Here is a 63,047-nt window from a genome sequence, read left to right on the forward strand (position 1 = left end):
TCACTCCCCCGACCCCCTCCGCGTTATGTGACAAAACCTCTCCGAACGGGGTGCGCGGCGGTGACACACGGCACGACCCTGTCAGCGGCGCGGCTCCGCCGCCGCCGCCCGCCCCGCCCCGCCCCGCCCCGCTCCGCTCCCCTCCCCTCCCCTCCCCTCCCCTCCCCTCAGCCGCCACAGCGCGGGAAGGGCGCGAGCGCCCGCCCCGCCCCGCCCCGCCCGCAGCGCACGTGGCACCCGCGCCTGGGCTGATCACGTGACGCGGGCTTCCCCCCTCCTCTTCACCCCCCCCTTCCCTCCGCGTCTGACCCCGTCTCCCGTCTGGTCAATAGCGGGCGGCGGCGGCGCATGCGCGGCTGGGTCGCAGCACGCCCCCGCCCTGCCCCCCCCCAGCCCGTCTCCCTCCGCCCTATATAAGGCGGGCGCGGCGGGGCTCCCGGCTCCGCAGTGTGCGTGGGCGGGCGCGCGGTTCCGCGCGGCGGTGCGGCCACCCGCGCGGCCTCCTCGTCCCTCCGCCCCTCAGCCCGGCCCAGCGCCGCAGCCATGAGTTCGGGGACCCCCTACATCGGCAGCAAGATCAGCCTGATCTCTAAGGCGCAGATCCGCTATGAGGGCATCCTCTACACCATCGACACCGAGAACTCCACCGTGGCGCTGGCCAAGGGTGAGGCAGCGCGGCGGCGGGGGGGGGGTGTCGGGCCTAGGCTGGTTCTGGCGCCGCGGGCCGCCGCTCGCTGAGGGGACGCGGGGGGGCCGCCCCGCCGCCTCCCTTCCCTGAACAATGAGCCCGGCCTGTGCAAGCTGCGGCCGGAGCCCGCCCGCCCTGACGGGCCGCGGCGGGGGCCCCGCGGTGCAGCGAGCCGGGTGGCGGCGGGGCCGGAGCCCCTGTGCCTCCGGCGCTGCTGGCTTTCCGTGAGTCAGCACTCGAGAGGCCGCTCCGTGAGGCGGGGACGAGCAGGGGCCGTGGCCGGGACTCGCTGGGCCTCCCCGGCGGGGCGGACAGGGCCTGGGATGCTGAGGAGCCCTTGGCTTTGACGGGACGTTAAGCAGCGCCCTGGAGAGGAATGCTGGCTCCTCTTGCTGTTGTTAGAGCCAGGAAGGTGATGGTCTGCATCCCGGTTCGTGGTTTGGTTCCCTGCTCCGGTCCATCCATGGATGCATGGTGGTATCTTGGTGCTTGGCTTGAGCGGGGCCGCAGGCCAGCGCTGGGGAAAGCAGAGTTGCTGTTGATGTGTCTTTGTTCTTTTCGTGGTCGATAACTGGACCCTGCGCAGGTAAGGAGGGCGAGGGCTGGTGCAGAGCTGGGGGGTACCTGCACGTGGGGCTGGCGCTCCCCACCTTGCAGGCTGCTCGTCGACGATTTGCATCTTGTTTCCCCGTAGAAATAGTGATCTTTATCTTCTACTTAAATGGTGTCATTTGGATTCAGTTGTCAGCTGTACTGGGAACTCCTGTATTTACTCTCAGAAAAACTTGTCCTGTCTTGTTTAGACTCTCAAATAGGATCTTATTTCTGTACTGCCTTGAATGTCCAGCTTGGCTCCTCCAGCTAATGTGCATCAGCCTTTTCTTTCCCTGCGTTTTGTCCTTCCCTGTTCTGGGAAGTTCACACCTTCTTCATTGCCTTCAGCAACCCATCAGGATTGTCCACAAAACAAACATCTTTTGTTTTGAAAGACTGTCTGCTGGCACGAGACATTGACTTGCCCGATGCTCAATCATCCTCAAGGTATCCTGTGCCACAGTATTTATTCAGTATGATGTTTATGTGATGCTGGACATGAGTATTTGACACCTATTAGTGTGTACTCTGAAATTAAAAATGTGAGTTTCCACAAATTCACTTTTTTCTAGGGGATGTAGTTGTTTATTTAAGTGTACAAATGGAGCTATTTATGTTGGTCTTTCACTCAAAGTAGTTGAGAGGTTGCAGGATAGATGCAACTTCTTTACTGTATGTGCAGGAAGGTCTTTACCCAGCAGCAAGTAGAAATGGTTTTTGACATAATTCTGGCTCCCACATAGCACTTGCTACTTCAGAGCTCGAGTGGTGCGTTTCAGAGGCAGATGTGATTAAAGTGCTTTATGATGTGAGAAAGTACATGTTCCGTATAAGATTTCTGGTTGTTCTTGTATTTATTGGTCTCTTAGTGTTCAGTCTTGATGAACTGGAATGCTTAAGAAGTAGTTGTTACAATAGACAATGTATTTTTCCCTGCTTAAAGTGCTGCTCTATAAACTTTATAGTACAAACCCTGCTTTTCATTTTAGTTCAGAGGATTTTTTAAAATTAGAGACCGTATATCAAAATTAATGTCAGAATTATGAACATAGCAACAATGTTGAAGTTGGTGACAGCAATATCAACCCTGTGCTTAGCGGGCACGGTGGTTTAAAACACTTGATCGCTGAAGGGTTAGAAGAACCATGAATTACTGACATGTAGTTGAAGCTGTCCAGATAGCTAGTAAATTATTATTAAGCCCTAGATGCCACGGTTTAAGGCTCATACAACTTCAGTATGTAATTTAAGTGCTATTCACTTTAGTTTTTGTCATCCAAGTGATATAAAGAAAAATTTAGGTTGAAAGAGACCTCAGGAAGGAATTTGATTCAGGGTCTTACTTGAAGCAGGGCTAACTTCAATTGATTTGTGTTTGGTTGCTGTTAAATCTCAACACATGCACAATACCTTAAATGCTGGATAAGGAGATTCCACGTGCTTAATTAAGCACTGCAAGAAAGTTGTCTGTCTTGTTAGATGCTAAAATTAAATTGCAAACAAAATAATTTTAAACCCATTAATGTCCTGTTGGCAGTGAACACCAGTAACTTACTCACCCTTCAGTAGCAGTCTGAAGAAACTGGAGTTTTTGAGCAAGGAATATCCACATAAGCTCTGCTTTCCAGACATCCAGGCACTCTTGTTAGGCTTCCTGACCCTTCAGAGGTCGAGCTCAACTGAGCCCCACACATGAGTACAAACTGTATTGGAAAGCACCAGCTGCAGTGCCATGTGGGATTGATTTCCTTGTCATCTGTAAACAATAGTCACTGTAACTCTTCATGGGAGACAGTCCTTCGGACCTCCACAGAAACTTAAAGCTGTACTTTGAGATGTGCCAGAAACCATTAAACACTTCAAATGCAGGGGCAGGCATGGTCATCTCGTAGAGCCCTTCCAAATGCCTCGCTGATGTTTTGTGTACAACAAGGACATAGTTTTCCAGCTTTTCAGTTAGAAAATTTGGGACCAGCCAACTGAGAGGCTGCCTGGGCAGCTTTGGGTTTTGCAGGTCATGCATTTCTCCATGTGGAAGCTGCCAGGCTGATGCCGGTGCTCAGAGAGGATGTGGTGCCTTCCAAGCCGTGGGATTCTGCAGTAGTCCCTGCATAACTAGTATGTCTTGCCGTGAGCTGTGTGCTGTAATAATCTAATCTTGAGCAGGGATATCAGCAGTATGGTTCATGTCTAAAAGGCCACGAGCATTGCCTTCAATTTATAATGTGTTTCTAGTTGACTAGGTTACAGCTGTAATATGATCAAACAGCAGCTGGAGTTCTAAAATAACTTGGAGGGGTTGTATACCCTAGGAACTAATGGAAGACAGTCGTTCAAAGGAAGCGACTGGCAGCTTGTCCTTGCACCAGTTAAGATTCCCTTCCAGTCAGGTGTAAGCTGAGGCGCTAAACAGCATCAGCGTGATGGGGACAAAGTTTGGCACTGACCTGCTGTACCCAGAGCTTACTGCTCCTCTCAGCTGACAGGCACATTGAGCAGAGGTGAGGACTGCTTGCAGGGCTAACTGCTGCTTGGTGGGAGGAAGCACCTGGACACAGCTTTTCATCTCTAAGATCAGGACTCTTGATGAGTAGCTCATCAATGCTCCTAATAAGTTAGTAGAACTACTAATTATAGTATAGTATACCAGGGATGGTCAGCACTGGGGTTGAGTGGATCCCCTTTTTGCTGCCCTTTTTCTGGAGAAGCTGTGGTGCCCCCTGTCCCCTATCATCCATGTGACAGGGTTGGCTGTGCTCATATCTTTCCAGCTGTGCCGTGGAAGTGGCAGCTGGCTGGCACATCACCACAGACTGTGACATGGCAGGTGCTTGTGAAAGGCCTGTTAAGGATGTAATTTGTAAAGGTACTGCAGGAATCGTGGTGTGTCCTGGCAGAGAGACTGAGTACTTCTGTGGTAACCTGTTAGAAATTGATGCAACTATAATACAGAATTCTTCTGTGGCCTGAAAGCATTCATCAAACCAGTATGTGCTGGTGCTTATCTGAACTGGCAAAGATCCACAAAGACAGAAGACAACTAGGCTTGTAAACTTGATGAACTTCTGTAACTTGTGGCTGAAAAAAATCTCTGTGTGTAAACCATGCCCATTCTCTAGCCCATTTCAAGCTTTCACATGTCAGCATCTGATGTAACTGCTACCTGTTTTCCTGCACTAGCAACCCAGTAGGTCTGAGTCTGACCTTTTCCTGTTTAATGGCTCAAATTAATTTATGCTTTTACCTAATAGCTGCCACGCAGTGAATTGCAGCTTTTTTCCCACTCTAAGGTGGAACATCACCGGTTAGTACCAGCTCAAGTGTTGAGATAGCTGGGAGTCAGTAAAGCCTCACTAGGCACTGAGGTTTTGGATTTATCACTAAAAGCTTGTTTTGTAGTCAGTGGATATTAATCATAAAACTAGTGGTGTGCAGTAGAGATAGAATTCTAATTGGAAGTTCTTGTCATTGATAAAACTTTACCTCTATGTCTGTAATAAATATATGAAACCCAAGGTGCAAATTCAAGCTCTAAAGCCTTCTAAGATTTTTTTTCCCCTGCTGCTTCAGGGGCCTCTCGTGTGGTCTGCTGCAGTGGCAGTTGTCTCAAGCTGAATGCTTACAGAGGACAGGGGCTGGGGAGGGAAGGGGAATATGGCAGTACTGCACTGTGGGGAAGCCCTCAGTTTTGGAGTAGGATTCTTCACTCCAGCTGGTCTATGGTCTTTACCTTCACAGCTTGATGTAAACAAAACTGTTTATGCAGGCTGCTGAAAGAGTTGGCATTTGAGTGAACAGATGTGTGCGCTAAGGAGATTCAGGGTTCTGAAGGTAACCTTTTTTTTTGTTGTTACTTTTGGCAAGTATTAGAAGAGTACTTTTTAATTGCGTAAATAACTTCATGCTGCAATAGTAATACTGGACTAATAGTAATCTTTCCTATACTAAAGTGCGATCCTTTGGTACTGAAGACCGGCCCACAGACAGACCTGCTCCTCCGAGAGAAGAAATCTATGAATACATTATTTTTCGAGGGAGTGACATCAAAGACATCACTGTCTGTGAACCTCCAAAAGCTCAACATACTCTGCCACAAGATCCTGCCATTGTTCAAGTAAGTTAGCCTGAAGTGTTGATAGAAAGCTATGATAAAACATTGGTGATGAAAGACTTAATTTTGTTATAAACTTATAAAAACGAAGGCCAGTAAGTGTCATGAGGAATCTTCAGATTGAAGCATCCTGAATCTCATTGTAATGTTTAAAATAGCAGCAGCATTAAAGACTTCAGTCAACAAAAGCCAGAGCTAGTTTACCTAGCTGAGAATACAGGAAAATCGTAAAGAGGTAAACTAACCCTTCTCAGTATTTACTTAAGCTTTAATAATGCTGTACATGAAGTAGAGAATCTCTGCCAAAGCAAGCTGACTTCGGGACACTGTAAATGGAAATGTACTTTGTCTTGTTACAGTCTTCACTGGGCTCTGCCTCTACATCATCCTTTCAGCCACATGTGCCTTACAGCCCGTTTAGAGGTATGCCACCTTACAGCCAGCTTGCTGCCAGCTCTTTACTTAGCCAGCAGTATGCAGCTTCGTTAGGTTTAGGTAAGTAAAAACTTTACTTGCTAGAATCAAGGTACAGTTCTTGTATGCAACTACTGTGAAACCGAATAACAGTAACTAATACTGAATTCCTTGCCAAGTGTCAGGCTGCCACAAGCAGCGAATAAGTAGTTAACAACTTTGTGCAATGATCTTGTTGCAAGGAGGCCTGCCTTTCACTTACATGCACACACAGATGCACACACAAGAAAGAAACTAACTAAATAGCTAAAGTTTCTTTCTGCAAGTAATCTGAATACCTAACAGTCAAGGCCAGTTCACTTCTAACCTAACATACCTTACATACAGATCACATGTAAAAAACTTGTATTCCCAGAGAGGACTGTAAATACACTGCTCTAATGCTGTTCCGGAGATTCTTGTATCTCTTTCCAAGTCCTTCAGATGTTTCACTACCTTGTATCTTATCCATATATCTTTGCTTTCTCTTCTTCCCTCTATCTCTTTAGAGAAATTGGTAAGCCCTCCAGCATCAGCAGCTGCTTCCAGCCCTAGTTCTTCTCCGTCTCCACAACCTGTTTCAGAGCCTGACATGTCTTCAGAGCCCCATCAGCTCTCTTCCAAGGGTAACAGCAGTTTGAGGACTCCAAATATTTGGAAGAACTGCATGGCACTTGCAAACACTCTGTTCTTGTTAACCCCTCCTAGAATGATAGTACTTATATGGGTAATGCTAGTAGAATTGGTTTGTTCTCAGCTGGTTTTGCCGTTCATTACATGAAGTATTCCTCCTGTCCTAGAAGTATCAATTAGAGAGACAGGAGAAAGACAAAGTACAGGACAGCGTATCCTCTTGTGTAAGTATCACGAGAGGGCTGAGTTTTAGGGATGGTGATGTGCTGCATCATATCCAGGACCATGTGTTGCCCTAGAGACTGGGCGAGGAATCAATTAGTCTTTCCTGGAAAGACAAGCACACTGCTAATATTGTGGGTGGCCTTGCTGTTAGAGACATAGGCTAATAGAACATTCAGGAGTATTGCTGTAATTGAGGAAATATCAGGATAGATTTCATGCATGATGGGGCAGAGTACCTTGTCAAGACTCCCAGTTAGTAAAGCATGACTAACGGTAAACAATTTCCGAGTTGTGGTAAGCTGAGATAACAGTTCTGGGTGCTTGCTTCTGTGTGTAAAAACTTTTAAAGGAGGTTGAGTAGAGATACTAGACTGACCATCCTCAGAGCAGAGAGACCAGGTGCAGCCTGCATTTAAACATGGTAATTAGTTTCATCTGTTTTTAACTTAAGCATGTATGCTTGTGTTGGCATGAAACTGTTTTTACTTACTCTCTGGTTTTGGCCATCTATCTGTACATACTTTCTCAATATTCTGGCTAAGCTTTGAAACTTTCTTATGTTAAACTTGCACAGCAGCTTTGTCCTCCTGAATAATCCTTAGGATATGTCTGTCTTCCTTGCAAGTTTTCCAGGTGTACATTAACTGGGAACCTGCATGATGTTACCTACTGGGTATATCTCATGTGGACTTGGGTGACCCAGAAGTGTCAGTGGCTTGGTTTGTGTGTACTCTTCAGCTTTTCACTTTTCTTGCTCTTAAGATATATTCAGTTAAAATTCGCTTCCAAGCAGTTCTTACGCATAACTACATAAACCTGTAGTACTCCAAAACTTCTAATTAAATCTAGAATGCAGTGTTTCTTCTGAGTACTGAAGACTGTCACTTTTTTATATAATTGGTGTAAGGTATACCAAACCATGAAAAGTATTTACATGTTTTGTAGTGTGAATAAATAAGCCTGGATGGAAGAGCAACAGAAGTCTTGGTAACACTTTGGCCTTGACCAAGAAGGAATTTAAAAGGGTAACTTTGAGATCCTGGTCTGGTTTCAGGTTTTCTTTGTCTGCAAGCTAACAATAAGCAATGAAGTTGAAGGACTTCTAAAAGCAGCTTACAAAATGGGATGTAGTTGAGGTGGTTAAGCTTTTGCTGCAAAACTTGTTTGACAAAGTGGGGAATCTTTCTTGAGCAGTTTCAAAACAGTGGATTTTTGCTTCAGATTTAAAGTATCGTGTAAAGTAAAATCCTGCATAACCAAGGATACACCTAGAAATTGGATTTTTGGTATAAATTGTCTTAAGAGACTGACCTGGCTTGCTTATCTAATGTGTGTCTAATTTGGTTTAAGAAATAAATGGGTAAATTTCCTGATTTTTAAGGCTCTGGATTTGAGAGCTGAGACTTGTATGGCAGTAGTGCCTTACCTAGTGTATATGCAATTTAAACATAGTGTGTAATGATAAACACTCAAGGCTTTGAGTAATTCCTGACAAAACGGTTTCTCCATAGAAGTGGGTAGGGTTTGAATAGTGTTGGCACATTTTCGGAGAGGCACTTAGTCATTGGGATTTCTTCCAGGTGCTGGCTTTCCTTCTGTGCACCCAGTCCGCAAAAGCCCCATGGTAGAGCAGGCTGTTCAGACTGGCCCAGTTGACAACATGAATTCACAAAAGCCTCCCCCAGTGAAAGTAACTCCAGGGGTTCAGCGCAATGGACGGCAGGTTCCACAGGGTAACAGTAAGACAAATGGTACGTGTGCATCGCTGCTTCTTTAAAGTGCTGCTTGGACGCATCCTTCAAAGACGCATAGCAAGACTACACTGTTCTGGTTTTCTTCTTGTGCTCCTCTAGTAAATTTATCCTTCTTGTTCAGTAGATACAGTTCAGGCAGCACCTGTGCAAACCCAAGGACAGGTGAATGATGAAAACAGAAGACCTCAGAGGAGAAGATCAGGTAGGCTAACCTGACACTCAACAGTCAACTTTGCCTATAAAGGCAAATATTATACATTTTGGTGAAGGATTATTGGACAGAAGATTGAGAGCAAAGTAAAGCTTGATAAGACTTTGGGCACCTGGAGATGCTTCCGTAATAAAATAGGTTCTGGAGTCACAGAAGGGGGCGGGGGGGGGCAGAATTCTAGTGTCTTTTCTAGAAACTTAAAGATACGTTATACAAATTGATGCTATGAGTTGGCAGCAGCAGCTAGATTTCTCTGAAACCTGAAGTATTTTTACTGGGAAGGGCAGCCTATTTAAGAATTTCCAGAGCTCTTACAAATGAGAGGAACTGTGGAGCTCTCGCTTCCATAGAGCCAGAGGTCTTCTCTCGAGACTGCAGTTTAAGCACAGGTCAAAAGAAAGTGAAATTAAATTCAAACAGATATTTCTGCCCAAGCAAAATGAGAAAAGGCAGGAAACAACTTCAGGCGCTCAGGTTGTCAAATTCATTTGCCTGAGGGCAGCACTGTAGAAGGGGTTATAGCTTTTCTGAAAAGGAGGTGATAGCTCCTCAGTTGGAAACCAAAAACTTGACAAAGGACAAGCTCCCTTTGTGGGTAGATGAGCCTTGGGCGGATTTTCTGAAACCAGTGACCTGTGCCTCTTTGCCATCGTGACAGGTTTGGAGGCTTATTACAGTAACATGCTTGCAGATGACTAGCAGACAGAAAAGATACTTTTCCCCGCTTCCCTCAGCTTTTCTTGGTACGGTGCTTGTTCTGATTTCCTCTCCTCACACTGGAAGGAACCTTGGGTGTACTCTGTTTAATGGTAAGACTGACATCCAGGAATGCTTTTCAGAAAGGTGAAGTGTTGCTGTAATATTTCTTCTACAGCCACGTTCAGAGGGTACTTTCAAAGAGGTGTGGGCTAACCACAGATGGGAAGCCAGAAACTCCCGAGTTCTAACCCTGGTTTCCTCTGGTCTTGAGCAAGTCATTTAACCTCCCTGTGCGTTACCAAGTGTTTCAACTCTCCTGCTTTCAGGAAACAGGAGAACCAGAAACCGTTCTAGAGGACAAAACAGACCAACTACTGTGAAGGAAAATACAATAAAGTTTGAAGGTGACTTTGACTTTGAAAGTGCAAATGCACAATTCAACAGAGAGGAACTTGATAAAGAATTCAAGAAGAAACTAAACTTTAAAGGTTTGTGACTTCGTTAAATATGAATCGCTGAGCTAGTAGTAAACACTGCATAGACAAACTCGTTCTGAGAAACTGCGTGATTACATGTGGCAGCATCTCAAATCTTGTTTGAGGGAGCAAGAGAACAGATGGCTCTTCAGTATGCATCAAGGAAGTGTAATACGTTTTATTATCTTCAGATGACAAATCAGAGACGGGGGAAGAAAAAGGGGACCCTGGAGTGGCAACTCAAAACAATGACGGTAATGCAGAGGAGGACCTTCTGGGACCCAACTGCTATTATGATAAATCCAAGTCTTTCTTTGACAACATTTCTTCAGAACTGAAATCTAGGTGAGTATTTTCTAAAAGGTTGCTTTTTTTCTTTTCAAATGCAATTCTATGCCTAAAGAATTCTAGATGTAATCTGTCACATGGTTTAATTCTCTTAAAAATATCTTAGAATGCAAGAAAGTCAGCAAAACGGTCTTTAGAAGGGAGTATTGCCATGTATTTGATGGCTCATGAGTGACACTAATCAAGCTTCATGTAGCAGGATCAAACCAAGAGCAAGGATTGTAGCTGATAGCGATACACTTGCCTAAACTGATACAGGAATTTCCAGTTCTGTTTCCCAGTACTGACTTTGAACACATTGATTTTAAACAAATTTCTTATCTCACTTGTGGGAGGAGGCACCGGGGTCATGCTGTGCTGAAGATGGTGCAACTTGCAGACAGGAGTGAGCAAAGCCTGGTGTTTGGGCAGAGAGGAGGTCAGGGCTGTCTGTGGAAATGCATTAAATTAAATGTTGGGAATATTAAAAGAAAGCTTCATCTTCTGCTGCTGACACTGATGTTATCAACTGCCTGGTGAAGGCAGACATCCCTTTCGTGTCAGTATGGGAAATTCCCTTGGTAATGGGAATTTCTGCTTCCCTTTAGCAAGGCTCTCTTCCCAGTGCTGGCTGTACAGCCTCCGGGCAAGGCAGGCTCTGCTGTAGCTGCCTGCTGAGCCTCAGTCGCGACAGGGCTTCCTGGGTTCCTGGGGAGGCTTCACTAAAGCTGGGAGTTCGTAGTTTACAAAAAACAAGACGGGGTTTGAAATGCCACTGTGACCACGTTCAACCCTTTTCTAGCCCTATCTTTAGTTTTCCAGTATGAGTGTAGCTTACAAAAGCCAACAGCTGTTGCTTTCAAATCCATGCTTAGCAGAGGAATTGAGTTGCTGCAGCGTACACATGCTCACTTCGCTCTTGTTGCAGTTTAGTTCACCAAAATAGGGTGCTTGCAACTTCCTACCTAAATGAGTTGGTGGCTATTTAATGTTTCTATTAAATCTGAGTGCGGCCTTGTTCAGTTCTAGGCGTACCACATGGGCTGAAGAAAGGAAGCTCAATACAGAGACATTTGGAGTGTCTGGACGGTTCCTTCGTGGCCGCAGTTTTCGTGGGGGATTTCGAGGTGGAAGGGGTAGCGGAGCAGCGAGGCGAAACCAAACCACTCACAGAGCTGGTACTGGCAGAGTGTAACTTCAGAGGTGAGTTTTTTAGCAAGAATAAATACTGTCTGTGGGCCAGGCTTGTCTCTTATTCCCTGCCTGAACTGTCTGTGCAACCTCTTTTGCTCTCCAGTCTCATGGATATGTAAGAACTGTTCCTTACGGTATCTGGTCTGTCTGTTGAAGTCCGTAGAAGGAAATATGAGTGGTTTTAACATGTTGATTGTTCTGTGGATTTCTCGGGTTACGCTTCTGTCTGTGAAAGCAAGAGCTGCTTGCCTGAGCTGAGGCTTTAGCTAAACTTCTATCATGTTGATACATGGGTGTGAACTTTGCTGCTTTTCTCTTTCTTGGGGGAAGATCCCCGTGATATCAAACCTAATTCTACCTCTCTTCCTGAATAGGTTCTAACATCTCTCCTGAGAGGATGAAACTGTATATAGAAAGAAAACAACCAACTGCTGCACTAATGTCGGAAAATGGTTCATATTGTTTACTGTCTCAGCTCAAGTGACAGAACTTCATGTACTACTGCTTATATTCTGGACTTATTTTTGGACCAGCAGCTGTCAGCTGGAATATTCTTTGGAAGAGGGAATGTGTTCAGGGGTACCTTCTTCAGGGTGTCTTTTTTGTTTATGTTTTTTTTTTTTTTAAGTGCAGACTAACTTACATGGTTCTTCTTTCTGGGTCTCTCAAAGGCTGCTATAGTCTAAGCTTAAAGTCAGACTCCTTTTCTGAACCCTGAAGAAGATTAATCATGGTATTTTAACATGGAACCAAAGCTCACTTGAAATAAACCAGCTCTAATTTGTTTGTTTGGGTAACCAAATGGATTCTGTGGTGCTGCTGGTCTCACTGGTCTCAGCAGCAGGTGTGAAGTAGCACTTGGTATCTGGAAGGATGGATTCCTGGTGCTGAGGAGTTGTGTATATTGTCACTTGGGAATACTGGATTGTTGATCATGTAGTAGTGTAAATGACTGTACAGCTGTTTGTCGGCTGGCGCTAACGTGGAGGTGCTGAGGCTGGCGCAGAACCGGGGCCCTCCCTTGAGCGGAAGGGTGCTGGGCGTTCCTCGGAGGCCTGGAGTGCCTCACTGGGTCAGGGTGGCGTCGGGGGACAGGAGCGGCAAGTGCTCCCCTCACGCGCTTGGAATAAAGAGTTTTTGGCAGTAGTTGACTGTCTGGGAAGGGGATCCGAAGCTCTGACTTCTTTGCCTCAGCTTGTACCTCGTGTGTCGGTAGTCCCAAAGGCAAACAGTTCTCTGTACACTAGTAGACTGTGGTGGAACACTATGGAATGTTTTCATTAAACTAGGGATGGGAGTCCATGTAATGAAGTTTAACAGATGGGCATGTTTAATTTGTTTCCTCTGTACCCCCCATACTGTAAATAGTTTAGTTGGTTTTTTTCTTTTGTTTTTAAAAATCTGTATGTGGGGAGAGGGGCTGGGAGGGGGGTTTATATTTGTTTGCATGACTAAGTGGGTTAAATTGCTATAGGCATGTGTCCCTTTTTTGGTTGGTAGGGAATTTTGTCAAAAAAGCACCTTGATGACCGAACCCCTTACATAGCTAGAAGTTTTTAGTTATGCATTGACCTAGGTTACTGTAAAAGCTTGGATTTATTTTTGTAGGACTTTATTGCTAAGAATTAGAACATAGCAGTGGGGCTGCTCTTTGGGGTAATGTAAATTGTAATTATAATAAACATGTAAATGTTTGATGTTTCCCTCCTGCTTTGTTCTGTATGTAGCTCACTACCATCAGCCCATACAACTTTTCGGATGCCTGTTCCTCACAGGGCTCAAACTCAAGTCAAGGAAAACTGTGCTGCAGAGTTCTGCCTGGCCTGGGGAGAATCCAGGCACTGAACCCTGAATCCAGACACCGACCCCTCATCACTGTTACCTGGGTTCTCTGCTCTGGCTCTGGCTGAGGAATCGGCCTTGTGAGTGTTGCCGTTGCCCTGAGCTTACCTCCCTGTGCCCGCCTGGCGCAGCCCCAGTCCCGCAGCTGGCGGGGCTGAACTGGAGCTGGTTTTGGGTGAAACGCTGCTGCTTTGGTAGCCACAAATGCCTTCAGTGTCTGGGCTCATCCCAGCACAACAGGGCGGGTGCTGAAACGGCTTCCCTGGAAGCTGCTGCCAGCCTCTCACTTCTCTGCTGGCAAAACAGCCAGCGGGACGCTAGGTGTGAAGATGGAATTGCATGGCCGGAGTCAGCTGACTTGTCTGGGCCGGCTGTGGCAAAAAGAGAAATCACGGTTAACTGCTGTATAATGATGCTGTTTTATCTATTTTTAAGGCAGTAATTCCCCTTGTTGCTACAGCAAAGCCTCAGCTCTGATACAAGAGACACAGTTGTTGCTGAAGCCACTGTGCTTTGCTGAGCCCTGTCCCCTTCCAGGGGGGAGCTGAGGAACAGGGGGGAACCAAACGGGACTGATAAATGAAACATCCCCCTATTCCAGCAGCTCCCTCTCGAGCTGCTGTGCTCTGAGGCTTTCCTGAGCAGGAGGCGGCAGCGCTGCAGCTTTCCTGTCCTTGGTGCCCAAGTGATGCTCTGCCCACGCCGTGCTTCGCTGTAAACAGCACAGTGGTGGCCCTGGAGGCCAGGGAGCGGGTGAGGGTCCCTGCGGGGCTGGAGCTGCTGCCTGGCACAGTCCAGCTGAGGGCGGCTCGGGTGGGTGCGGGATGTCCCAGGGAGGTGACAGAGACACTTTCAGTCCTTGCTCTGCTGCTGGTGGGTCTTGCTTTACACCTGTAAAACCAGGTGTTCTTAATAGCAGAGTGGAGAGCTGCTTTCAGGGGTCAAAGCAGGATAGAAATAGGGAAACGGAGGCTTCTCTGATATGGGGAAAGGCAGCACACCTGGTGAAGTGACCAGCTTCCCCCTTCCCCGAGAGCTGCCCTTAGGAGTACAGAGGGGATGGACAAAGCCTTTTATTGTGCTTAGGGGTGGTACTGAAGAGAAACAAAGTGCCAGGAGCAAAATAAAATAAAAAAAAACAACCATTTTTTTTTGACATGGAGATGGGTAATAAGGGGCTGGTGCCTGCCCTGTGCAACAGGACCAGCCTCAGCCCCAGACAGCTATCTGGCTCCCACCCCTGTCCCATTCCACCTTCTCAGTGTCACAGGGGCCCCTGGAGCATGGGCTGCTGTCCCCGGAGCACTTGGGAGAGCGACAGCAGACTAATCAGCTGGAGAGAGCTTTTCTATGGGCAAACTGGCCACGGGAGATGCCACAATGCATAAAATGCCCTATTCCCAGTCACATCTCCTGGAGGGTAGTTCTAAAGCATTTGAGCAGTTGTCACCTGACACCTTCACATTTGTGTATTTCTAAGTTTATTGTATTGCACATGTTGATGTCTATAGTGAGTTGATGGCACAGGGCAGATCCTGCCTCAAGAGCAACATGACACGGGTGCAGAGCAGGTCTCTACATCCCTCACTGCACCCAAGCCGGCTCCCGCTGCGGAGGGGAGAGAACGGGCTCAGGCCATTGCTGGGATGGGGAGCAGCCAACAGGCTCGACCAGGAACTGAGTTAAACCCGACTCTGATGGGTGAGACGTACAAGAGGGTAAATAGACAAGGAGAAGGTGGAGTAGAGCGTTAGAGTTCAGCTGTGTCATATGTAACATTCATCATAATTATGTTTAGTATTAGGAAGCACTATAAATCCCGCAGTGGGCAATTGCAACAGCAGCACTTCATTCTGAGCCGATGGACGGTGCAGGGTCTGGGGCAGCATTGTGCCGTGACAACACACTGCAACAGGCAGCTCTCCTGTGACATCCCATCCTGCCACGCACCTGGCCAGGCCCAGCCCCTTACATTTCAAGATGACAGTTAGGCAAAAAGCATAATTCCATATTTGTTATGACGCAACCCTTGAGACATCTACTTCCAAAAAAAAAAAAAAAAAAAAAGAAAAGAGACACTAACACATGGGAGAGGGTGGAAGAAAATCATTAAACAAACCGAAGTGTCCCAGGAAAAAAATGTAAGTCTCTGTCCTTTAATGGGTCAGCGCTGCTGTTTTGTAGGCAGCCAAATCATCCTAGGCAATTAAAATCTAAGGAACAGACAGATTTTTCTAAAATAACAGTTTTAAAAAAAAAACTCGGTAGGTTTTTATTGTAGGTCTCAAGAGGGCACAGTATGAGTAAGTGGAATGCCTACATGTCTATACAGAACAACCCCTCACTTCCATTAAAAAGAAGCAGCTAAGCCATTGAATGAAATCCATCATGATGTCTTCTTCTGTTTTTTCTTTTCGTTTTCTTCCTTTTCTTTTTCAATTTCAGCAACGTACTTCTCAATTTCTTCAGGGTTTAGGATCTAAAACAGAGACACGGGTGACCCTCCAGATACTGATACAACTTAAGAGGCTTTTATTTAAGCAATTCTAGTTCTGACGTGGACAAAGTTAAACTGGTGCTTATCCAGGCACCGGCACCTTGTGCAGACACACAACATTCCACAATAAAGAGAAGTATCTGTGACGTGAAGGGCTGGAAGTTGCTGCACATCAACAGGGACAGTATCAGCGCAAGAGGGGAAAAGCAGAGCCAAGCCCTTACCTTCAGCGGCTGCTCTCGCCTCATCACCGCCAGCTCGATGTTCTTCCCTCCAGACTGCACAACCTTAACAGGAGTCAGACGTAGGCATTAGCAGTGTCTCCATTAATTAATTCTACCAAACCCCTTTCAGGTCTTCTGAGAAGAGATACGGATGAGAAGTATTTTGCTCAGTAGCTCTAAGCTCTCGACTCTCAAAATAAGGGTCTTCCTCCTGGCATCAGCGCGCTCGGTGGCTGGCGAGGAACACCTCGCTTCCACCAGCTGACTTTGGGTATTTTCTGTATCTTACACTTCAATACAGAAGCAAAATATTCTGCATATGGTTTAGCACATCTTTGGTGCGTTTGTTTTAACGGCCAGAACTGAAGTCTGTTTTTCTCCCCAGACAACTGTTAGTAAATTCTGTGTGAGCTGTGGAAACTGTTACTGAAATATTCTGAACCTCGAATTTAATCCTGCACCCCCGGCCTACACTGGCCAGTTTTCATGGATCCTTTTATAGCGCTCTTCTGTGACACGCAGGAAGATCTTCCCGTACTCACGTTTCAGAAGTTAACGCAGAAATACAGTGACAAGTCACACGAGGGATCTGAAACAGACTCACCTCGAGAAGAGCCTTGATGACAAGTTTAATAGTCAGATCATCTGTTTCAATGGCTTCATCAGTATAGTTCTTCTCCAGGAATTCCCGCACAGATTTGGCTCCTCTGCCAATGGCATTAGCCTGGAAACATCGAGGGGGGAAAAAAGGTAACAAATGGAAGTTTAGAAAATACTTCATTTACAGAACAAGTGAGAAATACAAGTTGTGCAATTACAGGATCTGAAACCATTTTGTGATCACCATGTGTTTCTCAGGAGACTGAATGTGGTACTTCCCACACGTCACACAAAAAGACAGTTGTCAGGCACAGGTGGTGGGCTGGGGTTTTTTGGGGGGAAAAGAGGACAAGATTTCCCAAGTAAAGCTGAACTGCAGACTGCCAGTCTCAGTAAATTTGATCATTAAGGATCTGTGCAGCTGTGAGCCAGCACCATCTGGGCAGCGAGATCTCATTTCTACACCAGCCCCTCTCTAAAGGGGACGTCAACTCACAAATACTTCATTCCATCTCCACAAGAGAGAGAACCAGCTCACCTTCCATGCGTGGTATGTACCAGAGGGATCGGTCTGGTACAGCCGCGGGGTTCCATCAAAGTCAAATCCCACAATAAGGGCAGAGATACCAAAAGGTCTGCGGCCGTTGCTTTGTGTGTACCTCTGCTCAGAAAGAAGAGACGCTCATTTCAGAAGCAGTTTTTAGAGCGGAAAGCAAACACTGTAGAGATTACAACCAGAAGAGCCACCAGAAATATTTCTAGCAGGCTCTCTTCCCCCCTGAACACAAAGGCAGTTTTCAGCAATGATTTGCAACAATTCCATCCGAAAGCACGGCCTCGGCGGTGGCAAATCCCATGTTACAGCCCTCTGCTGCCACGGGGTCAGCAGTCGCTGCCACCTCCTGCACCAGAAGCGCCCGGGAACGGGGAGGCCGGCCATCAGCAGCATCCCCGCGGCAGGAGACCGTGCGAGACTCGTGGTTTGTACGTTTTAGAGAAATGGTCAGTGTGCCAGAATGAAAGACCCAAATGTGAGATTACTGTAAAGGAAAAAGCTGAAACTTTGGAACATGGTAGAGTGCTCTGGCAGGCTAGTGACTATTACCAGAATCACACCATTATCATCATCACTACACTAACACGTGTCTGTGCGTAAGTAAATTAGACTTTTTCTAGTCCCCACGAGTTGCTGAAAATCAGTTTAATACACTGTCAAATTAATAATTTTATCACAGAATGCAGATGGGCATATTTTGACCCTGTAATTCATTTTAAATTCATGAATATCAGATGTAAATACATTAAGTACTGCAGTGATTTGCTCCCCTCTTGCCCCTCCCTGCAATGGCTCAGTAGGAGGGAAAACGAACAGGAGCCACCAAGGTTTTGACAGTAACACAGCACCATTGTTTTGAGAGTGAATTAGAGCTGTAGATTGGCAGAGTGTTCCCGATGGTATCACAAATGTAGCTGTGCAGTCCTTACAAGTAATAATTAATTTCTTCATCATTGGGAAGAAAACCAAACAGTAATCAATCCTCCTTTTCTATTACTACATCCCTATTTCCAGTAAACACCCACAACGTGTTCTGTTATGCTGATTTTTACCACCTGAGTAGAACAAGGCCTGGACAGACGTTTCACAAACAGTTTGAAGCGCTCTTCATCAGGACGTATTTTAAGCGTCTCTGTGTGGTCCAACGTACCTGTTTCAGACTGGCAATGTAGCGCGTGATGTACTCCACGGTGACAGGATCCTCCACGGTAAGTCTGTGGCTTTGACACTCCACACGAGCTCGATTTATAACTATTCTGGCATCAGCTGTCAGCCCTGAAACACCAGTGAATTCTCAGATTCATGCTCTGTACCGTACGCGCAAATAAATCAGCTGGTCGTGCCCCAAAAGCCTCACGAGGTCAGTGTCAGCAGCAATGGAAAAAGCATATGAGCAGTCACGCGTTCCCAGGTTTGCTGAGCAAGAATAGCATTTTTAAGGCAACAGAAAGAAGCTAATGTACCCAAATAACTACATGGTTTAGTTTCCAGCTTTCACGTTTGTGAGGTAGATAGTCACACAATTCTGAACCAGGAATATTCCTGACAGCATTCCATCTAACAGCAAATTAGCAAAGCCATCTCACACACGCTGGGCTTATTTCGTATGCTGCCCCCCCAACCATAAGCCAGCTTTATCTGCACAGCAAATCTTGTCTAGTTGAGGAGGCTGCAGCAGCATGGTATTAGTTAACAAAAATGAGTATGACCCTTTAAAAAAAAAATTAAAAGAAACTTATTTCTTATTTTATTTTGTGGCTTATGATGCCATTTTCAGTTTACAGCCTTGTTTCCATTAGAGAACTTTTCTTCGAGCTTGCGAACCCACCTGCACGTATCGCAACCCTCAGCTAAGGCAGCAAAGCCGCACACTAAATCTAAAATCCATTGGTTTTGCCCGTTGATTCAGCTCTCCCCTTAGAGCACTGACACAAAGATTCTAAACTACTTGGAGAGAGGAGAAACCTTCTGAAATATATTTTCTCTCCATTTACATCTTTCTTTTAACTTTCACGCTTCCCGTTCAAGCTTTGAACAATCAAAATTAAAGCGTTTGGAACAGGAAGAATGTGGAACTAGAATATTTATACTTCAAATCCAGAGATGTTCATTCAGAAAGAGTCTTCTGAACTAGAACAGAAAAGATTTTTCTTTGTTTTATGCAAGACTGCAAAATGTAGCTTTTTTGGCTTGATGCACGTGGAAAAATGTCCCCATAACTGACAAATGTCTCTTACACTCCTATAATATGTATTAATAATATGTATTTTATATATAATATATAAAATGTAAATATTTAATTTTAAATACATAAAATATCTTAAGTAACTTTATATATATATAAGTTTATATATATATTTAAACAGGTGCCAATGAGTTCTCAGTCTTCATCACATTAAACCTAGAGGCCCTTAGTAACTTTAACACGTTATTTCCTCTCATTAGATCATTGTCTCTCTCTCTCTATGTATTTATCCATACAGCAGGCTACTCTTATTTAAAAAAGAATAAGCAACCATGGAAATACACTCCCTCCCTGCAGTCCTCAGCAGTTATGCTAAGAATTTTATGTTCTCAGAATCCATAAACATACCCACAGGTGCTCCAATAACTGCGCAAACCCCTGAAGGAGTCACATACCTGCAAAAGCCATGCAGACATTGTCATCCAGGGCACAGATCTTCCGTACAGTTCTTTCATCCTGAAGTTTTGCCACAGACTTCTTTTCCACACCAAGAACAACAATATCCTTCCCTCTTACTCCAACCTTCAACACATTAAAAGAAGAAAAAAAAAAAAGTTAAGCTAGGCCCAAAAAGACTAGTATCTGCAAACTTCACTGAAATGAGTAAGAAAATACAAACAAACACAAAAACCTCACATTGTAAATATTTTTTCAACTTGAAGTCAATATTTTATTTCCTATTGCCACAACCTGGACAAAGAACTGATGGAACAAAAATTGTGTCAGATTCCAGGGTGCAGTTTCATAATCATAGTACTGCAATTTAAATCCACGTGGCTCCCAAGAGATATACTCCCACTCCTCCTACCAACTGCGTTTCCCCAACTCTCTCCAACTCTAGCATTCGCGTTTCCGCAGCCACAGAAGCAGGATCAACAACAAAACTACCTCTGCAACTACTCCACGGGGATTGCTCAAGTCAGAACTGAAGATCAGACCAAGTAAAACCTAGAAGCAGCCTGTCAGTAGCTTGCTGCCTTAATATCCTAATTCATACTTTGAGTATACCTTTTCCAACATCAGGGGGGAAAAAACTGTTGACCTTTCACACTCATTCCCACTGCTTCTCGTAGGGGGATGGGAATCATCTTTTCTTAGGGGGTGGCCCTGCTCTTAAGTGTGTGACGGGTGTTTCCAAAAAAACTGAGCTCAAACAACTACTCAACAAGAGACAAGACAGATATAGAGTACACAGCACATAAGCTCTGCTTTTACAGTGTTTCTGATTTCTGAAAAAAAGAAAAAAAAAGAAAAAAAAAGGGCCTATTTAGCACTAAGTCTTGTTACATTTATTCCCGCCCCAAAGGCAGTAAATTTTCTTCCAGGTACTGTGTTATTTGGGAATTAATAGGTTTTTTTTTTTCTCCCCCAAAATGAAAACCCCTTAATTGAGCAAAAGCTCGGGACGGCTGGCAGCGAGGAGCCGGGAAGTTGCTTCTACACGGCTTTACCGACGCGGTTCCCGATCCCCTGGGATCCGCACCCGGCCCCGGCGGAGCGAGGCGGCCGAGGGCCACCGCTGTCCCCCTGGGGGACGGACACCGGGGCCCCTGCGGGCCCACAGCCTGACGGGGCTCCGGCACCCACCGCTGCTGGGCCTCAACGCATCAAATCCCGACATTCCCCCCCAAAACCCACGGTACCGGCCCGAAACGGAGCCCGAGCCGCACAGGCAGCTCGCCACTGGCCCTGAGGAAAGCGGTGCGGCTCCAGACCCGGTGTCCTGCCTCAACACCGCGGCCTCGGGCTCCCCTCCGGCAGCGGGGAGGCTCCCCGCGGCGTGACGAGCCGCCCCGCGCCGCCAGCCCGGCCCCGCGCCTGCCGCGGGCCCGGCCGGCCAGACAGCACGGCGAGGGGCGGGCGCCATGCCGGGCCTTCCCTCAGCCGGCCGCGCCGCCGCCCCCCGGCCGCCCACCCCGCGCTCACTCACCGCGGTGGAGCCCTTCTTCACCGCCTCCTGGGCGTACTCCACCTGGAAGAGGTGCCCGTCCGGCGAGAAGACGGTGATGGCCCGGTCGTAGCTCATGGCTGCCGCCCGTGCGTCCCCACGGGGCCGGAACCAGCCGCCTCCCTCAAAACAGCACACTCATCCCCCGCCCGCCGCTTCCGGCGCCCGCCGCCATTCCGGCCGCACGCCGACGGCGCCCCCTGCGCCAACTCCGTACGCTGCACCCCGGAGCCCGCCGCGGAGGGGCGGGGCCTCACGTACGCTCTTGGCGTACAGAGGCCGCCTTACGCACCCGTCGCACCCACCCCCTTCCCTTGGCGTACAGGGTGGCCGCCCTACGCAGTTGGCGCAGCCGGCGCAGCTGGCGGCGGAGGCAGGAGCCGTCGCTCGCCTGCGACAGGAAGCCCCGCGGCCGGGACGCACCATGTGCGGCGGGCGGGGAGAGGCGGCGGGACCGGCAGCGGCCGCCCCCCGCCCGCTTCCCGCCCCCCCCGCCGCCCCGCCCCGAGCCGGCGGAGCGGGGAGGGTGGAGCAGCGGGGCCGGGGCGGGCGGCGGCACGGGGCCGGGGGCCGGCGGCGGGGCGCAGATCGTACCATCTGCGGCGGCTCCCCCCGCGCACTGCGGCGGGGCTGAGCGCGGCCAGAGCGGGCAGATAATAACAATATTATCGCAGCCGGGAACACATATGTGATAGGCACGTTAAAAAAAAAAAAAACAAAACAAAAAACCCAAACCACCATGTCGGTTGCCTTTGCTTCTGCTCGCCCAAGAGGCAAAGGGGAGGTCACCCAGCAAACTATCCAGAAGGTAAAAAAGCATGCTTTTCTACCCAGGATTTTGAGGTTTATTCCGCCGCCGGTGCTGCCGCCGGGAGGCCGGGGCGGGCGGAGCGGAGGCGGAATGGCGAGGGCTGCGGAGACGGCCGGCCGGAGAGAGAGAGAGGTGGGGGAAGGAGGAGGAGGAGGAAGTGGAACAAAGCGGAGGTGCGAAGAGAGCGCGGAGGAGCCGGGGCTGAGGCCGCGCTGGCACCTCGTCCCTGCGGGGCGCGGAGGGGAGACGCCGCCCGAGACGCGCCGGGACCCGCAGCCGCACGGTTACCGTGCGGTGGCATGCCGGCTTCTGCCCCCCCCGCCAGATCCAGCCTAAAAAAAAACCGAATTAAAATAAAATCTTGAATTTGCAAGGGTTTTCTTTTGTATCGGGATGCAGAATTTTACTCTCTGCGAAGATAGAGGGAGCACCAGTCGCTGGTGCTGTATTTTTCATACACTGTTATCATCATTATTGTTGATATTTATTGATGTTCAATGGCAAACAAAGGCTTTGAGAGATTTCTCCCCTGTGGGGGCCAAAGCCGGGTTTCCTGGTTGGGAAGGGGTCATTCCAATGGCAAGGACCGTGCACACCCCGATAACCCTTCCTGGCTCCGGCAGAGGGTCGCGGTCAGCGGGGAAGAGGCTGGAAATGTCAATAAAGAACATGCATGTTTTTACTTTGCCCGCTACTTGTCATTTGTACATGGTGTTCTTGCGTGCTCCCCACCGCATGGGTGCTGCGTGTCGTGCGGGGGCAGCGAGGGGTGCGTGTTCTCCGTGGCCCCTTCGGAAATAGCGACGGGTGAAGAAGTGCCGTTGCTGGTACCGCAGTTAACCATCATCGGGGGGTTGGAGCCAAACCAGCATCTGGTGCCAATTTATGCCTTCTAGGGAAAAAAAACCCAGTGGCAGACTGTGACAGGACAGAGATTAAGACAGGACAAACCGCTGTAGGAGAGACTGAAGAGATGACCTGAATCTCAGGAGACTGTGGAAACTAATCCCATTTTGTGTAGCTCTTGCAGCACATGTAATATTGTGAACCACTTAATTTTAAATACTAAAATATTTCAGACTCAGTGGGTAAGTTTTTCTCTAGCCTCCGGATTGGTTGAGGTTAGGACAGAATTTCATAATTCATCTACTTTGTACTTAAAACCGTGACTATATCCACAGACAAAGGGCAGCCAGGGTATCTCCAGTTTGATTTTCAAGGACTCCCCTTTTTGCATATTCATGAACTTTATGGAATCTTCAAAGTGTTATTTCTTTACCAATAACGTGCGGAACCATTTCCCATCGTGGGTGCATTTGCTGGGATGTTGCTTCAGGGCTGTTGGCAGCGGTTTTGGCAGCAGTGATGCCGAGGAAGAGACTTGAGGTGCAGTGATGGGATGGGCTCTGTGGGCATGGATGGCGCTGGGGCAGCGAGGGAAGGAGCAGGGGCTGGGCAAGCGACCCAAAAAATCCTCATAAAGTGGGCTTTTTAGAACACGTGCCAATTTCATTGAAAAACAAGATTATTTTTATTTGCATTCATAATATATAGGCAGCTTGTTTTTATTTATTAACTCAATTCTGATAGTCTTTCAAAGCTGTTATTATTCCAGTAGCGACTATTCCTCACATGGAGGTGAGGAACTCACATTAGAACTTCTGACAAGAGAGCAGTGATGGTGGGGCTTTGAAACAGTTCATCAAATAGCATTTGCAGGGCAGGAAACTTCAGTTTCTTCTGTGTAATGGAGATCAGAACTCAGTTCTTTTTCCCAAGTAAGTTAGGAAAAGAGCTATTCCCCATTCCTTTTTCAGTAAGCAAAATGTTATTCGGCTAATTGTAGAAGCATATCCCTTTCCTGATGAAGATATCTGTAATATTGCTTGGACTCTTGCTGCTGAGTACACATCTTAACTGAATGTGAAGATACTGTCAGTGGTATCTGTTGTGGAAATAGAAGAGGATGGATTTATATTCTTTGCTAATTCTATATACAGAATTTCCACTGAGACAGGTGAAAATTCTGTACGACAATGAGTACTGAGCATGAAACAAAGAGCTGCACCATGCATCAGGCGGGAGTATTTTCTCTTAAAATTATACGCTGCACCCGGGTTGCCATGTGAGCGTAGGCAGACAGGAGGAACATGGACTCCTGCCTGACGGAGTGGCGACGTCCCCTGCCAGCACTGGAGAGCAGGGGGCCGACCTGCCCAGGCAGCCACAGCATCGTCCCCTCTCTTCGGCCCCCCGTCACCGCGGGTCCCACCAGTCAGAGTCTGTCATGGACTGAGGCGTCCACAAAGTTCAGACCAACTTGCGAATTCCAAGGCAGAAGCAGGAGAAGCCGAGTTCTCTCAGGGAGTGACTTGCTAGATTGCAGGTGCATCAGAAACACTCTTCTACTCCTTTTTTCCATCATCTAGCCCTTGTTGCTATCTGAATGGGTCAAGAATTTGCTCTGATTAGAACACATACCTACATGGATTAATTCACATTCAACTCATAAACATGTTTCTCAACTCTTTCCTGAAGAGTTCTCTCCTGACAACCCAGTGGCTGAAAGGCCCAATCTTGCAAGCACTTAATAGCAATGGTACCCACAGACTGTACTGTGGAGGGAGTTTTTGCCAGAAGCAAACCTAAATTTGTAAATACTGTTGTTATTTTTCCATTCATTCACCTGCAGAAAGCTTGCCGCATTCACGAGAAAGCTGGGGGAAAGAGACAAACTATTGTATTTGAAATCTGAAAACAAATCAAAGGATATTTTAAGCTTTTAATTGTATTATGAGTCCATTAAACAAAGGTCAGTGGTCATTTTGTCCAGCAGCCCTGATTTCCTTGGAACAAGTCAGTCACTAGAATTTATTGAACGACACTAAGCTAGCAGCCACTGATACACATAAATTAACTGATATATAGTAACTCGGTGTTTTCATTTTAAGTCCTCCATGTATTAGAACTGAACTATCCCAAAGGGCACATTGGGGTATAATTCTCTTTAATGTGGTTTCAGTAGATCCAGTAATGCAAATTTTATACGTCACCAAGCTCAGTAGTCTGCACACACTACTCCTATGCAGGAAAACTAGTAGGTTTAAATTGCTTGCAAGTATAGTTCTTATTTGAAAGTAGGCATGTTAGTAAAATCTGAGGTTTTGGAAAGGGTTGGGCGGTGGTTTTGAATGAGGCAGTGGTATTTCATAGTGAAAGCGTTTTCCTTCTGCAGCATAAAAATCTATCTGCCATTTAAGGAGCAGAAAAGGTAAGTTCATTCGTTCTTCCATATTGCGTATTTCAACTAAGTCCTTTAAAGATAACAGTTCATAAGGGAAAGACTTGAAAAGCACAATCGTGTGGCTCAATAGAGTCACGTGTAGGTACTTTGTAATGTCCCAAGGCAACAAAACTGCACAAAATACCACCCACTGCCAAGAAGGGTGAATGTGGAGTATCACATAAACATGGGACTTAATACGATTCTCATAGTAACGTGTTTTGATCGTATTTCTTTTATGCAGATGCTAGATGAAAATCACCACCTAATACAGTGTATTATGGATTATCAGAGCAAGGGGAAAACTGCAGAATGTACTCAGTGAGTATTGCGAGTTTTGGAGTATGTCAGAAAATTTTGGTGTCCTCAAGAACAGTGCTACGAACAGTTCTGCTCACTGATCACTGAGAAAATAGCTGGACTGTTTTTTTAGATTCACTTGTATTAAGAAATGTATATTGTTCTTGGCACAGAGGTTTTTTTCTGAAGCATTTGAGTATTTAGTATTTACAATATTTTTAACAGATCATTTATTAAAATAATTACAAACAATTATGGTTATTGGACCACTTGCTCTGTGCAGATTCATTAAATAAAAGTAGAATCAGGTACTAAGGTAATAACGCATTTTCATCAGAAAGTAGTTCAATGTTAAGGATCAGCCATGTGGTTATATATGGTTAAAACACTATGCATGTAGACATAGCAGTTTGTAGCATTGCTTATTATTCCTAATCGTGAAAGCAAGATACTTTTATAAACTCGAGGCATAAAATCTCAGTCAGGAAGAATAGCCAATCTGTCCCATGAAAGATCAGGTTACGGGGCCAAACCTAGAAAGCCGTACTTTCAAAAAAACGGTCTAAACAAGATACCTTTTTTTAGAGAAGTCATGTCACCATTCTAGTTTCATTTTTCCCACTTCCCAGCCATTTTCCCCTTCTCAGAAGAAAACTCATGCTAAAAAAGCATCTTTTCTTGCTTTCTTGGAACCCTCCCTGTTTCCAAAAGTTTGACTCTTCCCTTCGCTGAGTAGCGCAGCTGTTTGCTTTTGGATGCCCTCCTGTTCTTTATTAGGAGCTTTTCCAGTTCATCGAGAACTGTGAAGGAGCACAAATGGTTCTGGTGGTGCTTACTTGAGTAAACACTCCAGTTAGAGTACTCTTGAAAAAAACCTTGTTCTTCTCAGCTTGCTGGCAGGGCAAACAGGTTTTGGTTTTTTTGGAGTTCTGGAATTTCATTACTACTAGGATCCTTGTTAAACAGAGGAAGAAGTGGCTAATTGTTCAAGCAGCTGCCCGGGTGTCAGTACTCAAAGAGCGAGGTCCTGGCTTCACAGTTCAAAGTGCTTTCAAAGAGAGTGTATTTCACCTCTCCCTTCCCCCAAGCTTCCCCATTTGTAAAAGAGGTGTTGAACACACCGATCCTTGATGAAAAGTATGACAGCACAGAGACAGGTCATTCCTATTGCTATTTATTATGACAGATGAAAAGTGGGCTAATGTAAGTACTCGTTTTTAAATAGAAAAAAAGAAAAAGATACAGGTTTGGAATTTTCTGTATTGTTAACCCTTTCCAAATAAGCTTTACTCCTTATTCTGTAGATACCAACAAATCTTGCACAGAAACCTGGTTTACTTGGCAACAATAGCAGATTCTAACCAGAATATGCAGTCCTTGCTTCCTGCTGTAAGTACCAGTGCTGCCATCAGATACATTTACTAAGCCAGAGGGAAATGGTCTTTGATTCTGTTACTGATCACTGTCTATAAACCATTTTTTAGTATTATTTTTTAGTAAAAGCTTTGGAGCGGTCAAGTAGACCACTAAACAAAGGTTACTTTTACTGTGTTTAAAACACATTATTTGGGACATTTGTGTTAATCTCTGTCTCCGTAGCTCAAGTTCTATATACTACAAATGGTGCAGTGGTACAGATACGATTGGGCTCCATTTGTTCCAGATTCATTATTCTTTACCTATTCATTGTATTCTTTACTCAGGAAAAAATGCCACTATTTTATGTCAAAAATCTAATTCAGCATCTGGGCATTGGTTTGTCTTTAAACATTGTGTTATTCTTGCTAAATGGATTGATTTTGGAGGTATCCCATAAAATACAGCAGAGCTTTATGCTTGGCAGAGGTCATTTTGTCAACACACTTGTGTATCGTCTTTGCTCATGCATACCCCCTCAGCAGTTAGGTTCTGACCAGCACAAAATGAAATTCATGTAAGTATGGAAGAACGGGCACAGAAGCCAGACTCTATTCTAAGCACAATTTTAAGATCGCCTCTGTGCTGCCTGTCGGCTTCTCAGTGTGGTGCCGACTGTCATTCACGCAGTAGTCACACGAAGAAAGGTTTATGCAAGCAAGCCCAAAAAGTGAAGGAAGCACATATTTAGTTGAGGCAGTTTTTAGTCATAGTCAGGCTAATTTGGGGGTTATTATTTTTCTAATTAAAACCTAACCAAAAATGTGCTTCTCCTCTTTGTTATTTGCAGCCACCAACGCAAAACATAAACTTGGGCCCCGGAGGAATGACTCAGAGTGCATCCAACCAATCTCTCCATTCACAGAGCAATCTCAGTGATGCCATTGGGACGGGCCTTCCTCCTTCCTCGCTCATGCAGAGTCAGATTAGCAATGGTGAGCTCCGGTCCCCTTTGTGCTGCTTTGCTGTTGCTTGGCAACAAAATCATTAATGCAGAATATACTTACAGAGCTGTAAAAGACCTCTCCTAACTCACCTTTCAGGCATATGGGGATTTCAGGCACATGCTGAAATCATCACAAAATGGCTACAGTCAGTAATGATGTTGGCTTCTGCAAGGACTCCAATCTGCATAGTATTTCTAGGGGAGAAATTAAAAACATTTTTTAAAAAACGCATAATGAAAATCACCAAGTAAAGATGCATCCAAGTTTTTAGTAAGAAAAATTATATATTGTCATATTTTTCTCTTGGAAGTGGTGAGGTTGGCCAGGGTAAAATGGAATTGCTTGCATGACTAACCGCACAACCGAGCCTTTAGATTGCAAAGATCTTCCATGGTACATGCCTTCTTAAAAATAATTTGGTGTTGCATCAGTCTTTGTCCTCTACAGAAGCTTGCAGAGATTGTACTACATAGCCAAAGAGTTTGCACAGAGATTTCATGTGAATAAGATAACACGCTTTGTCTATTTGTTTCTTTTGGTCGTGCAACTGAAAAGAAACTAATTGAAAGACAATTTTTTATTTTTTTTACTCTGTGCATTGTATAGTATGAATAATGTGTTTATTTATTTGGTAGTTCATAGTTATTTTGTCAGTTCTTGTTTCTGTGGGTCTTTCCCAGAGTGACAGAGAGAGAAAACAGTTTCTATAAATAGAAATACCTGATTGTAAAATCACAGACCTTGGTGGGGGGACTCAAGAGCAGATACAAGCCATGAAATTACTTCTGACTTTTTAAAAATCTATTTGTGGTCAAGCTGATAGTACCTTTTAAACTAATGGATGAGGTACCTCCTTTGAACAGTTACAGCTTGTAAAATGAACTTATTAATTTAACTGGGCCTTCTTTCTGAAAGATTTATTACCTAGTATAAGTATTATAATAAGTCAGTCAAAACATTGTTTTGTTTTACTAAGAATCTATATTTTCAGTGTTATTGTTGCTGGTTTCTTATCTGCCCCCTACCCTCCAGTTGTTGATAGTAATGTAGTGCTGCTGGAAAGAACCAGACGGGCAGTCCTGAAGACTCGAATCATGGCAGAACAGGAGCAGCCAGGGCTCTTCCCCTCACGTTGCCCCAGCCCAGTGCTAAAACCCAGCCTGAATTGGGGGGTCTCAGGGTGGTTCACTCTCTGCCCAATCACTGAGACTCTGTCACCTACATAATGCCAGGTATTTTATCATGAAAATGTCAGTCCACTGTAAGCCAGGCTGAGGACACAGCTGCACTTCAAAACGAAGGTGTGACTGAGGACACAGCCTAGGTGACAGCAGCAGTGATGGCATGTGCTCCGCTGCCAGTCCCTGCTGTGAGATGGGACCTGCACACCCTGGGGCTTGGGGACACTCCGTGGTTCCCAGCCTCTGCTGCTACTGTCTCTGTGCCACCCAGAATCAAGTTAGCACAACGATACTAGATGACACTGCAGTCTGGATGTGTAAATAGACTTTGAGACTGAGAAATTATTTCACATCAGTCAACAATTGCTGGACAGTGTTTTTTGGAAATCAGGAGTAAATATGCACAAACAATTCAAATACATATAGGGCTCTAGTGCTTGTGAAAATTTCTCATCTAATGGCAATAGAGATGAAAGTCTGTAATGAACAGGTGCAGCTTTGTAAGAGAGGGAAGAACAGGGAAGAAGCCATAGAAACTACTACATTCTATTCTTTATTGTCCTCAGTCAGGACCTTACAGGCATCACCTCTGCAGGACAGTAGCTAGGTAATTCCCTACACACGCTGTAACTCTCCATAGTGGCAGCTGTCTCAATTGTAATGATAATTCTGTTGATGGGGACAAGCTAAAAAACAACCCAACCCACTGAGATTTCAAGTAGTCCACCATCCACAAGCCAGTGATTCTTCATGGCACAGCCCTGCAGGGAAACCCAATAGATTCCATGAACCAACCAGGGAAACTCAGCTGCCTCCAGATAGAATTGGGCCCAACTGAGAATTTTAACTGTTCGGAAATCATGAATGAGGCCTTTCAAAGAATAATCCAACTGCCTTAGGTTCATGAAAGTATGAAAGAGGTTCAGTGCTTTGTATTTATCTTACTGTTTTAGTGTTTTTATCTAAACACTTTTGGTCATGCTTTCATATTTTCCCTTACAAACATAAAGTAGCCGAAGCTTTTTTTTTTTTTTTTTTGCTTTGAAGAGGGCCAAGATTCTCTTAAGTTTTCCCACGCAAACAGGGCAAGGTTTACCAACACTTGCTTCACTCCATCTCTCACTCAAAGCAGCTGCTAGCTCCATTCAAACACCAGGTGGTCTTGTGTTGCACAAGAAGTATCAGCTTTGCAAGACATACAAAAACTGGAGCAAAACACAGGGCGAGATCTCTGTTCTGGTATATTGACCTGGCTCTGCTGAATTAAGTAGAGCTGACTCTTTATCTCGTGTTGAAAATGCTGCTTGCATCTCTCCATCAGAGGAAAATATAATAATCTACAGCAAATTTTCTCATTTTGATGTCTATAAATACCATTAAGAGTAATTAATGAGGCTTGTACTAAGAGAATTAGACACGTTTTTCAGAGGCTGTAGATACACTTAATAACTGTGAATTAAGATATCATTATCTAAACATCACAACATAATTCCGTCTCTTCTGGAGATTCTGCATGTCTTCCATTCTACCTAAATTAATTTAGATTGACAACAATACAGCTGAATTCAGATAGACAACAATACACATTATCACAATTTAGACAGTAACAATACACAATGAAAACAACTTTCCAAAACTCATTCACAAAAGTATTAACAGCAACAAACAACAAAAAATAAGAGCCAGACTCTCCCCAATTTTAGTTACCCAACAGCAATAGAATTTTAAAAAATAAGCGTACTGACAGGTAAGCAGGCTAATACAAACCCAGAGTATAATTGTAGCAGTCTGATGATTAAATATGGTGATTTTGGAAAGGGAATACAGGGATTATTATGGTAACTTGGAAAATTTATCTTCCGAAAGTCTGAGGAGCCAAGTCAAACTTCAGGAGAGGGAGAGACGAGGTTGTCCTCTGAGGAGAGGGTCCGTCGGCACTTCACAAGCCCCAGCTGAGAAGGTTGGTTGGTTATAAAGGAACTGATGGGTGCAGCAATGTGTGAAGTCTCAGTCTTCCCATTGTCACCATCTGTGTGAGGTGGGAAGAGGAATCACCAGCAGGACAGGAGGAAGGAAAGGACAAATTTGCGAAGGCTGGGTTGTTTCCAGAGTCCATGTATTTTCTGAAGTATCTGTAATTACTGGCATTTGTTAATTCTGCTGCCTGTGAGGAACTGGTTGTAGGGTATTGCTGCTGGTTTTGTTCTTCCTGTCTGCAATTCTGTACAGCCTGGATCTGGCTGCCAGGAAGAGGGGGATCACTCTAACTGTGCAGTAGGCAGTTTTAATTTGCCTGTAGATAACAGAGAATTTTAATAATGAGGATTTTTTTTATTTTGTTTTGCCTTATCATAAGGTATTTTAGAAAGGCCGTGAGGGCTTTAATGCTCACTGTACGTTGCCAATAATAGCACAGATTTTCTTGTTGCTCTCTTTAATTTTTCTAGGTCCTAATCACGTGTCTATGCAGCAGTCAGGCCAGAACACTATGCCCACGACCTCTCTGAGTATGACTGTCAGCAGTCATGGAACTGGGCCTGGTTATAGCCATACAGTGCCTGCATCTCAGAATGTGCCAATGCAAGGCCAGGGGTCAATAGGCAATTATGTCTCTCGAACAAACATCAACATGCAGTCTAATCCAGGTAAACTCCCTCTTCCTCCTTCTGGGCCAACTTGACTTTTCAGTGACCTCAGAGGTTTACCACACATGAATTTGTTCTGTAAATATTTTCTGTAGACAGCGACAAACATACAAGAGGAGCAGACAGCTTTAAGACATCTCTGAATTTCAAGGTGCCAGGCACCAGTGTAAGTCAGAACAGTTTCAGAACTTGCTTTAATTTACACGGACTTGCTATGGTTAGCGATGAGTTGGGGAAAAGAGAGCGAGCTCAAAGTGCAGCAGCACGATCTGATAGCCCCTGGTAGCAAATCCCTCAGCCGTGGGAGGGATCGGAGAAGCACCTTTATCCTAGCTGAAATGGCCTGCCGAAGAGCATTACACATTTACTCTTTGTACATTACTACCCCTTTTTTGTTATTTTATCGATACTTCACACTGCTTGCAGCGTATAGAGAGACTAGCTGACAACTTGGAATTGATCTCTTAATTTGCAAAAATGTTTGCTACTGAGTATTGAATGGGATGCCCAATGCTTAATAATTCTTTCCGACAATATGAAATTTAGGGATCAAAGAAATCCTAGAATGTCAGTTTATTTAAACTGTGTAATCATCAGGTATATAATAAGATGGAAGTAGAAGAAAGAGTTGATTAGAAAAGAAATGCAGCCAGGAGGTAGAGAGGAACAAGCATCAGTTCTTACATCTTTCTTTAATCCTACTGTGATAATGATTACATTATTTTAAATAAACTAATAGTAATCAAGTCTAGATGTATTTTTAAATGTGTGACTGAAGCAAATGGCAAGAACTGACCATATAATAACATCCTTTCTGGATTACAGTGCAGAAGAGTTAAATACATGGAGTAGGAAAACATCTCCCCCTGTGGAAAATTCACAGAATTATCAGGATGCATGCTAGTTGAAGGTTTTAACTTGCTTCCAAAGAGAGTAGGGAGAGAACTATCACATCCTTTTAGAAAACAGTGTTTTCCATGTACATTGTAGTCTCCATGATGCACCAGCAAGCAGCAACGTCGCATTACAACTCGGCGCAAGGAGGCAGCCAGCATTACCAGGGGCAGTCCTCCATTGCCATGATGAGCCAGAGCAACCAGGGCAACAGCATGATGGGTCAGCGACCAATGGGCCCTTACAGAGCTTCACAGCAAGGTAAAATCTGTTACTAGATTATTGATGTAATTATTATTAGATTGATGGTATGCAGTCTGTCCTGTGGGGTAAGTCAGTCAACAAAATTTCCAAGTCACGTTTATGAGCAGGGAATCTCATCTGGGAACAGAGGAAATCTCGAATGGTGGAAGTATCATGACAATCAGATGAACTTTAATCTATTTTCAAGATTTATCTATTTAATTATTTCAGGTGTTTAGAAAAATAATTCTGTCTAAAAGGGACCATATATCTCTAAAGAAAAGATGAACAATTTGACATACAGCTCACTCAAGCCACTGGGAATCTTTTCAGTTCTTTCAAATGGTATTGGATCAGCCGTAACATGGCACAGTTAACAAGGAACACATTTCTGCAAAGAAGATATAGTTTGCCAGCAATTAGTACGAAAAATTAGGCCAAGGAAAGGAAAACACCAGAGGATAACTACCATGCTCTAAGATCTCTCTGGAAAAAGTTCTAAGAGGTAATAAAGCTGCTAGACTGATTCTAACATAAACTGAATTTTGCTAAGAAAAAATTAATACATTAATTAAAATATATTTAATTCTGTCTGTGCTCTTGAGCATGGAATATATTCCTGTGCTTTCTAATAACTCCAATTAGTAGATGAAATGTAGACATTACTTTCGGTATTGCCAGAGAAGTGAATGGTTTTAGGACATGTTACCAACCGTTGTGTAATTTCAGTTTCAGCCAGCTTGTTCTGAGAATACAAATTTATTTCCTTTTTCTAGTGAGCAAAACATCTTTGAAACTGCTCTCAACATACATAGCTTGTTTACTTATCCTGATGTAAACACTGTTTTCTTTAAAAAAAAATCAGATAAGAAAAAAACATCCCTTAGGAGCGTACGGGCTCAGTTTGCTCTCTCTTGTCTTTGCCTCGCAGGTTCCTCGCAGCAGTACATGGGTCAGGAAGAATATTACAGTGAACAGTACAGTCATGGACAAGGCTCTTCAGAACCTATGAATCAGCAATATTATCCAGATGGTAATTCCTCTGAGCTGTAGTCACTGTAATACTGCTGAAGTGTAGACCAGCATGACTGCCACATGCAAGGACGTGGCAAATCCATTAAGATTCATTTAATTTAAATGCTAGAAAATTCTAATGCCAGGGCATGAGAGTCTGGTACACAAACACACACATCACCACATCCTGCTATCCAAACTGCTTCAAAAGGAGCACAAAGCCAAGTTTGGATTTGTAAATGCAAGAGATTTATTTATAGGTATGGTTTTCCTTGACATGTATTCAACTTTCTATCTAAGGGGTCTGTACTTCCTCTTAGCCTCATCTCTGTGTATAAGCAGCTTCATAATATATGTATTCAACAATATATCTCTAGTAATATTAATAATGTACCTGATAAATCTTTGCAATTCCTTGTAGGACATGGTGATTATGCCTATCAGCAGTCATCCTATACTGAGCAGAGCTATGACAGGTCGTTTGACGACTCTACACAACATTATTATGAAGGAGGTAGGAAAATGCACTGGCAATCTTTGTAAAGCAAAGTTCTAATCCCCTAAAATACTAATGAAATGCTTACAAAAATGTAAAATATGACTTGCAATTTCTCTGCGACTCTGTGTTTTTCTTCTGAAACACTTCTGGGCTAAAAAAAATCCTTTGGGGAACAGGTTGCTTGTTTGCCTGTTTAGTGATGTGTATAAATAAACAACTCTCTCCTGTTCAAAACAACTAAAAATCACTGAAGAAATAAACTCATCATGACAGGCAAAATGTAAACATCTGTTTCTGAAGAGTACTCATCTATGAGTTCCAGACCAAGGCTTCTTTGTTTTCCTATGATTTGCATGTACAGTGAAATACCTGCTTCATCTCTAACCAAACTATTTCAATTTTTCCCTCTTTAGGAAATTCTCAGTACAGCCAGCAGCAGGCAGGGTACCAACAGGGAGCTGCACAACAGCAAACATATTCCCAGCAGCAATACCCAAATCAACAAAGTTACCCAGGACAACAGCAAGGCTATGGTAAGAAAACTGTCACTGACCAGTCAAGTTTTTGCAATACTTCATCCTGACGCCTCCATTGCCAAGCTAAAATTACACTGTAAACTATTTCCTTGATTAACCCTGGACATCCACGTACCAAAACTAGCCACAGAGCATAGCATGAAAGGGGATTCTGGGCAGTAAGATACGTTAGTATAGCACTGCCTTCCATACTGTTATGTTAGCATCTTGCATCCCACTGTCTTTGGAAAGAAAGCCAGAAAGTTAGAAAACACGCTTTTGCCTCATGTTGACTTCCTGTTAAGTGACGGCAAGAGGTGACTGCCTGGATTCTCAGGCCTCCTACACATGTAATAGTTCTGAACTGACATGAAAAAATAACATCAACAATCCAGAGAATCATTACTCTCTCACTTAGATTTCTTGCAACATCATCGGGGTTTTGTTCCTTGGTGAGGGACTGAGGTGAAAGGAAAAAAGTAGAAGTGCTTTGAACATGCTTTTGAACCCTTCAGGTCACCAGGGGCGGAGTTGCCCACTGTCATCAAAAGAATCTGAGTTTGATGGCTGTCTGAGTTTTCTGACCAATTGGAGGCAGCTTGTATGTATCCTCAGCCTTTAGGAGAAAGAAACCATTTCGGGTTATTTAGTACAAAAACAGGGTCTGGAGAGATTGGAATAATCTGAATCCTAGCTTCAAGGCAAGGGATTTCTGGTGGATCTCCCAGATGTGATGGTATTGACCTTGAACTGGCAATGTTAACCAAACTTGATAAATTGATGTCGATATAAACAGCAAACGCATTCTCGAAATGTAAGTTCTCGTGAAGTAGAACCTACATGCCTAAAAATTTAATTAAATTATTAACACCTGACTCTGCAGTACTAGTAGTTTGGACTACTCAAACTAGGCATACTCTGTGAAATGAAACACGAAATTCAGTTTATGATGTTAAAATCTGGCCTCCTCTTTTTAAAGGTTCTCCTTCACAAAAATCCACCAATAATGCTAAAAAGTGCATACAGCAGTCTATATACAGTCCCAAATAAAAGGAAATCAATATCCTTGTGCAGTTGTGTGTCTGATTTACATGGGTTTTAAAAGCATCTCTATACGCAAGAAATTGCTTATGTTCTGCCTGGTCAGCAGTGCTTATGGTGGCACAGCCTCAGTAAATAAGTTAAACGTGCAATTGTTACTAAAATAAAGGCCAGGTAGCTTGCATATAGGTAATAATTGAATTGTGCCAATATAGATTTCAGGGAGACAAATCACTTAAAAGTGTATCACATTTTCTGCACAAAGCTTAAAACCTGAAGTTTACACTGCTGCAACTAGATCATTATTAGCATTAACGCTTTCTAGTGTAAAGCTTGAGGGGAGGTTGAGGCAAAATTTACTCACAGTTCATACTTGCAGAGCTTACGTTGTTCCTAGCATGTTTTACATTATGTTAACCATAAGAATTCCCCCTAGCAAACCAAGCCTTATTAATAGATTTCACTGCCTTCTCAGGTCCTGCACAGGGAGCCTCTTCACAGTATTCCAGCTACCAACAGGGACAGGGGCAGCAATACGGAAGTTACAGAGCTTCTCAGACAGGCCCATCCGCTCAGCAACAGAGGCCTTATGGCTATGAGCAGGTAAGTTGTCTAAACCTCTGCTATGAAAAAGCAGATTTAGCTGTTAGCTCCGCATATAAATCTATCTGATAATTTGGTGGAGACATATTGGTGATACTTCAGTGGGTCTTTCAAAATTCATAGACCAAAAGAAATTGTCTAACTCATTGTTTGTAAACTCTGATATATTATCCTCCAACATTTTTATTTCTCTTTTTTATAGGGACAATATGGAAATTATCAGCAATAAGAGAATACGATCCTGTGTCAGATTCATTTCAATAGTATCTCCATCTTTTGAACTGGATGTACAGGCAGTTTTGATTAATTGTAATATGTTGGTTACCCCTTAGCACAAAGCAGCGTCTGTATGTGAACAGTGTTCATTTCATGCTGGATATGAAGCAGTGCACTACTGGTAACAAGACAATGCTTTAATGGTTTGATATTTGGTAGTGTGTATAGTACTGTATGTTGATACAATGCAGAAGTTTTTTCATTTACCCCCCACCCCACCCCATTCTTGATGTTTCTAAATAGCTTTAGGATCATTTGATCACAGTTGTGCCCATTCTGGAAAACAGCCAGGTTATTCTGCAGTCTGGCTCAATACAAAGCCATTCGGTCATATCTCAGTCCAGACGAAGTATCCCGTGGTAAGTTATTGATCGTTTTTAACTGAATGCATTGAAGATTACCTGCCAGCCTCTGAAATCCATGGCTCTTAACTTTACTTTGTAAGAATAAGGGGATGGATACATTCCTTAGGTGAAGACAGTTCTATGCTGTATGATAAAAAATAAAATTAACTGCAATTTCTGTAATACCTACCTATCTACCCAAGTCTTATAATTCAGTAATCTGCATAAATCCACATTTCTGTTGTAAAAGGTACAGAAAGAGGATCAAAACCTATATTCAAGGAAATGTTAATCACAAGCAGCACCTTTTATATATCCATGTAAACTAAAGTATTTTTATTGTGGAAAGAAAAATAGAAGAGAACTCTGAAATTTGCAGTGTCAGCCTACTAGATGTCAATATTGCTTCATATTGTGCTTAGCTGAGAAAAACATCTGGCAAAACTCGTCTTAAAAACACTACTCCAAATTTTATAACTCACATATACATTTTCATGCCAAATTTTGCAAGCAGGTGGCTGGCATCCTTCTTTATTTCTGATTCTTCCATTGCCCCTGCTCAGATTTTCCAGCAAGCATTGTAACCATAAATATTGTCAAATCTCTTGGTTGACTGTTCTCACAGCTCACCATCACTTTTATTTTTCTCTTGTAGCTTGACAGAAATAGGTCAGAAGTAAAAGGAAAAAAATCCATCTTTATTGCAGATAAGCAAGTAAATTCAGCTTTAATTGTGAAACAATATTATGCATATAGAGAGGGGAACTATTAATGGGGTCAACCAGTGAAAGAATACCTATAGAGGGAGAATTTAGAAATAAAAACTAGTGGTATGTAAAAGCCAGTATGAACAATGTAAGTCACTTCAACTCAGTTTTATATGTTCTTATAAAGTGTTGAAAAAAGCACTTGTAAAGTGCTTATAGAAGCGCTGAACAAAATACGAAACTTCTCTGAGGCAAAAGGCTAGGATGACTATACTCCATAAGCATTTTTTAATACGCGATTAACTGCAAATTTACAATATAGAGTAAATACATCCTCTGTAGGATTTTCTCCTTTTCTTTGTCTGAAATGGTGTATTTATGGGATTTCAAGTTCTAGTACTTTATATTTTGAAAAACCGAGACCACCAGGAAAAGAGATCTCTCAATTCATTATTTTTTTTTTCTGTAGAGGAAAGTCTTTAACTGGACAGATTAAGAGTTTACTATTAAATGTTGTCCAAGCACTGCCCTTGCTACATTAACAATTTAAATTACTGATGAAAATAGAAGACCTTTTTTTTTAGTCATTCACATTTCTCTCATCTTCCCTGCTGGTGTTTTCATATAAATAAGTACTCTCAAATAGCAAGGAATAGAAAGGAAGTAAGATTGGTTTTTTTTACAATAAATTAATAATACAGGTAGTCAGAAGAATGCAATATTGCTCTTTGCCAGCATGGAATTATGCCTTTTTATGTGGTTTTTGAAAGTGATGAAATACTTTTGAGAGAATATGAACAACACTTAAAATGAAACAGCAACATTACATCAATCTGAAATGTCTTACATTAAGAACTTCTTGAATGTTGTGTATATAATGTATTTGAAAGAGCACTTTGAAATAGTTTGTACATTTATTTCCTAATTTATACATGACTTTTGGTGTTAATATTTATAATTGTTAATAACAAAATGTTTATTTAATGTGTTGTCCATTTTTATGTATTAATGTGGAAACAAAGTGATGCCAGCATTTTGACCTCTTCCATTAGTTGTATCATTTTCTGTTTTGTAATACAGAATGCTTGAAAATTGTTTAGGTTAAAAATTATCTGAAAACAAAGTTGGTGGTACTTTTCTTATGACACGGACTTTTGAATGGAAACAACAGACAAGGGGAGATTCCTTTGAGCTGCACCCTCTCCCCAACTTTTCTGATACATTTCATAGATAATTACATATGATGAAAGCTGGTCTCAGCTTTCCAGTTATTTGATGTGTGAAGATCAGACGCTGTGTGTGCGCAGAGTGGGTGTGTGTACGTAAGAGCTCACCTCACAGCGCGGAGGGGGAGGCATGCGGCAGGTGGACTGATGGCGCAGGGCTCCTCAAGGGCCAAGGGAGACACCTCAAGGGGCTGAGGGGTAGACTGTCTTCTCAAGCAGCCGAGGGAGACACCTCAAGAGGCAGAGACCCCTGTGGGTCAGTGACAGAGCTCCACGGGCGGCACTGTGTTACCTCAGATGCCGCAGCCAGCTCCAGGCCCAGCTTCGACTTCGAGCGCTGCTAAGACCGCGGCAGGCAGGACACTCAGCAGGCCCCTGAGAGTCAGGGATCCCAAACCCGGCTCCCCGTACCGCTCTTCTACTCATCCCTCACGGGTACCACAGACTTTGTGCGTACCGCGGAGCCCGGGATCGACGCTAGTCCTGCAGCGGCGGCTGTGAGGCACGACGACGGCCCCGCTGCCTGAGGGGAAGCCGGGCGCAGCTTCCCGCGCTTTCTCCACAGCGACGCAACTGCGCCTGCGCGCGGCCGGGGGCGGGGCGGGGCGGTCGGTCCCGGCGGCTGCCGGCGCCATGCTGCCGCCGTGCCGGGCCCTGCTGGCCGCCCGGGCCTTGCCGGCTGCTGTCAGCGGCATGTTGCCGCTGTGCCGGGCCCTCCCGGCAGCTGCTGGGGCCGTGCGGGGTGGCTGGGCCCCGTGGAGGCCGGCCCTCCTCCATCTCCTCAGGCCGGTGCCGGCGGGGGGCCGGCAGCCGACTTTCTCCACAAGCTGCGCGAAGTTCTCAAAGAACAGGCGGCTGAGGCAAAAAAGAGTCATTTCGGAAAGGAAACTGGTAAGTCCGGAAGTAAACGAGCTGTCGGTGGGCAGTGGGGTTACCTTGCTGGGCGGTAACCTGCCAGGCGCCTCAGGGAACAGCTTACCCGCTCCTTCCTGTGCTCTCCTGACAGCCATCGCGTATGTGCTCCTGATGTGAGGGACTGTTTTTCTAAAATCGGATTAAGTTTGTGAACAGTGAGGAAATAAGTCTGTCGTGTGTCGTTCCCGGTGTTCGGAGAGGCCGCAGGAGCCGTACGGGTGCCCTGAGCCGCGGCTGGAAGCACCCATAGGTCGGGAAAGTAGAGGGTCCTGTGTAGATTTAAAGCTAAAATACCGTTTTGTTTCTCACGGGCTTTATAGTCTTACACAGTAGCCGGCTGCCAAACAGACAGTGCTTTATGTCAGAGAAACTGCAAGGTCCTAGAACTTTTTCTTCATAGTCTTTTTGCGCGTTTAGGGAAAACCTTATTTTCTAATGATCAATAAATTACTTCCCATGTAAAGCGATAGTTTCCTGTCTCGCCGTGTGGGGGTGCCAAATACTTTTCTAAAAGAGGCTTTTTAAGAAATTACTGGCCGTAGTATAACTTTAATAATCAAGAGTTAAGGTTGGTTTGGTTTTTTTTCAGTTTCTCATTTTGGTATCATAATACTAATAAGACTTTTTCTCCCTCCAATACTGTTTGGGCTATTTAATTGAAGTGACCCTTCTCATTCTCATTATGAAGTCCCCTAGTAATTGACAGAATTTGAATGTTACCACAGTCAAGGTCATGCTTTCTCTTTTCATTCTTGATACATAAACAATTTCAGCTGCCTGTATGAATGTACTTCTCTAATACCTTCCCTTGGGGATTTCCGCCCAATTCCTGGAGATAGGTAAATATCATCAAACCTTGCTGACAGAGAAGCTGAAACGTAGTGCAGCATAATTAGTTGCCAGAAGTAAGGTATTTAGAAGTTAGTGTCAGAAATAGAGCTAAGATCTGGAATTCTCTTGACACTATATTTTTTTAGCTCTTGAGCAACAGGTTGTGGCATATGTTAAGAATTCCTGTGCTTACTTTGTTTGCAGATACTTTATATTCTTTGTCTTTAATACTTTTTTTGATTGTTGGAAGGTTGAAGTTTGCCTTGATTTCATCAGCTGTTATAGAAAGTGTGAGTCTGTGTGAGAATATCTCTGCCATACATGTACTATGTCTTTTCTGCAAATTCCAGTTCAATTTAAAGAAGGAAAATGTTTATGTATATAATTTTTTTAAATTTTTGTTTTCATGAGTAGGAACACAGTTACTGAGAGACTTTTGCTTATCGTGTGGTAGCCCTCTCGAGCTACCTGTCAGCATTATATAAATTTATTAAAAGGATACTTTTCCTGTTATTAGTTCCCTGAATGTGAATTTGGCACTTTAGGCATCTGACCTGCTGCATTAGGTTATATCGACATAGCCTCAGGGAGGTACCTTTAAGGGGGTTCCTAAAAATACTTGAAAAATTAAATCTGTTTTTCTTTAATATTATACTTAGTATGCTGTATTTATGTGATCTGTGAATGACAGCAGAGTTCTGATTTCTTTATTTTTTTTGCGGTTGAATGGAACTCATTGTGACATAGCAGGTCTGCATATTACTGAGTTTTGCATAACAGTCAACTTGTTGGAAGGTGACTCTTGATAAACTGTACTTAAAGGGTACAAAACCCATCCTTGTTACAGACACGCTATTTCGTGGATCACCGTAAAGTGCGTGTGGTTGGAGGACAAGGAGGAGGAGGGGGTCATTCTTTTTATAGTGAACCCAGAAAAATATTTGGAGGTCCTGATGGTGGAAATGGAGGTGATGGGGGTCATGTAATTTTGAAAGGTAAGAGTCACTAAATCTGTTTTGTTTTTTGTTGTTTTATCACTTAACACCTCACCCCCCAGCAAAAACAATCCCACAGCACACTGTATGTATGGTGGGAGCTGGTAAATGTCAAAAATGTTAAAATGGTTCTTTCTGTGTAAGATGTCTTTACTTTTTAAGCTTTGTCCTGAGCTGTGGTAACAGGGACAGAAATGACACTGACAGCCTTAGAAAGCATTTTGAAAATCAAGATATTTTGCAGACATTTTAGTGGCAGGTGCATGACTATGTTGTGATAAGGCTAGGATCTGATCAAATTTTACTCTTGAGATGGATAAAGCTGCGTCTGCCACCACCCTGCTGCAAAATCTTCTAATTTAGCAAATGAATTTTCCAGAGTATTTTGGAATGGTTGATTTTGGAATTACCACATAATGAAGCGCATGGTTAATAAACCTAAGTAAGGGCAGATAAACTTCATCACGACTTACATTAAGATTAGTTTTCCCTGATATGTTATTGTTAGACAGTAAATAGGATATGCATTCATGCAACATTCAGAAAGGGAAAGAACAGTCAAAAGGTTGTTCTTCTCTGCCTGTTGTACTAACACAATGAGTTTAAAATATGCGTATTTTGCTTTACAGCTGACCGGCAAATGAAATCACTTTCTTCAGTCCTCCCCTTCTATCAGGGTTTTCATGGAGAGAAAGGAAGAAGCAAAAACTGTTACGGAGCTAATGGTGCATACATGTATGTTAAAGTAGGTAAACTTAGGTTGTGTGCTAGTGTGTTAGCTTTGTATTAACATGGCTGATTTTCAAGCTGGATGACCTTATTGTGAGAAAATCTCGTGCTTTTTTTCAGGGAGCCTTGTGTGCTGTCTCTGCTGAGACGGTGCTGGTTGGCACACAGGCAGGTCAAGCTGCTTTAAGTTGTTTGTAAAAGAAAAATTAGACTTCTTTGGAAGGTACATCTTGCCAAAACAAATACAATTCTGATTTGCTTTACTTCTAGGGTTCATATGCCTAGAGCAGTCAGAACACAGAACTTCTCAAATAGGAGCAGACTTTTTTCTTTCATATTTTTTTTTCTTCAACATGCCTGTTTTGGTGCACACCTACAATATTTCTTAGCTCACTACTGTGCTTAGCCTTCTTTGAATAAAAGGAGAGAAAGAGAGTTATAGCACTGTTAACATTTCAATGAAGTGTAAATGTCTGACAGTGCCATTTAGGTCCAGAAACTGAGTCTCATGAAGTCCAGTTCTCTTTTGGGATTCCCCAGATTGAGAATAAAGAGTATTAAATTTCAACAAATCTGCTGGTAAAGGATCTGCTGAAGACAGCTCTGCTGCAGACTTTGGACTGCAGTGTAATGCTTCTATCTCCCTTCACTTTAAGGTGCCTGTAGGTACATTGGTTAAAGAGGATGGGAAGGTTGTGGCTGACCTCACTCAACATGGTGAAGAGTATGTTGCAGCTTATGGAGGAGCTGGAGGGAAAGGTAATCGCTTTTTTCTTTCCAATGAAAACCGAGCTCCAACATTATTTACTCCAGGAGAGCCGGGTCAGGAAAGGGTCCTCCATCTGGAACTCAAGACAACAGCTCATGCGGGACTGGTGAGTGTTGCTGTGGTTCTTCAGGTAATCATTGTAGGATGACACTTGACTGACTGAAGAAATAATGTTTGATAACATTTTTGTTAGCCTTTTGGCTTGCTTGTTTAGAGATGCAACTCAGTGCTTTCTTGCTGTTACTTGGTAGAAGGGTATCCAAAGTGATTTGCAGAGCTGTCACTCTCTTGCTACTTGATGTCATCCTACTTTCGCTAAAATCAACACTATGTATAGGAAAGCGATGTGCAAGATTCATCAGTGATTAATAGACTGACTGATGATGTACAGCAGGCTTTGTCTGCCGGTTCTGCAGATGAACAGTATGGAGAGTTCTTCTAAATTAATTCCTGTTTTCTTGTTTTTTTAAAAAAATAAAATTGGTAAAATTCAAATTATCTTCTATTTCATCCTTACATTTCTCTTTTTACAGACACTAAACGTTTGACTTTGTTAGTTCTAGATTTAGCATCCTCTGAAATGAAAATACTATTTAGACATGAATGCTAAGTCAATTTAGGGCTTAAGCTGTTTTCATTTTTAAGTATGGAAATGTTTTAACACCAGCTGGTAAAGCAGTTAAAATTATGCTTTGCTGCAAAGAGTTCTTGCTGTAGTTCAACAACTGCAGAATAACTGTCTGGTCTAGCAGAACTTTGTGAATTTATTTAGCATCTGAGAAAAAAGTTATCATTGGTGGATCAATACACTTAATTCTCTGACCAGCTGGACACTCTGGTTTACTTCTCACATCTTTGGCACTAATTTGGAAATCTGAGATGAATTTGTTCTGTACTTCACTTCCTCAAGAATTCAGAGTGTCTGACATCAGCAAGTAGGAGAATTTAGGATTTGATCTACTTTCATCTGGGGATTATTGACCATCTATGTAGCTTTCATATATCAACTATTGGATATCCCAGAGTAATTTTATTTCTGAGATAGGTTTGTTTAAATTCTTGCCAGAAGGCCAAGTTTCAATTTAATTCTTTGATGTCAAGGCTATGAAGAGCTGTAAAATCCCAAACTTGTAGGCATTCTTTTTACTTACAGGCCAAACTATGTTACTGAATCGGGGACAAAGCCAATTCTGTATTAATTTGGAAAATAATAAATCAGAGTTAGAGAATACAGATAAAATGGAAAGTGCGGGACAAAGTGTCATAGTATTATTTCAGGGTAAAAGAGATCTTATGGTATTTACACATTTGGTTCTGAACAAAGTAAATACTTAAGATGGCACAAAAAAGTTAAGGGGACCCTTCTACATTTGATCTGTTTAACAGTTATGAGAAAATACACATATAAATAAAACAGGGTTTAGGAGAAACAAAAAAGGGAAACCAGGATGCTTTTCAGAACTAAATATGCAAAATTAATGTTCTTATATTCATGCTCGAAGAACCTTGTCACATCTGCAAAAGCTTATAGTGTTTTTTTATTGGGATTAATCTACGACTGTGGCTTTAATGAGTGTTTGTATTCCAGGTGGGCTTTCCCAATGCTGGCAAATCATCACTTTTGAGAGCAATCTCTAATGCAAAGCCAGCAGTGGCTGCATACCCTTTCACAACCCTAAATCCCCATGTCGGCATTGTCCACTATCAAGACTATGAACAAGTAGCAGGTAAGGATTGTAGTACATTGTGTGTGCCTTGATAGCAGTTTGTGTCACCTGTCTTATTCTTTGAAATGCTGCAGAAGTTTAGTAGTTCTGTAGAATTCTTGCTACTTCCAAAGAACTTCAAACAAAACAATGCTGAGAGCCCATTTCAGATTCATTTATATGTGCTCTTAGTATCAAAAGTAGCACTCTGTATTCTGTCCTCACTGGAATAATCTAAATTTAGGGATTTTAAAGGATAATAGCAGCCAAACTTAGCATGAGGTAGGCTTAAATATTGATGCATTGAGATTTAATTCTAGAAGTGTTTGCACTGGCCAGTAAAAGACTGGGGTTTTTTGTTTTGTTGAATTCACTGTGAAATTTCTCTCATTGTAGTTGCCGACATTCCTGGCTTAATCAAAGGAGCTCATCAAAACAAGGGCCTCGGGATGGCCTTCCTAAGGCATATTGAACGCTGCCACTTTCTCTTATATGTGGTGGATCTCTCTGTGTCTCAGCCATGGATTCAGCTGCAAGACTTAAAATATGAACTGGAGCAATATAAAAAAGGATTGTCTGAGAGGCCTTGTGTTGTCATCGGGAATAAGATTGATCTTGCTCAGTCCAGGATCAATCTGCCACTCCTTAAAGAACAGACAGATGACCGGGTCATTGCACTGTCTGCATTGACAGGAGACAACCTCGAGGAACTCTTATTGCAGTTAAGAGAACTGTATGACACTTATGTGAAGACAGAACAATCGCTAGGGCAGAGCCCGGTCAAGTGGTAGGAACCAGAACTACTGTGAACTGTACTGGAAGGAGAAAAAAAAATGTCGTAATTTGATTAGATGGCATCTGTGTGGTTTTGTTTGGTTTTGGAATTTATTTTTTTTTTTAATGCATGGGCCACAGAATGTGGATTTGTTCTGGACTGTTGCATTGGAAAGATTTGTTTGTTTGTTCATCTTTGAGGTGTCTCAGGTGTTCTACAACAAAAGTTGAAAATTGTAATCATGACGGGTGTTGAATTGGAAACCTGGGTCTTGTTTGGCATTAGGTAGTTAATTATGGACTGAAGAGAATGCTATCTAGTAGAAATGACTGAAATTCAGGATCTGCAGAAGATGCTGGCTTGCTTTCTGAACTGAAGTGACTTCTCAATTTTCACTAATCAAAAATTTTAAAATAAAAATAAGGTTGTGCCACGTTTATCTGTTTTTTATACCATAACCACGTTCATTTGTCTCTTAAACTTTTCTCCTGTTTTGATTGTTTTAGTTTGTTGGGTTTTTTTAATTCTCAGGAGGCACAGCTGCTCAGTGTTTTTAGGGAGGAGGAGTATGAAACAGCTTCAATTAATGATTGAAATTATTTCCTTGTTAGTATAAATAAGTAACTATCTTTAAATGCAGGCAGCAGCTAAGTAGCTGTATAAAGTAGCCAGGGAACAGTCATTTGAGACTAACTTCTGAGTTCTTCTCTAGTTTCCTTGAGGAACCTCAAGCAATGTTCTGAGAAATCCAAGGCTTAGCTATTCCAAATAAAAGAAGAATACAGTTCTGTGCCCCCCCCTTTTTTTTTTTCCTACATAATTTTGTGGACAATGTTCTTAAATTTTGTTTTCTAGAAGTTCAGAAATCTCCATTTTGAAGAGTGGCTCTTTGCTGTCTCCTCATGCTGAAAGCAGAGCTGCTTCAGTATACTCTGGTTATTTTCTGTGTAAAAGATGGTTATCTTAATAGTGAAAAGTCAAAAGTTATCAAAACATATTATCAAGCTTTTTCATAAGAGACCTTAACAGACTTGTGGAATGCTGAGATACAAATAAATGGTCAAGAGAAACAGTTGTTTGTGAGCCTTTACTTAAGTTTCTTGATTGTTAAAGCGGATTAACTTTCCTTCCAAGACAGCAGCCTGGAATTACAGACCTTACACATACTTTGCCGTATCAAGGAAGTACAAAGTAAACTCATTAGCACCATCATAAAATAGAAGATGTGATGTTTGTAAACTTGGCTTTGTTTTTTCAGGAAATACATTAGTTAAGTTTTAAGGACAGTTTGGTGCATTATAAAACACGCACCTATCTCTTGTCTTTGGTTTAGCTTTGTTAGCTTACAAATAAGGATTTCATTATGTTTAAACTAAAATTGACTATTTTCTGCTCTATCAGCAGTAGTAGGAATTACTTGGTGGGTTTAAAAAAAAAAATCAGCTGTAGCCTCTAACTACTTACTTCTATACACTGCAGTGAAGGTGATGATTCTCTCTGCTTTTTCCACTGTGCATGTTTTGTTTGATTTAATCTCTAATGCTTCTGAATGGTGCATCCTTAAAAGGCTTCTGAGCAATGGACTGGCTATGGCTAGAACGGGGCAGTCTTGTTCAATTTCTAAATTAAACCTCAGTTCACACCCTCCTGTTCTGTCAGTGCTGGGATCAGCTCTGTGATTATGATTATGAATTAGAACTGGCCTTGCCTATATAAGAAAGAAGGTGCATGCCCCATGTTATTCTGAAGAGCAGCAGGGTTTTATTCTGGAAAAAGTGCAAGGTCAACTCAAATGCCTGAATTATTAAATAAAAAATATGGGCAAACCAGGTAATTACCTCTCCTAAATTCATATTCTGAGAATTTCTTGCTGCGATCAGGTGTGGAAAGTAATCTATGCATTATAAGCAGTGATATTGATATAAATATTATCAGGAAAAAGTGAAAACAAATATTAAATCCCAAAATCACTCTCATGTTTTGCTTTGTAGTTGCTTCATCCCTGGGATTTACTGAACTGAATTAGGTAGAAGTTAATATTCAGTTCTGCCCTTCTGTTTGGGTTTTGCAGGTTTTTTAGGCTTCACTGTTGTTTTTCCTCAAAAAAAACAGAACATTTGATACCTACAAATGTTTCCGCAAATGTTTCTGTTTCTGCAGAACATTTGATATGTACAAATACTTCATGCTCTCTCTGGCTGTATTTTAGTGTTTGGCAGTCTTCGAGAATGACAGATGCTGTTTTAAAAGCCTCTGTACTCACAGGAGCTTTCACCCTTACTTTCTAGTCCTTGCACAACCTCAGTTCTTGGAGCGGAACGTATTTTATGTAGTGATGTGCAAAAAGCAGAGCAGGTTGCTAGATGGCTTGTTAGAGTGTCCTATTGATCATATAATTGGTTTCTTTGTTCTTAACATTTCGGCCACCTGTTCTGAGATGACAGTACCAAGTTCCTAACCACATGCTTGGAGGGTTCAAAGAGTCTTTACGGGAGCCCGTACTCCTCCATCTGTTGATGAAAATAGCCAAATAGCTCCAGCTTTAGTGTTGGAACAACTGCTTGTAGGAACTTGAACTTACTGTAGTCAATATACATCTATACCAAATGAAGTAACCTCGTGCTGGAGGTCCCTGTGTTAATGCTAGAAGGAGCGGCTGTGTGCTCCCAGCACAATCGGAGCTGATAGCCTGGGTCACGTTTTTCCAGTGTGGCAGGAATATCTCTTGCATCCCATTCTAATTATGAGGTGCAGAACTGAGGAGTAACCTCTGTTTCTGCTGAAAAGAAGGTATTTGCAAAGGAAACCTGTTTTACCTCTAGGAACAGAAAAAAAAAAAAATCACGTTGAGAGAATGACGAATTATTTCAGAGAAGAATGATACGCTATAGGATTTCTTCCCACTGTTGTTTTGTCTGGGGTTGGGGTGGGCTGGCTTGTTTTCTTTTAGGTTTTGGAGGAGTTTTGATGGCTTTCTTCTGCATGACATTCTTTAACAAGCTTTTGCTTTCCGCTGCTGAAACTTTTGATGTTCTTGATTTTCAGGTTGACAAGATGAAAGAGACGGGGGATTTTATTTCTTATTTTGACAATAAGCTTTATTTTAATGTAAATTGAAGTCCAGTCTATTTTATGTTTCCTAGAGAAGCTTCAGCCATAATTTTGTTTAGCACTTTACAGTTCTAGTACTCATCTTTTGAATTCATTTTTTAGTACATGATTACAAGAATATTTTAGTGCTAATTGTGGGGGGTTTTTATATGTTTACTTGCAATTCCCTCCCCCTTTGTAAGTTCTTGGAAAGTGTAGGTGGTATCAATTGAACCAAAAAAGAAAATGAAATGATAATGCAAAATCAAGCATTAAAAAGGATCACACTTTTAAAACATGGATATTGAGGACTCATTGCGGTACATGCTTTAAATAAAACATTGGATCAGTGCATTTAAGCATGGTGTATTTTGCAAGCTGCTTTACTTATATGGTATTGTTAAGCACTTTTTTTTTTTTGTATTACATAATAAGTTTTAAGGTGAATCAGAACGTTTTTGCAATGAATTGACCTGATGGCAATAAAAATGAGGCCCTGGCTGAAGTTGTTCTTGGTAGTTCTGCTGGGCTGCAGGACCATGCTGGGAGGAGAGCAAGGGCTGCCACCCCTCCACCCGGTGGGTAGCACTGCTCGGGAGCTCGGCACGGGCGGGAGGTGTAGGACACCACGCCAGATGCTGTGTGATGCCTGCCCGTGTACATTCTGGTAATACGTATGCTTAGGTGTGGGATAGTAAAGTAGTGGTACGTCACCAGTTGCTCGAATGCAATGAAAGGCATTTCATTTCCACAAGTGTCAGTTCTCACTTGGTTTCTTTTTCCATTGCAAGGGAAACTTTTTTCACTATTGTACACGTATTTATTAAGCCTCTTCATAGTGATTTTTATTTTTGAGTAAATTTGTAGTAAGTGAATAGGTACTCTGACTTGAACATGTTTAAAATCTCGTAACCTGTTGTTTTTAAATACTGATTCAAATCACAAAATTAGAGGAATGTCTATGAACCAGAAATGTTACTGCTGGTAGAACGGGACCTTGCCGTAGTTTGCACATGGTTGTACAAGCTACTGGACACAGAACACCAATCTAACTTCTTTGTTGTCTTGTCTTCCACAGGATATTGCTAACGGGGCTCATTGGCTGCCACCTGTAATGTAAGGTTAATGCTGGGAGCGGAGGTTAGGTGTGTTGCAGATGTGTAACTTAATGAGTTATTAATTGAACGGCAGGTGGAACAGACATAGGAGCAGACAGGCTGCTGGAATGCTAATGTTTGTTAATTCTGCAATGGGAATTAAAAGGCAATGAATATAAGCTTTGGCTTAATCTTTCTACAAACACCACTATTGTGTAAAAATGAATTTTTACTAGTAGCAAAATTACCTTTACTTTGGGAGCTCTTATTTTTGGGGACACTGTAACCCATAACCTGGAGTTTGTTGTCTTGCGTACAAGTTCCAAGAGATGAGGCTTCCTGGGAGAGGTAGTACCATGTGTAGGGAGAATGGATAGGTTTGGAGCTCAGCATCTTTTCAATAGGTCTGCAGCCCTGTCGTTCTTGTGGAAGTTATATATTCGGTTTTGGACCACTTCTGTTAATAATGAAGTTCATCGCCATTGTGAAAATAGGGCTGGTATAAATTAAAACTTAATCCTGAAACCGCTAAACTGCATCCTAATATCGATGTGTGCCTGGCCTTTGAAGAACAGCTTTGTTTTCTTCCATTTGTCTTCCATACTGCAGTTTCCAGTGCTGTTCCCCGTTAACAAGTTTCCCCATCTTGTTAAATAGGGATTAATTGTGCCTGCACTACAGAGGTCTGGAAAGACTGAAGTTATTAATATTTGGAGGGGAGGTTATATATGTATGCCAATAATGATACGGGATGATTTTGCAACTCTTGATAATAGAACAAAGCTACCTTCGGGCTGCACTCTCGAGTTTTCTCTATGCGGTTCTGAAATTTATTATGTGGTATGTGCCCGTTTTTCTGAGACATAAAACATAGCTGGTAGGACAAAGGCAGGGAGATTTTTATCAACCTTGTTTTAATATTTAGATTGTGTTTGCCCTTCATTTTCCCACTGAGAGTAATTTTTTCACCTCCTCTTTCCTGATTGAAATAAAATTGTCCAAGGAGGCCTTAACAGCGTCTGATTTCTTATACACAGGTTGGTTTTTTTGTTTTTGTTTTTTATTTCTCTGCCCTTGTTTATATGAAATATGACTTTGACGCCTTGAAGTGTGCGTTCCTTGCTTAAGCTCTATTTTTTGCTTTTTGCTATACTGTTATGTCACCGAGGTGGAAGTATTTGTGTATTATATTTGTATTTCCTGAGCAATGAGTAAAGACAAAAGACTAGCCATACTACTAAACCGTATAATTATGGTTTAATAACTAACTCATGTCTGCATGCTCAGTTTCAGTAAGAGGTAATGGGTATGGCTGGTTACTTTGTTACAATCCATTTTATTCTGGTAACATTCCATTAATTTTAATTGGAGTCACCCTGGCATAATGCAGTGGTGACCCTGGCCCAAGTCGGGTTTTTTGTGTTGTTTTTTTTTTTAACCTGAATGTACCATTGCAGTATAGTAAAATGCTGTTATTTTATGTCATCATTATTGGATGAAATAAGGCACAAAACATGAAGAGCCTTGTGCTTATTCACATATGCTGGAAATGTTTTATACAGACTAAATCACCTTTTAAAATACACACTTTAGAAATGCACTCACATCCAGACTTACTAGCACTGATTGAAAAGCAAGGCTAAAAACTAACTGCAGAACAAATTATCTTTTGTTTTTCAAATCCTCAGCGGGTGCCTTTTTGTCTTTGTAACTGAAGAAATCGATAGTCAATTAATGTGTAGGTAAGAGTCAATATTTTAGAAAACATCTAGGGGTTTGGATTGATTTTAGCATATGGAAAAGCTTGGTCATAGCTTTAAAGATTTTTTTCATTTGAATCTTGACATTTGGTTCCTCGTGCTTAATTATCATTGAGACTGGAACATCACTGTTTTCCAACGACATGTGAATCCCTCCCCGAACACCCTTTGTAGGTGCACTAATCAGCCATTGATAGAAGTTAGCTATTCACTGGCTAAATCGAGATAAATTAATCTTCCACTAAAATTGGAAAATGCTTATGAAGGAAAATATTTGCATGAGGCCACGTAATTGCTAAAACACTGGTTGTCAAGAAGACATCTGTGATATTACAGATGAAGTATCCATATTTTGATTATCTTATTCATGAAATCGTACTGTTTTGTGGCTGTTCATTTCCTGTTGTTTTCCTCTGTTACAAATCAGGAAGATATGTTTGGGCAGCTAGTTTGCTTTGTCCAGACAGGACACACATTTATCACATTTTAAAAAAATACCCTGGTAAAAGGTCACTGTATTAAATCAACATTTTTTTACTGCATTATTTTAGAAAATGTTTATTTTCCTCATTTACCCACCCCCACACCAGACATGTAATGGAAGTTTAGGACAGTAGTTCAAATAAACAATTACTGGGACAGTGAGCTCTGTCTAGAAAAACAAAACCTGGTGACATTAATCACTTCAGTGCCAGAAGTTGTGGTTTTGAAGCTTGCCCGTCTAAGCTATGGATTAAATCCCATGCTAGCTGGGCAAGGGCTTATGGCCCCTCTAACTATAGATGTAAAAAACGTCGTTTATTTTGGTAAGCTAACGCATCTCTGTTTCTGTACCAACCAAAATTTTCTACCTTCATTAACTAATTTATCGCCATTAGGAAAATGGCTTTGAGGGGTGAAAATTTCATGTGTTTTACATCATATCTTCTTCTTTTTTTTTTTTGATATTACAATACCTTATGTTTGAGAGTGATTTATTAACCTTCTCTCACTGGTAGAAACTGAATCACAGAAGGCTGACGTCCAAATCTAGCCAGGCAGGGAAAAGCCTACGTCCCACTGAATTTCAGCAATTTTGAATTTAAATCTGTCTGGATTTGGACTCCAGCATGGTCATGTAGGAACTCTGGCAAGGTGGAAGACCTGGGATGTGGAAAAAATGGAGTGTAGTGCTAGTCCTGTAACACTACTATTTTTAATCTAGGTGTGTTGTACCAGCGTGACTTGCAGCTAACCGCGTATGTCATATTTGCATTTGTAGCTTCAAAGAACTTCACCTAAATGTGTGCAGAGCACGGGAATAGGAGACTCCCTGAAGAGATGCCTGGTTCAGGGTGCTGCTTCGTGTCTGCCCTCCACAAAATCCGCCGATGTCTGTTCTGCCTCTTCGCGGTATCGCAGTCGCCTTTAGCGCTCAGGAACATTCTGGGAGCGGACTCAAAATAATTCCTGGGGTGGTTTTGAAGGCATTCAGGATTTTTTTTCCACGGTAAATAAAACTTGATTTGTTGGTAGATAAAAAAAATTGCCGCCTGAAACGTACAGTTTATTAGCTGATGCTACTAATTCTTACACATTATCACTAATTAAATGCTCTAAAGATAGTAATTTTTGTAATGCTTATTAAATGTATTGAAGTGGCTCGTGAAACTGATCAACACAGAACAGTTCTAGAATTGTATAATAAGACTAAATTAAGTTAGTGCTGGAGAAGTTAATTTCCTAATGTATTTAGTCTGGAACAAAACCAATAATACATTTAACTAACCAGGTCGCTTGATGAACAGTTGCGCAGCTGGAAATTTGCTTTTAGTGAATATTCCACCTAAAAAATAGTTCTATTCCCACTTTCGTGCTAGTAAAGCCTGAGTGCTGATATATTAATGGAGAAAATAATTGCAGCGGGTCACAAATGTAACTGAATAAAGAAGGAACTTGGTCAGATTTTCTCAAAAAATATTTTATGCTTGTTCTTGTCTTTGATAGTTAATATATCTGTTTTTCTCGGGCAGTTTGGTAGATCCTGTTGGCACACAAATACATCTTCAGAGACTGTAGTACAAGTTACGTTTAGGCTCACTGAAGTTGCTGTTTTATTTGCTTTGGTGTGGAGGCGGCAATTCTGTTGTACTGCCTGCTGATTTGCTAAGTTGTCATGCCATAGTTCTGAGTGATTAATATTGATTAGAAATTTTCTCTATTTATAAGTTGTGATTGAAGGGCACTCTACTGAAAGTGATGCATAGCAAATAGTACGCCGTGAATTAATTGCTGAGGTGAAAACATGTTGATCATAATGACCTTAAATAGTTGATTTCCCTGTTACTTTTCTGTTCGCTACTTTAGCTGGGGCAGGCTCTCGAGATGAATGAAGGACGGTTGTATTTCTAGTTTTCTCAAAGGAAATTGCTATAAAACCCATGTTCTTGGAAACAACTTTTGAAGTGGTTGGTTTGACGCAGAGGTCAGGAGCATGTGGGATTTTTGAGGGGGAATTTCTAAGGGATTTCAGCTCTGTCTTTCTGAAATGGATGAACTGTTGTGCGTACTTCAGTCTGCATGAGTTCTTCCCACTGAGAACTTCAGAAAGGGTATGTTGGGTGCTTTAGTCCTCTGCTGAGATTTTAATTTATCTTCTTGCTGTATACTCGCAATGGCAGTCGTCCATGCATGTTTGACTTCGGTCTTTCCCTTACTCTAGAATTAGCTATATGTTGACATTCTTCTGGCTATATAGTCCCATAAAGTACTTTGCGACCTCCATTAAAAGTATTAATGGCAACAGCAAAGGATCTTCTTACTTGTTACTTTCATGAAAGCTCTTGGATAACAGCTTAATTCCTAGTTCTCGGAGCGCTCTACATAAGCTTCATGCAAGTATACGTGTTATTTTATCCCTCTATATTTTGAATACAAAGCTGTATCAGAGATACTAAACAGTGCTTTAGCTGTAATGGTCTATTAGATTTGTGCTTCTTAGAGTGTAAATTAGTTTCGTAATGGAGGGTAATTGCTCTGCTTTGTCAATCCGTCATCAATTCATGAACGCTGCAGGGCGTACGTGCAACCTCATGTTCAAGGAATTATATATGCAACTCCTGTTATTGTTTGTTGTTCAATAAACAGCTTCTAATGACTAAAGCTGTGTGTGAGTTGTTACTTAACGGCTAAAAAATTTGCCAGAACTGTCATTGCCCTTCTAGCAGAGAGCTGCTTGCTTGTGAATGCTCTGAGATATCTTGACTGAGATTATTAACTACTTTGCAATCAGTTTTCCTTCAGTGTTAATTGTGCTGCGAAACCCTAGGGTATTGTGTTAAAAACCATTCAAAAGTCAGTGTCACGTCACAGATGCATTTTTGTGCTTAAAAGAACAGATGCCTAAGTTGTGGGCACAGTCTGCCTATAGAAACTCTATTTTTGTTATGAATTGTGCATTTACATGCACAGGAGGGACACTTGTGATGTTTGTACACACACGCACCGCAAACGCCTGCCTTCATACCCTTTCCTTGCCATCTCTAATATATAATAACCCTTGTGTGTTATGGCAGGGGGTCTTAGGAATTATTGACAGGTATTTGATGTAGAAGAAAAGCCTTTACAACACAACAAAAAGTCCTGCTTGGTGCATCTGAGTCATTTAAAAAATTGTTACAGGTGGTAGAATTTGACAAATAGAAAAATAACAGTCTTGTTCTCCCCCCACAAATGTGCGCACGTAGCTCTACCTGTAATGTTTGGTAATTGGATTAAATATTAGTTCCCTTTTGTGCCCAGACTGTGCAAGCAGCTTGTAAATTATGGAGTAAAAATGTGGAGCTTGTGAATACCTAGTAATAAGTAATGCTCATGCATCCTGGACTGTAGCAATAAGAATGGTGCTGATTTAATGAGTCATCAGCATTCCTGAGCTCGCAACGAGAATTTTAGGGACGGACCTGGGTTTTCTTGCCTTTGAGGTGTGTACGCGTCTTCCTCTCCCAGGTAGCAGTTGGGTTTGTTGAAGTGAATGCCAATGATAGTTTTATATCTCAGTAAAACGATGGTACCGGGTTATAGGTAATACCTTTCACCCTGCAGAATTCCTAGTTGCTTTTCTAAACCCCGTAATTCCTTAATGCTGCAAATACAACTATATTGGCAGAAAAGTACGTCGTGCGATGGTAAGGAGGAAAGGAGGCGATTTACATCAAGGTTAAGGGAAGACAGAAGTGCTGTGAGTTCCCCACTGTCCACCAGGACATGTGTGAAATCGTGTGTGAAAGGCTGGCTTTGTGGTGGTAGAAATGGAGAGCGCTTTTCCCTTTTGTGGCGCTCATTCAGGGTGGCTGGTGAAGTGTTTTTATTCTTGCCTGCAATTCCCACATCAGAAGTAAAGATAATAACGCTCCTTATTGTGTTCCATCTATTTGCAGAACGGGCTCTGTGGAGAGGAGGAGGTCTCTTTCAAGATCGGGTCTGTACTGCAAAGTTGGGCTGGTATCGCTGCATGGGAGCTGGGGTTATGAAAAATGAATCCTCCCTCATAGAAATTGTGTTGTTAAACTTCTTTCTAGCAAGGATGCTAACCTACCGTCTTCCCATCCAAGTTCTGCTGTGAAAATGAGTGTTCATTTACAAACATGGAAGGAAAACCGTTAGCATTCTTTCAAATCAAAATGTAATCACATCTTCCCAATTTCAAAGACCACCCCTGTCGCAAAATCTCATTAATTATTCCAGACAGGTGTTTTTCAACAAAAGCTCCTTCTTGTGTTCTCTCTTCTTCTCTAGCCTCCTGCTTGAGCTAATGAAGCTTTGGTGATGCCCCTGGAACAACGGAGCAATTTGTATAACTCCGGGTTGGGGAGAACAAACAAGGAACAGTAATTGAGGAAGGGTGCTGAGGAGGGGTGCTGGGAGCAGAGATCCTCTGTCTGTGTAAAGAGATCTCTCGTTATTGGTGATTAGGGAGGGAGCGTTACAGAGCCACAAAGAAAGTAGCTGTGCTGAAAAATGTTCTTTGACAGTTTATTGATATGCAGGCCCACAGACCTCGTTACGGTGGCCTTTCCATCCTTCAATTAATGGAGTGTGGGTTTATGTTAAGGGAAGGGAACTGGCATTACCTCCGCACAGGTCTTACGGGAAGGCGCTCAGCCCATTTCCTTAAAAAGCTCCTGGGTATGATTTACAGCTGCACCAACTTTGTTTACTAACACTCCATGCATAAATTGCAGACTTCTCTGGAAATAGCCGGGTTTCTTTTCTGTGCGGAAGCCTGTGTGCTTCCACAACTATTTGATGCGTATTCGTAATTCCAGCAAGTCTCCTTTCATGGTTTTGGAAAACAGGTCCTGCCTGCTCGGTTTATGTCTAGACAATAGGAATGGGGCATTTTGGGGAGCAGGCATGGTAGCAAAAAATACAGATGTTTTGCTAGGCTAGTGGCCAAGAAGCCCTGCCTTGCCTAATGGTAACGTGTTTGCACAGTTCACGTGTGATTATGCCTAGAAGCTCCCTAGTCCCTGCCTCTTCCAAATGCATACAGACCTTCGCATTCTGAACACTAGAAATCAGCAGAATTCAAATACTCTTTTAAGCATATTTGAATTGGTAATCAGCTGCTCTGAAACTTCAAACTAGCTTATAACATTTTCAGTGTGAAACCCAGGCTCAGGTGTGACCTCATGTCCAGGCATAAGTAGTTATTTTTCTTTTTTATTTGGCAAGGCAAGAGCTCTTCTTTCAGGAAGGAATATAAGTGTATTCCTTGCAAAATCCACCATTGAATAAAATTACTTCCAGCTAAGTTTACGTAATTCTGCCCATATGGAGGTCAGAGACCATAAAAATGCTGTGCAGAAGGCTCGCGGTGAAATGTATCCATTTCTTTACGCGTTGGGGAAAGGACTTTAAGACCGAAAGCGCATTGTGAAAGCTCAGAGAAAAGTACCATTAGGGTTTTAAATTATACAGAAATACATTGATGTCACTAGAAAGTCTAAGATGATGTCTAAGAAAGTGCGGTGCTTGCACAGATGGCATGTGCTTTTCAGGTACATCGTGGTCTTATGGATCACTGAAAGCAAAACCAATCTCCACCAACTCCCCGTGAGAATTAGGAATTTTGAGAGTCTCCTAAAACTGGGTATTTTGCTTACAGCTTTAGCTCTTTGACTTGTGAACATGTGAAAGGGAGGAATTCCTACCCCATGTGCTTGCAAAGTCACCTTGAAATTTAAAGCTGGTCTCACAGCTGTTGAGCAGAGTCACTACCTGGGTTTGTAGGGGGAAAACTGCTGATTGCCTTCAGTACACAAATTCTTAATTGTAAGCTGAGAATTTGAGATTGCAGGCTCAGACTATCTGGGAAAAAAAGTCACGTTTGGAATTTAAACAGTTGCAAGTCCCTTTTTAAATGGCTGCTTGCTCTGCTCGTGGTGTGCAGGAAAACCAGTTCTGGAGCTCGGAGTGTTAAAGTGTTGGTTTAGTTTTTGTTCTTTTTTTTTACAGTTGTTTCCATGAATTCAAGCTCTAAAAAGGGAAAATGTCTAGAAAGGTGGTGGTGGGGGGAAGCCTGCTAAAATAACTCAGTATGTGCTCCCTGTTGCTTAGCTCTGATGTTCTTGCATAATAATGTTTTAACATTCTTGACATGTATTGGAATGTGGAGGAAATAAGAAAAACAACCCACTCTCCTCTGTCATCTTCCTATTTTATTCTACTAGAAAGCCCAATTACTCGTCCCTGCCCAGGCAAATGTCTTGCACAGGAATTGATAAAGTCTTTGTGCATTCGTTTACTCTGAAGTAACAAACCCGCGGTACAGAAGGTATTCTCACGTCTCGTTTATCAGAGATTTAGCTGTTAACACAGAGAGCTGTGAGAGTTTGTTTAGGTGAGCTTTTATCTTTTCTGTTAGGTTTCCTCTCTCTTAAAATAATAGAAAGCGTCTGTGCTAATGAGATTGCTGGGCTTTCCGTTATGTTTAGGGGTATTTCTGTGAAAAAACAAGCCCCCCAAAAAGGGAGAAGGGAAGGAACCCAGCAAGGTGCGTTATGCTGTAATCTTACTCATTTTTGTTAAATAACTGGTATCTGCCTTGAGTTTTCAGTAGCTGCCTGTAGCATCATATTCGTTTTGGTGGCAGTACATGGCATGCAATCAACGTTTATTTGCAAGCATGCCAAGGACTGGTGAAAGAAATCAGGGGACCAGAGGGATGTGTGTCCTACAGGTACAAAAAAGAGACTTTTGTGTCATGTTGGGGCAAAGGAAGCGCTACAGGAGCAAGTGTTGTGGGCACGGCTTCAGAGTCCGAGAAAATCTTCCTGGAGAAAGCTGGCTCTCTGAGTGATGGAATGATGAAACAGGGTCTGTTTCCCTTTTGCAACCGATTTAGTATCACTTTAACAGCTGCTTGGCCTCTGCTGTGGCCAGACTATTAGAGGTAAGAGAAACTCAGCTGTTTGAGGAGCTATTTTTTTGTGGAACGTACAGGCTTTAACTGTCTCCTCAGGCAAATCCATAGATGTTTTGCTTTCAGTTGGATTTTATCATTTCCAGCAACACCCTGTCTACTGTAAAATATTTGGCAAGACTCGTATAAAAATACTTTATTGGGGTTTTCAGAAGGTAGCAGACACAAGGAAAGGTACAGGCAGGCTCAACAGCACGTACTGTCAGTTCTTAGTACACTTACTTCAAAGGATGTATTTTAACCCGTATATAATGGTCTGACTGAACATGTCACAAGACTGAAATATCGTATACACAAAACCAGACATCATTTACAACCTGATTTCAGGTGACAACACTGATCCTACTCAACCAATATCACTGGAATTAAAGTTGGATAGCATTTTCTTTTATTCCTAGCAGCAGCCAAAAAGCAGCGTGCTTACAGCAGCGAAGTGTAATTGGCAATCACAACACCATAAGCTTTTGGGTACTACTTCACAGCATTTGGGTTTCTATTTGTAATTGTAGTTCTCAGATTTATGATCTTGAACTTCCCTGTACAATACTGTTAAATATGAGTGTTTGCCATGGCAACTAATTATGTATTTGTATTACTAGATCACCGAGCGGCGCCAATGGAGATGGGCAGTTGAAGTCTTTCGCTTTATGGTCGTGCTACATCTGTTCCCAAAGAGGTTAGAGAATAGGACAAGGATAACAAAGCCCGTGATGGGAAGCAGAGATAAAATGCCCAAGATTTTATGTTAAGACTGAGGCTAAAGCCCTGATCTCTTGAATCTGGTGCTCTATCTGTGAAAAGAGTTGACTGCTTTAAAAAATTTTAAAATTAAAAACATTGATGGTGATGTTGCCTGGATCAGCTCAAGCCGGGTCTCCATTCAAATTATTTATTTCAGAAGAAAGCACGCAAGGGTTCTGGGACTTGCTAGAATTAAGAGCTCTGAAAGAAACTTAAAGAAAAAAGGAACACAAGTTTCGCTTTTCCCAGTGCTTGTCGTTCTCTAGCACATTGCCAAAAGAGTATTTTTAAGATGCTGCAGAGGAGATTTTAAAATGTCTTTGGGTCATGGTGAGGGAGGCTGTGGAGCAGCCGATGCCCCGCTGGCACCTTTCCCTCTTCTGGGGGCTGCCCGGGCTCCCGCCCCCGGCTGCTCCTGCTGTGGGAGCCCTGCTCTGCCGGGCCGGGAACAAAGAAACCCGCTCAGTTTTGAAGGCGGGATCAGGGAATGCCAACAGGGTGCTTCAGGATGCTCGACGCCTCCCAGTCTGGCTGTAGACTCCTTTGGGCAGAGATTTGTCCCTGCTTCGGGAGTGAAAGGGACACGGATTGCACCACATGCAACGGGCATCTAGGCTATGGCTGTGGCTGCTGGGGCAGTAATGAGAAATGAGGTGTTTCCCTGCTGCTTCGTTCTTTTCTTTCTGTGTCATCACACAAGTTTAATATCTTAAGTGTAAGGAAAAAACCCTCCCGTTCATGGGAAAAATCAGGTTTGCAAGCAGGTGAAATGTACTTTAGTCCAGTAGTTTTAGGCTAGATATTTATTTTTGTTAGCTTTTATTTTTCACTTTTCATTTTAACGAAGTGCTGGTGCCACTCTGGCTGACTAGGTGGCAGCAGAGCTCTTTTGTGGCACCTGCAAGTGGAGGACACGGATTTCACTGAATGTGATTAATGTCAAAAAAAAATCCCTTACCCTTCCATTCCGTGTGATTTTGTTGTTGATGGACTAGCACAAATGAATAGTGGTCTCCCTGCTGCCTTCCTCATGTGCCCCAGCCCAGTGCTCCCAGGTTTCTCCAAGGAAGCAAGCTACAGCACTTTTCCGTAACACGGGTGTATTAAAACAAGGCTCCTCTCCTCCGCACACGGGGCTGGCTTCACTTCCAGCAGTTCTGGAGGGGATCGTGAGGTTGAATCTTCAGCTTCTTGGGACAGAGGAGTTTAATAAAAGCTCTTCTGAAGCTGTAGTGGCAGAGAGGGTAGAGGACAGGGTTGACAGCGGAGTTGATCCACAGCAGCCAAAAAGAAGTCTCGTACCAGTAGTCAGAGATGCAGTGGCCATGGCAGCCAGCACGGATGATCATCAGAAGAGTGTACGGTGCCCAGCAAATCCCAAAAATGCCCACGATGATTGCCAGTGATTTAGCCACTTTCTTGTCTCTGGAGAGCCTGAAGCGTTGAGTCATGCTCTGGGACACTATCTTCATCCGTTTCTCTAAGGACAGAGTGGATGCTGAATTTTTACAGCTCTTTTTGTTGCAACACTTGGGTTTCCTGGAGCTCTCGGAGCTCGTTGACAGCAGGTCTTTGGCACCCAGGCTGGCCAGGGAGGCTGCTGCTTGAGCTTTGCTCTTAGAGAGGTCGAGGGTTTCAGCTGGCTCCTTCTGCTCCCACTTACAGCATTTCAAAGAAAGCTTTGCTTCTGGGCTCATTTCCATCTCTTCGGTGAAGGAGTGGTTGTGCACTTCGTGGAAAACATCCAGGCGTATTTTGGTCCGCTTCTGTATGTTCAGGTAAATGCTCAGGTTGAAAAACATTACGCTGATGAAAGGGGTGAAAAACTCCAGCGTAGAGGCTGTCATGAGAAAATACCAGTTGTAGAAAAATTCAGCGTAGCATTCCCCGGTGGGTATGATACTCCGGCCTGATATGTACTCCCAGCTGATAATGGCAGGTCCGTAAAGCAGGAACGCTAGTACCCACACCATCACCATCTTCAGCACCGCTCGCTTGGTGTTGCCTTGCTGGGCTCTGTAGGCGACCTGCAACGGGGAAACCTTTTCTTAAGTATGGCCACACACCCCAACTGGTTGAGGCTCTTCACAAATGAACTGCTAGCGTTCCTGGCAAAGTTGCTAGGCAATATCCCAGCGGTCTAACAAATTCATGTGCCATAGGCGACAGGAGCAATTGCTAGATAAATCACACTCCTGCAGGGAAGACTTAGAACCCTCATCTCGCAGCTCCAAAAGCAGACGTGGCTTCTGCTTAGTGGAAATGTACTGACTGGTTTGGAGCCCAGCAGTCTGCTGCACTCCACCACTTGCCCGAGTTGTCCCCGGCTACTCTCTGCAACCCCGGGGAGACGCACGCCTCCAACTCCGGGACCAGCTCTGGCTCTCCCTGAGCCTTGGACCTAATCCCTGTTGCATTTGGAGTCAGGGAAGACACAAACAGCCACGGATCTGATCTGCCTGCGAACTGCTCGTTACCTCCTTGTGAAAGGCCGAGCGTTTTCATCTCACCATGCGCCCGGAGACCTCAGGGCTGTGCCCTGCCAAAGTTGGTACTGCAATCTCCTGCCTTGGTAGCCAGGGAGAAGCTGGGAGTCCGACCGCAATCCGCCTGTTTGTCCTGGAGATAATAAGCCCCTGCAAGTTAGTAATAGGTCTGCTTACCTCGCTGACTCACTTGTACACCACTGTCCTGTCATCTGGGAAGGGAACACCTGCACAATGGGGTCTGGACCCTAAATGATTTAATTATGTCAGAAACACTAATCTGCAACCACAGCTGAATTATGTATTTGTGGGTAATTATTGCTTTCCATCGCTAGGCTGAAAGATTCCTAATTTCTGGAGGATTCAAAGAGCTTTTAATTATTACAGAGAATATGGAGAATAAAGCAGGAGGAGAGTTATTCCTCCCTCAGCTGCCATGACAGGACTCACCGCTCTTGTCACCGAG

The 63,047-nt window shown here is 43.0% G+C and overlaps 5 protein-coding genes across 12 annotated transcripts in view; 3 read left to right on the plus strand and 2 right to left on the minus strand.

Moving 5' to 3' along the window:
* Positions 1 to 312: 312 nt before the first annotated feature.
* LSM14B (LSM family member 14B) lies at positions 313 to 13,068 on the plus strand. Of its 7 annotated transcripts, none has more exons than XM_074605754.1 (10): positions 313 to 664; positions 5,233 to 5,396; positions 5,753 to 5,888; positions 6,356 to 6,472; positions 8,285 to 8,455; positions 8,583 to 8,660; positions 9,695 to 9,856; positions 10,036 to 10,189; positions 11,195 to 11,374; positions 11,740 to 13,068. In XM_074605754.1, exons 1-9 carry the CDS (start codon positions 544 to 546, stop codon positions 11,364 to 11,366), a joined length of 1,275 nt encoding a protein of 424 aa, XP_074461855.1. In that variant the 5' UTR covers positions 313 to 543; the 3' UTR covers positions 11,367 to 11,374; positions 11,740 to 13,068. The 7 variants fall into 7 exon arrangements, with proteins under 7 accessions (XP_074461855.1, XP_074461857.1, XP_074461854.1 ...); XM_074605756.1 differs by having other exon boundaries at positions 11,201 to 11,374; XM_074605753.1 differs by having other exon boundaries at positions 328 to 664; positions 8,580 to 8,660.
* A 2,385-nt stretch (positions 13,069 to 15,453) lies between these two features.
* On the minus strand, positions 15,454 to 21,778 carry PSMA7 (proteasome 20S subunit alpha 7). Its single transcript, XM_074605763.1, has 7 exons — positions 21,260 to 21,778; positions 19,725 to 19,851; positions 18,235 to 18,359; positions 17,067 to 17,189; positions 16,533 to 16,652; positions 15,929 to 15,991; positions 15,454 to 15,686 (listed from the first exon to the last, which is right to left on the minus strand). Exons 1-7 carry the CDS (start codon positions 21,353 to 21,355, stop codon positions 15,594 to 15,596), a joined length of 747 nt encoding a protein of 248 aa, XP_074461864.1. The 5' UTR covers positions 21,356 to 21,778; the 3' UTR covers positions 15,454 to 15,593.
* A 41-nt stretch (positions 21,779 to 21,819) lies between these two features.
* On the plus strand, positions 21,820 to 39,112 carry SS18L1 (SS18L1 subunit of BAF chromatin remodeling complex). 2 transcript variants are annotated; one of them, XM_074605760.1, is made up of 11 exons: positions 21,820 to 22,085; positions 25,616 to 25,692; positions 26,976 to 27,060; positions 27,878 to 28,022; positions 31,663 to 31,860; positions 32,851 to 33,015; positions 33,929 to 34,030; positions 34,433 to 34,525; positions 34,924 to 35,043; positions 36,542 to 36,669; positions 36,872 to 39,112. In XM_074605760.1, the coding sequence occupies exons 1-11, from the start codon at positions 22,017 to 22,019 to the stop codon at positions 36,896 to 36,898; spliced, it is 1,209 nt and encodes a 402-aa protein (XP_074461861.1). In that variant the 5' UTR covers positions 21,820 to 22,016; the 3' UTR covers positions 36,899 to 39,112. The 2 variants fall into 2 exon arrangements, with proteins under 2 accessions (XP_074461861.1, XP_074461862.1); XM_074605761.1 differs by lacking the exons at positions 21,820 to 22,085; positions 25,616 to 25,692; positions 26,976 to 27,060; positions 27,878 to 28,022 and adding an exon at positions 31,220 to 31,349 and having other exon boundaries at positions 36,872 to 37,442.
* Positions 39,113 to 39,819: 707 nt separating this feature from the next.
* On the plus strand, positions 39,820 to 46,379 carry MTG2 (mitochondrial ribosome associated GTPase 2). Its single transcript, XM_074605186.1, has 6 exons — positions 39,820 to 40,113; positions 41,816 to 41,963; positions 42,593 to 42,708; positions 43,349 to 43,567; positions 45,050 to 45,188; positions 45,564 to 46,379. The coding sequence occupies exons 1-6, from the start codon at positions 39,856 to 39,858 to the stop codon at positions 45,956 to 45,958; spliced, it is 1,275 nt and encodes a 424-aa protein (XP_074461287.1). The 5' UTR covers positions 39,820 to 39,855; the 3' UTR covers positions 45,959 to 46,379.
* Positions 46,380 to 59,467: 13,088 nt separating this feature from the next.
* The window catches only part of HRH3 (histamine receptor H3), a 4,277-nt gene continuing 697 nt past the window's right edge, over positions 59,468 to 63,047 (minus strand). Inside the window, exons 2-3 of the mRNA XM_074604865.1 lie at positions 63,032 to 63,047; positions 59,468 to 62,122 (exon numbers count right to left, since the gene is read on the minus strand). The exon at positions 63,032 to 63,047 is cut by the window's right edge and continues 151 nt beyond it. Of these exons, the coding sequence (XP_074460966.1) occupies positions 61,238 to 62,122; positions 63,032 to 63,047 (901 nt within the window). The 3' untranslated portion in view covers positions 59,468 to 61,237. The remainder of the gene's footprint in view (positions 62,123 to 63,031) is intronic.

The sequence above is a fragment of the Larus michahellis genome, chromosome 12, assembly GCF_964199755.1.
Source record: "Larus michahellis chromosome 12, bLarMic1.1, whole genome shotgun sequence".
NCBI lineage: Eukaryota > Metazoa > Chordata > Aves > Charadriiformes > Laridae > Larus > Larus michahellis.

Coding starts and splice junctions, on each gene's coding strand:
- LSM14B (XM_074605753.1), top strand. CDS start 544: ATGAGTTCGGGGACCCCCTACATCGGCAGCAAGATCAGCCTGATCTCT. Junction 665..5,232: donor CACCGTGGCGCTGGCCAAGG/GTGAGGCAGCGC, acceptor CCTATACTAAAG/TGCGATCCTTTGGTACTGAA. Junction 9,857..10,035: donor GAAGAAACTAAACTTTAAAG/GTTTGTGACTTC, acceptor TATTATCTTCAG/ATGACAAATCAGAGACGGGG.
- PSMA7 (XM_074605763.1), bottom strand. CDS start 21,355: ATGAGCTACGACCGGGCCATCACCGTCTTCTCGCCGGACGGGCACCTC. Junction 15,992..16,532: donor TCATCAAGGCTCTTCTCGAG/GTGAGTCTGTTT, acceptor ACTCCTGTTAAG/GTTGTGCAGTCTGGAGGGAA. Junction 15,687..15,928: donor GGCGAGAGCAGCCGCTGAAG/GTAAGGGCTTGG, acceptor TCTCTGTTTTAG/ATCCTAAACCCTGAAGAAAT.
- SS18L1 (XM_074605760.1), top strand. CDS start 22,017: ATGTCGGTTGCCTTTGCTTCTGCTCGCCCAAGAGGCAAAGGGGAGGTC. Junction 31,861..32,850: donor CAACATGCAGTCTAATCCAG/GTAAACTCCCTC, acceptor TGTACATTGTAG/TCTCCATGATGCACCAGCAA. Junction 34,031..34,432: donor TCAGCAATATTATCCAGATG/GTAATTCCTCTG, acceptor AATTCCTTGTAG/GACATGGTGATTATGCCTAT.
- MTG2 (XM_074605186.1), top strand. CDS start 39,856: ATGCTGCCGCCGTGCCGGGCCCTGCTGGCCGCCCGGGCCTTGCCGGCT. Junction 41,964..42,592: donor GGGTCATGTAATTTTGAAAG/GTAAGAGTCACT, acceptor TTTGCTTTACAG/CTGACCGGCAAATGAAATCA. Junction 43,568..45,049: donor CAACAGCTCATGCGGGACTG/GTGAGTGTTGCT, acceptor TTTGTATTCCAG/GTGGGCTTTCCCAATGCTGG.